Genomic DNA, 68,112 nt, shown 5'->3' with positions numbered 1-68,112 from the left:
ATGTCCCTACTGTGACCTTGTTTCCTGGTTCGGCCTAGCAGAGGCAGAGCCTCCCACCAGGAGGAGGGGCTTCCTTTTAGGCTCGTGGTGGGGTGGCAGGTGGCCTGCTACCCTTGTTACATCTTAACCCATTCCTCTGAGCTTCTCCTTTTTTGTTGTTTGGTTAAAACCCCATGAGTTAGGTGATCATTTTCTATAGCAGCCCAGTGTTCGTGACCCTCTTTCGTGGTGTCACTGAAATCCACCTTCCTGGCTCCCCTCTCCCCAGTCCTCTGTGCATCTTATGTCAGAAATCTTTGGTTTGCGGATGACAGAAAACCCAACTCAGAGTTGCTTAAGAAAAACTAAGGGATTTATTGGCTCATGTAACTTAAAATTCCAAGAGTAGCTTCAGATAGGGCTGGATCCTGATACTCAAATGATCCTGGCAGGACCTGCCTCTCATTTAGTTTTTTTTTTTTTTTTTAACTCACTTTTCCCGGTGTGAGTTTCATTCTTAAATAGGTTTTTTTCCCTGTAAACTGGTGACCAGCAGCTTTGGGCTTGCATCCTCTCTACTAATCAACTAATAGAGGCCGGGCGCAGTGGCTCACGCTTGTAATCCTAGCACTCTGGGAGGCTGAGGTGGGGGATCGTTTGAGCTCAGGAGTTCGAGACCAGCCTGAGCAAGAGTGAGACCCCATCTCTACTAAAACTAGAATGAAATTATATGGACAGCTAAAAATACATATATAGAAAAGATTAGCTGGGCATGGTGGCACATGCTTGTAGTCGCAGCTACTCGAGAGGCTGAGGCAGGAGGATTGCTCGAGCCCTGGAGTTTGAGGTTGCTGTGAGCGACGCTGACACCACGGCACTGTAGCCTGGGCAACAGAGTGAGACTCTGTCTCAAAAAAAAAGAAAAAAACTAGTAGAGCAAGTCTGTTCCTTAGTTATTCTGGGAAAAGTCCCAGGGCTGATTCTCATTGGCCTAGATGGTGTCACATGACCATTCTTAACCCAATCAGGAGGATGCACTGCCTTGATTGGCCAAGCCTGGGTCACGTGCCTTCCCTGACATCCTAGGGGGAAATGCGATTCTCAGAAGGGAAATTGCAGTTGCCCTTTCAGGAAGTAGGGACTGTGTGCTAGGCAGGAAAATAGATGTCCTCTTATACCACTGTTCCAGTTACACCAGACCAGAAATGTCCCTGCAGTCCACTCATAGCTAGAAGGAAGGTTCTTCTGTTTTCTTTTTTCTTTTCTTTTTTTTTTTGAGACAGAGTGTCGCTTTGTTGCCCAGGCTAGAGTGAGTGCCGTGGCGTCAGCCTAGCTCACAGCAACCTCAAACTCCTGGGCTCAAGCAATCCTACTGCCTCAGCCTCCCGAGTAGCTGGGACTACAGGCATGCGCCACCATGCCCGGCTAATTTTTTCTATATATATTTTAGTTGTCCATATAATTTCTTTCTATTTTAGTAGAGACGGGGTCTCGCTCTTGCTCAGGCTGGTCTCGAACTCCTGACCTTGAGCGATCCACCCGCCTCGGCCTCCCAGAGTGCTAGGATTACAGGCGTGAGCCACCGCGCCCGGCCCTGTTTTCTTTTTTCCTCTCAAATTTCTATTTATCCTTCAAAGCCCAATTCAAATGTTGTTACCTCAGTGAAGCCTTTACAAACTTCTCTCCCTCTGTGGAATTTACTCTTCTTCCTCAAGGTCCCATAACTCTGTATTTGCACCTTTGTTAGAGTGTATTGTAACGGAGACCCAACGATACGATGGCTCAATGAGAGAAAAGTTTCTCACACACACAGCAGTCCAGAGGCAAGGGGGACAAGGGTAGGGCACTCGTCATCTAGTTGTTCGAGGTTTTTCCAGCTTACGACTCCACCACCCCTTGGGGAGTTGTCCTCATCTGCACAGCCAAAGCTGGCTTGTACCATCACATTTTCAGGAAGGGCGAAACAGTCAGGCTGTAGAGGACAAGCAGATACCCCTTTTACAAAAAGCATTTACCATTTCCTGCTGAAGCTGAACACGTACATACCCTGTGACCAAGAAATTCCACTCCTGGGTATATCCCCAAAGGAAATGAGTGCTTATGTCCTGCCTGTAAAAGCTGTGTACAAGAATGTTCACAGCCAAGAAGCCAGACACAAAAGGCCACATATTGTATGATTATATTTATATGAAATGTCCAAAGTAGGCAAATCCATAGAGACAGAAAGTAGATGGGTGGTTGCCAGAGGCTGGGGGGAGGGGAGAATAGGGAGTGACTATTTGTGGGTATGGTGTTTCTTTTTGGGGTGGTAAAAATGTTCTGGAATTAGGTAAGGGTGATGGATGCACAGTATTGTAAATATATTAGAAAGTATTAACTTGTATACTTTAAAAGGGTTAATTTTATGGTATGTGAATTATATCTCTATTGAAAAAGAATGTTCACAGCAGTTTTATTCATAATAGTCAAAAACTGAAAACACATGGATGAACCCAGAGGACATTGTGCTAAGTGAAACAAGCCAGAGACAGAAAGAAAAATACTGCGTGATCTCACTTATAGGTGGAATCTTAAAAAAAAAAATCAAATACATAGAAATAGAGAGTAGAACGGTGGTTACCAAGGGCAGGGGTGTGGGGCAGTGGGGGGGTGTAGGTTAAAGAGTACAGGTGGTAGTTATGTAGGCTGCATAAGTCTAGACATCTAATGTAAAGCAGCGGGACTAGAGTTAATAATGTTGTATTATGTACGGGAAGTTTACTGAAAGAGTAGACTTTTGGTAATCTAACCACACACACAAAAACAACTAAAAACTGAAAACAAAATGTTCATCAACAGTAGAAGGAATAACTAAGTTGTGGTATTATCAACTCAGTATAATAGTATACACCATGAAAAACAAGGACATGCAGATTTGCATATAACATGACTGAATCTCATGGACGTAAGATTGAGGGAAGAAGCCTGGCATGAAAAATTACACACTATGTTCATTTACGTGAAGTTCAAAAATAGGCAAAATGAATCCATGGTGATAGGAAACCAAACAGTAACTACCTTTGGTGGACAGCAGCTGTCTTGGGTGGGCTGGGCACGAGGGGGCCTCCTGGGGCTGGAAGTGTTTTATCCTTTGGTCCGGGTATTGGTTACATGTGTAAATATGTAACAAGTCACCATGTTGTACACTTAAGATTTGTGTACTTATGAAGGTTACGCCTTTTTATTTCTTTTTTTTTTTTTTTTTTGAGACGTAGTCTCTCCCTGTCACCTGGGCTGTAGTGCCGTGGCATCAGCCTAGCTCACAGTAACCTCAAACTCCTAGGCTCAAGTGATCCTCCTGCTTCAGCCTCCTGGGTAGCTGGGATTATAGGCGTGTGCCACCATGCCTGGCTAATTTTTCTATTTTTAGTAGAGATGAGGTCTTACTCTTGCTAAGGCTGGTCTCGAACCCCAGCCTCAAGCGATCCTCCTGCCTCGGCATCCCAGAGAGCTAGGATTACAGGCGTGAGCCACTGTGCCCAGCCCATTGTGCGTTACTTTTAAAGAGAATTCTTTTTAAATTGACCTAGAGATCGTATCCATGCCTTCACCTCATTGGCTACAGCTTAGTCACATGTCCACATCTGGCTGCAAGGGAGGCTGGGAAATAGTCTCTAAGCCAGCTTCTATGGGGGATAGGCTTATCATACTGTCATGTGTCACAGTTGTACAGTTGTACAGTTCTTTTGTTAATCATCATTCTCCCTTGGTGCGGAGGCACTGAGCTTAGCAACCTATCTTCTAACACTGGGGGCTCAGCGCGTGCTTGGTAAGTTTGAATGATTTTGAGTGGGGCCGCCTGTAAGGGTCATGGGCTTCACTGGTCTTTCCTTCCAGGCTCTACTTGAATCTGGTGCTCGGCAACGTGAACGTGACCCTCCTCAGCAACCAGGCCAAGTGAGTGTGCCCAGTGTGGCTCAAAGGAATCCCGGCAGTTTGCTCTTTCAACTCGGGGAAGATGGGTCTAAGCTAGAGTTTTTGCATAAATAAAAAAATATTAACAGGGCTCTGACTTTTAGTATTTTTGACACTTTCCTTCTCAGTGGGGAGACCACTTGGGGAAGGTTTCCTTCCTTCCTTTCACAATATGGTGGGTGGACAGGACTCCCCGTTTCTCCCGAGAAATGGCTCTGTTTCTCATGGGAAAAGGGCAGCCCTGTCCACCCTGCATCCATCCCATTTCCAAGTAAAATCGAACCCTGGCATTTCTGCCACAGCAGTTGGCTGAGGGAGGAGACCCTGTGTCTGCCCCCTGCCCATTTCCAACACCACCCCAGAATCCTAAGCCAGGAATCCAAGGACATGGGCAACTTCTTTCCCTAATTGGTCACCACCATTAATTCAAGGCCAGGTCTCTCCTTTAGTGGGCTAGGAAGGTCCTTGTGGCACAAGGGAGTGGCACCAGGTCAAGAAGCTGATGGAGCTGGGTGTCCCGCATTCAGGTGGTGGAGTAGTGACAGTCACGTAACCTTTCCTTGGGGGTGGGGGCTCTGTTGTGGCAGGTTCGCCTACAAGGACGAGTATGAGAAGTTCAAGCTCTACCTGACCATCATCCTGCTCCTGGGCGCGGTGGCGTGTCGGTTCGTCCTTCACTACAGGTAACGGGGTATGGCGACGTGTGCGGGGCAAGAGGAGGGGGCCAGGAGGGAGGGGGCCGGAGAGACCCAGGGTCAGCCCTGCGTCTGCAGCGGCAGTGTTTGGTGTGACAAGGTGTAGGGTAGAGAAGGGCCACTTCTCACAGTGGATGGCAGCCCTGTCCACCCTGCACGCGTCCTACACGTATCTATTAAACGGTTGCTGGGAAGGCCTTGCTCTGCAGTAGTTAAGAAAGAGCCGAGTGTGGCCATGTCCACACAATGGAACGTTACTCGGCCCTGAAGAGAAACAAAGGGCTGATACACACCACAACATGCGTGAACCTTGGGAACCTGACGCTGAGTGAAAGAAGCCAGTCCCGAAAGGCCACATCGTATGACTCCCTTGATGTGAAATGTCCAGAACAGGCAAATCCATAGAGACAGAGGGTAGATCAGTGGTTGCCAGGGCCTGGGGTGGGTAATGCTATTGGGTACAGGGCTGCTTTTTGGAGTGATGAGAATGTTCTGGAATTAGGTAATGGTGGTCGTTGCACAACTCTGTGAATACACTAAAGATCACTACATTGTGTACTTTAAAAGGGCAGATTTTATGCTATGTGAATTATATCTCAATTACAAAAAAAAAAGGACAAAGGAGAAAAAGAGCCCAGCCGGACTGCCTGGGTTTAGATCCTGGCTTTGAGACCAGCTGGCTCAGGGTGGGTTCCCTCTGGGCCTCCGTGTCCCCATCTATAAAATGAGGGGGCCAGCAGTCCTTGCCTCACAAGGGTGTGACGATTCAGTGAGTCCACATTGTGCGCGGCTGCGGCGGTGGCTGGAGAGCCCAGCTGCCACCATCCGCACAGGACAAGGCCGTGCGGCTCCGAGAGGCTGAGGCTCCTGCCCGCGGGTCTCTCATCCCTCCCTCTGGCCCTGGATTTTCTGCCCCGGGGGAGGCAGCCAAGAACAGCTCAGGCATTTGGTCCACGTGCCAAGGGTTGGTTTCCTGGCGGGTGCTTGGCTGGGAGTCCAGCTGCTTGTCTGGCCACTTGAATGTCCTAACAAAGGCTCTTTTAGGCCCTAGGCCTGTGCCCACCTGCTGCCCGGGGCCTGGCCCCTCTCCACGGGGGCAAAGGCTGCACACAGCAGTAACGCCTTCCCACGTGTCCCTCGGAAGTGGGTAAAAGTTCTCAGTGTGCAACTCGCGCTGGGGCCTCTGGGGCCCTCAGAGGGCAAAGCCCGTGCGTGTTGCCAAGTCCTGATGCTCGAGAGGGCCCGGGTGTTTCCATTTCTCCCACCCCCTTCTGGATTAGTCTCCTAGTGCTGCCAGGATGAAGTGCCACCAACTGGGGGGCCACACAACAGAAATATATTTTCTCCCTGTCCTGGAAGCCCGAAGTCCAAAAGCACGGCATTGGCCGGACAGCGCCGGCCCTGAAGGCGCCAGGGGAGGATCCTCCCAAAAGGATCTCCCAGTTCAGGGAGAGAAATGGGGCAGGTTGGGGGTGTTTTCCCTCCTCTGCGCAGACAGACGGCACCCGTGGGTGCTGAGTGGGTCTGTACAGCTGTCGACGCTGCACAGTGGAGCGTCCCTGTTGGGGTCAAAGACAAAGCCTTCACCAACGCCTCGTCAGAGATACTGGCAGTGGCGGGGGAGCCCGTGGAGGGCTGTTGTCACTGGCTCTGTCCCAGGATCCCTTCACCCAGGGACACTCACGTAGGAGCTCAGCCTTTCCGTTTACAGATGGTCTGCAGGCATTCTGGACCCTAGAAAGAGCCCACAGGACTGGCAAGTCCTGGGCCGGTGGGTCTCTGCCAAGCCCCGCCACCGTATGTGTGTCCCTCTCCACACTGACCACGGCCCAGCACGGCTGTGGTCGCCATGGCGGAGCCGCAGGAGTTGAGTCGGTCTTTCAGACTGCACGGCCTGCGGGGATTTTTTTGTATGTGTAAGAAGGTTTCCAGCTGGGCAAGGGGATGGAAGGAGTTTACATCTGAACACTGCAGACAACTTAGAATATTAAGTTTCCTGTTCTTAAAGTCCTCATGTTACTGTCCCACCAGAGAGTTCACGTCACACAGGGAGAATCTGGAAGACAGACGGGTTGCCCTGGGCTGGGTGGTCAGGGAAGGAGCTGGAAGCACAGGTAGCGTCCAGGTAGCACGGTGAGGAGGGCCACAGGATTCCAGGGGAGAGACGACGCACGAGAGGCCAAACTCCGCTGCCCTCTGAGTCAGTGGGGTGTCCAGAGGCAGCACCTGCTGCGGGCAGCCCTTGTCCTGGTTTGCTGTTCTGCGGGGCGAGGGTGGGACGCCTGTCCCTGGTTCTCACACCTGCTCCCTCGCTGTCTCCTCACCAGGGTGACCGACGAGGTCTTTAACTTCCTGCTGGTGTGGTATTACTGCACCCTGACGATCCGAGAGAGCATTCTCATCAGCAACGGCTCCAGGTACTTGGGGGCCCGGCTTTTTGGAGGGCTCAGAGGGAGGCAAAGGGAAGCCTGTCATGGAGGGGAGTGAGGCGAGGGCCAACACCCTCAGCCTGCGTCCCCTTCCTCCTCGGGCGCTCTGGGGCTGTCCAGACCCCGGGAGGAGGAAAACTGTCTGCTGCTGTTGAAGCAGCAGCATGTTTATGGTCAATCTCTTGCTTATGAGCAACAGAAATCCTCACTCAAACTGGTTGAACATGGCAGGAAATATATTTTCTCATAAAAAGAGAGGCCCATTGGGTCTCACGTCAGGTAAGGCTTGATCCAGGTGCTCAGGCAATGTCATCAGGACCCAGTTTCTCTCCATCTGTCACCTCTGCCACCTGCTGTGTTGTTTTTATTCCCAGGCTCCATGCAGGGGCACCCAGCAGCTCCAGGCGCTCGTCATTATTTCCAGGCTTCTCAGCAAATGGGGCACATTCTCACTGGATCCCCCTGGCTGGGGCCAGACACTGACAGGATCACATTCCTGTCCCTGAGCCAGTCACTGTCTCCAGAGAACGCACCACTATGACTGGCCAGGCTTGAGCCTCACACCCACCCCTGTAGTCATCAGTGGAAGCTGAGTGTCAGGAGGAGAATTGGGATATTGTCACTAGAAGGATGAAAGGATTTTGATGACAAGAGTGGATGGTCCTCCATAGGGAGATGGAGAGGAGAGTGGGCAGGTGACGAGGGTCTTGGGCCAAACCTGCCCATCAAAGAGGGGATGCCGAGGAGGACGGAGGCCAGGCTGGGAGTGAAGGCTCTTGAGTTCCAGTCCCAGGGCAGTTGCTGAGCCACACCTGTGACCCTGGGCATGTCGTGTCCCCTCTCTGGCTGTTTCAGAGTCCTCTGAGGGGAGATGATTGTGTCACAGTGGTGTTGAATGAATCTAGGCGTGATGGGGGGTTCCCTTGCTCCCTATCTCTGAAGGGTTTCGAGTGCAAGAAGCCCCACTATTTTCTCCTAGTCTCCTTCCTGCCTTGCCTGCCTCTAAGCTGAGTTAAGACCCAGTTAAGACCCATGTCTTGCCACCTGGAGAACCCATTTTCCAAAGGTCTGATTCCTTTTCTCTTTTTCTTTTTTTCTTGCAATTGGTTGCCCAGACTAGTTTCGAACTCCTGGGCTCAAGGGATCCTCCCACCTCAGCCTCCCGAGTAGCTGGGACTGCAGGCATGAGCCATTGTGCCCAGCCCAGATTCCTTTTTGGAATGGCCATTTGAACCTCGGCATGCCATTCTTGTTCCCATTCTTTCCTGAAACAAAAAGTAACAACCTCCCAACTCTCCCCACTTCCTCCCTCCTGGGGGCTTGTAAGGAACGTCCAGGAGCCACTGTGCATTTAAGACCAACAGGCATCTGCCAACCGCACCCACATAATTTGCCACTTTCTTACTTTTTTGCCTGGTGGTCTCTATGGCAGGTCCCTACCCTGCTGGATCTTACCCTGAACATAGAGCCAAGAGGTAAGGACAAGTGTTCCCCTCCTCCCGGCCTCCTGAGGGGGCTGGTGATTCTTAGGAATACAGCCTGTAGCACGTAGCCATTTAGAAACGATCAGTGTTTCTCAAACCGTACATCATTTTTGCCATATCCACATACCACCTGGATGACAATTTCCTCATTTTAAATCCTCCATTTTTTTTTACATAAATGTTGATTTATTTTAAAAGGAAACTATTTTACCACTATACATGGAAAACCAGCATCAATTGCAGGAAGACAGTCCTGTAAAAATATCCTTTTGTTTTCACTGTAGAAGTTATTGAAGTCAGTTGTTCTTGCTTCCCAAGCCTTGGAGCCCGAGGCTTGCCATCTCTCTGCGTGTCTGTGGGAAAAGGGAGATGAACAGATCTTGCAAAGTGTTAAAGATGTCCGAGCATCCAACCGAGATTCTCTCCTTAACCAAAAAGAGGACTTCTCACCACGTGGTTCAGTGTTATCTAGTGTCGCACTCTGGTATCATCTAAAACTTGGTATGCTCCTCATGTTTTGGGAAACACTGAAGTAGAAAACTTAACAAATAACATTCATAGTTTTCCTTAATTTTCGAGTGAATAGTATTTTTGCTCTTGGGTGTGGTTGGAGGGTAGCCAGGGTAGTTTATAGTGGGGAATGGAGCCAAGGCAAGAGGCCAAGCTTCCTTGTGGCTAATCCTCTTCCTGTACCCTTGGGCTTCCCAGATCAGTCTTGGCATTTCACCCTTCTGCTCAGGGGCATGCCGTGCCTCTAGCAGACATCCTACTTTACTAAGAGTTATTCCAGACAGCTCTTTTTCCTAGTATGACAAGCTGGGCATGGCCGGTTACCAGAGAGAAGGAAGCAGGACTGACCAGGGTCCTTGCAGGTTTGGGGCTCAGGAGGGAAACAGAGCGGGGCACTAAAGGGGGCAAGCCTCACCTGCAACAGTTCAGCAGGAGCTTTTCTGGGTTCCCTGGAGCTCGTGCTCTGATGGGAGAGCAGGAACGGTTGTCTCTGGCTTGCAAGAGGGTCTGTTCTACTCCCCACCCCATCTACCATTCAATCACACATTTATGGTCATCTCCTAAGTACCAGACACTAAGCGAGGGACTCTGAGATGACTCTAACTCTGTGCCTTTTGGGAACACTCACGGAGTTTTTTTAATGGCAAAGACCCCTTCATGGCAAATAAGGTTTAAGGAATTTCAAGTTGTGATAGAACCATTCCTCCAGTCCTGCCTCCCTCTCGGGCCAGGGGCAGGGGCTTGGATGGGTGAGAGGAGTCTGGAATGGGGCTGGTGGCCCAAACAGGTGCCATCTTCTAGAATGACTGTTGTGGGCAAGGGACAAGGCAGGTGGGCTGAATCTGAGTGGCTGAAACGTGTGACGCATCCTCAACATCTGTTGGATATTCAGCCTCCACTCTCCCTCAGCTCCTTCTCAGAGCCGATTTATCCTGGGGGCTGGCAAGGGAAATGCCTTTGAGGTTTCCCCTCCCACTTGGCCTCTGACCGGGGAATAGCTAAGAAGCCATTGCGAGAGAGCACGTGAGGAGGTGGTGGGAGGGGTGCGGATTGGGATGCACTCTACCTTTCTCATCGCTGAAGCATCTCGCAGCCAGGTCAGGAACTCAGGGTCGGGACCCAGGAGGCACTCCCGCGGTCTCTGTTGAAATGAACCAAACCCAGGCTCCGCAATGAGGAAAGACGTTCTGGGGACGGTGCGGCTGAACTACGTGGGCTTCCTGGAGGCTTGCTGCCCACTCGTTCTGACTGAGGCTCTTTGTCTTGTTCCTGGTTGCACTGAACTGGGACTGGAGGTGTGGTCAGGGAAGCAGGCCTTGGGGTGGGGACTTTCCCATTGTGACCCGGAGCCACCCTTGGTTTGTGTCTGATGCTTCCCAAGAAATGTAGCTCATTAGCTCAGTCAGCGCCAACTTCTCTTGCAGATTTTGTTAATGATGGAAACCCACCCCGTAGGGACTAAATCTGAGGGGAACTTATGGGCATATATAACTGGGAGGTTCAAGGGGGTGAAAAGCGCTGGAACAGCGCTAATAGGCCCCTGCAGCCCAGGCCACCAGCCTCCTGCTGGCTCAGCAGCCCCGGGAGAGAGAGCCGTCCCCATCTTGCTGAATCTTGAGACAGACTTTGGATTGGCTAGGCTTGGGTCACATGCTGACCTTGGAGCCAATCACTGTGGCCGGAGGGCTGCAGAGTCCTGATTGGATGGCTCTGGGTCATGTGCCCAGTTATATACCTCAGCTCTACCCCCCCCCCCCAACACACGCACCCTACCCAGATTGAGTGGGGGGTGAGGTGGTTCCCTGCGGGAAAGCGGAGGCCCCAGAACCAGCGTGGGCTGTGACTGACAACGGGTGAAACAGCCAATGTCTACTGCATTTAGTTGTGGGCCAAGAAGGAATAATGAGTCAATGAATCGGCAATCATGTTTGTTTTTCTAGTGAGCTGCCCATGGTACCTGGCTCTAAATGGCTTTTTTGTTTGTTTTTAAGAGACAGTGCAGATGACCTGTTCTCATAGCTCACTGCAAACGCCTGAGCTCAGGGGAGTCTCCGGCCTCAGCCTCTCATGTAGCTAGGACTACAGGCACGTGGTTGATTTTTTGTAGAGAAGGGGTCTTGCTGTGTTGCACAGGCTTATCTCAAACTCCTGGGCTCAAGCAATCCACTTGCCTCAGCCTCCCTAGTAGGCGGAACTACAGGTGTGAGCCACCACCCCAGGCTAATTATTTAAATTTTTTGTAGAGACAGGGTCTCTCTATGTTGCCCAGGCTGGTTTCGAACTCCTGGCTTCCCAAAATGCGGGGATTACAGGTGTGAGCCACCGACCCCAGCCTAACTGACTTTTATAGGGGCCTATCCTTGGGCACAACATGTAGAAGGTGCTAGGCAGGGGAGGGACCCTCAGTATAGAAGCCGTTCTCCAGCTGTCTAGGTAACCGGCAGCACAAAGCAAGGAACGGCCTGGGCTTGAATAGTGGCTGGGGCACATGTTTTCCACACAGCAACAAACATGGCTAACGCGTCCTGAAAGAAGCGATGCTCTCCCTGGCACAGTCCCAGATACCAGGTCATGCTGTATGTTCTGGCCACACGTGCAGCGCTCTTCCTGTCTTCTGCCTGCTCATTAGAAAAAGCCCACAAGCCGCTGCAAGCTTTATTTCTGTGGCAAAATGGGCCCAGACAGTGAATGCTAATGGATGTAGGTTCCTTTCTGGGGTGATAAAAAGGTCCTAAAATTGATTGTGGTGATAGTCATATAACTCTGTGGATATACTAAAAACCACTGAATTGTACGCTTTGAATGGGCGAATTGTATGGTATCTGAATTATATCACAATAAAACTGCTGTATAAACACACATGCACAGAACCAGCCCAGAGCCCTGGGGTGTACAGATGGACGATGGGGCTCGTGAATGCCGGGCCGGGGAAGAAGCAATTTCTAGCCTCCCCCGATGTCACTGAGCTGTGTTTATTGGTGGCATCTGTCAGAGCTGGGCTCTGGGCACGGCGAGCTGTGAAATTAAAAGCTGCTGCTCGGTGAGGCTTGTTGCCTGGAGTCTGTGTCTGGCACAGGCTGCTCCTAGACAGGGAGAGGACGTTTCTCAGGGGAGCTTCGGGAGGAGGACAAAGGAGGGTGGGGCCCACCGAGATCTGAGGGCTGACGTGTGGCCTTGCGGGGATCTGGGGAGGCTGCAGAGAGACCTCTTGGTTGCCAAGTCTGAGGGTTTGGCCAACTGCCTTTGCTGTCAGAAAATTGGAGCCAGAGGTCCTCGTAAACTGTGACAGATGAGATGGATATTTGGGTGAGGCTGAGGGTTTGCTGGGGACAAAGAAGTAGATGGACATCTTACATTGTCCCCATGAACTCACATGGTGCCTGCAACAATCTCCTGTCACTTCTGTGCTGGTGGCATCCAGACTAGCTGCTGCTTTCACCTGCCATACCTCCTGGACATTATTCTTGTCAACATTTATTGAGTGCCTGTTGTTTACTTGGTGCTGTTAGTGCTAGGAATATGGAGCTACATAAAACTTTGTCCCTCACTGTAACTCCTAAGGCACACATAGGCTGTTGCTTGAATAGCTCTTTTTTTTTTTTTTTTTTAAGAGACAGGGTCTCACCCTGTTGCCTAGGCTGGAGTGCAGTGGTTCGATCATAATTCACTGCAGCCTCAAACTACTGGGCTCAAGAGTTCCTCCTGCCTTGGCCTCTTGAGTAGCTGGGATTACGGGTGCACACCACCATGCCCAGCTAATTTTTCTATTTTTAGCAGAGACAGGGTCTCGCTCTTGCTCAGGCTGGTCTTGAACTCCTGACCTCAAGCGATCCTCCCACCTCAGCCTCCCAGAGTGCTAGGATTACAGGCGTGCGCCACTGTGCTCAGCCAGGGAAGACCTTCTTGAGGAGGTGATGGTTGTTCTGAAACTTGAATTTGGCCCAGGAGCCAGGTAGGAAGAACAGCAAGTACAGAGGCCCCGTGGTACTCTGCTGGGGCTGCCAGAATGACACACTACAGACTGGGCATCTTACACAGCAGAAATTTATTTTCTCACAGTTCTGGAGGCTGGATGTTCAAGATCAAGGTGCTGGCAGGGTTGGTTTCTCCTGAAGCCTCTCTCCGCAGCTTGCCCATGGCGCTTTCTCCCCATGTCCCCACATGGCCTTTTCTCTGTGCACGCACATCCCTGGTGTGTCTCCTCTTCTTACAGAGACACCAGTCATGTTGGATTAGGGCCCACCTGTGTGACCTCATTTAACCTCATTGCCTCTTTAAAGGTCCTAGCTCCAAATACAGTCACATTCTAAGGTACTGGGTGGTGTTAGGCTTCAACATAGGCATTGTGGGGGGGGGGGGGACACAATTCAGTCCAAAGGGGCCCTGAGGTGGCAACAGGCTTGGAGAGTTCAAGGGAAGGCCAGGTGCCTGGAGCACCTCAGTGCTGGGGAGGACAGGAGGAAAGAGGGCAGGGAGGTGGGGATTGAAGGCAGGTGAGATTTGGGATGTGTTGAGGGTTGCAGAAACCCCTGGAAGCTTAAGAGGGTCTCTGGGCTGATCTGCAGGTGTGGGATTGTACAGCTCTGTAGGGCAGAAATAAGGGCAAGGCCATGGCTTGGGTCCATTTCTTACTCCGACAAGCTGTTTCTGAGCTGCAGGGCAGCCCCTGCCCACGTGGGCTGGGAGGCAGATGCCTGGTGTCCCCACTGCCTGAGCACCTCTCCTTCTCTCCTCCCCGAGAATTAAAGGCTGGTGGGTGTCTCACCACTACGTCTCCACGTTCCTGTCTGGAGTGATGCTGACCTGGTGAGTAGCTGCCCCCTCGAGCCTCCCCAGGAAGCTGGGTAGTGGGGAGGGGCCAATGCAGATGGGACAGGAAGGCAGGGCCTGGCCTAGGGGCCTCTCCAAGTCAGCTGGGGAGTGTTCCGGGATGTTTTGGGAAATGTTTTAGGGTCCCCGCTGGCTGGGGCAGGGGTGACAGGAAGCGAACGAGGCTGTGGCACGACAGGAGACTGGGAGACCGAGGGGACTGGCAGGAACCTGGGTTTCAGCCTGACTATGTGGGCTCCCCTAGTTGCCGTCCAGCGTCAGGGACAGAGAAGGGCAGGAATCGGGGACCTTGGTTTAACCTGAAAGCCTCTGCTTCTCTCCTGGTTGGAACAGGTGGGGCGGGGATCAGTGTCTCATTTCACAGTGCACCCCACCTTTGTTTTTCCCCCACCTTCTCTCCAGGCCTAATGGACTCATTTATCAGAAGTTCCGAAATCAGTTTTTAGCGTTTTCAATTTTTCAGAGTAAGTGTCTCTTGCCCAGCTTTGGGGGAGGGGGCGTGGTTTCCTGCGGCTCTCACTGAGGGGTCCCCAGCTGGCATCAGTGCTTGCCTGTGTGGAAGGGAGACCAGACTGGGGAAGGGAGGGTCCCAGAAATCCAGAAAGGAGCTTTCCCCCCTCCCAGATCAACTCCATCCTACCTTCCAGCCCCCACCCCTGAGAGGGAGCCCCCACCTGTTCCTTCCCCAGGTCAGACCAGCTGCGACCTTTGGGAACTGTAGTGCTGGGGGCACTAACCTTGTTTCCAAGTCTTAAATAAGTCCTCAGTATTGAAATATATACATTTTTTCATTTGAGAATAGCTCTGGATTTGTATACGAAGAACTGGCCCCAGGGGTTGCCTCTGGGCTCTGGGGAGGGGCTCGCATTGGCTGGGGACAGGGAGAAAGTTTCCAAGAACCTGTTTGTTCCCTTTGAATTTTATACCGTGTGCATATTGTCTTTTCAAAAAATATAACCTAATTTTTAAATAAAAACCTGCTTGCAAACAAATACAAATGTCTAAAGCCAAGAATGGAAATTGTATATTATCCCACCCTTAGGGGTGATCACTGTTAATTAAGATCTATGTCCTTCCAAATGTTTTTATTCATAAATACATATATGTGTATTGCATATGTATATTTTACACGTGGGATCTTGCTGTACATGGAACTTGACTGTTATAACCCACTTTAAAAACTTCTATTTTAACAATTTACCATGGCTGTTTGTCCATGTGCTCACCTCCTCATTTTAGCAACTACAAAGTATCCCATTGTATGGAACTCTTGAGTTTTGGCATCACACACAGCTCCCAGCACAGCACGGGCACGTCTTGCATTCCAGCAAGCATCTATTGAGTGCCTGCTGTATGCCTAGGGGAACTCCGGAAGTTTCTAATCTAGCTGGGGCATAGATGGGGCCTCACATGCCTGGGCTCTCTTTATATCCCTGGATAAGGGATAAAGCCGGTTCAAACCAAAGCGTGTGTGTCGCAGGTGGGAGAGGGTTGTAACCAGGGCGCCCTCCCTGCCCTCTGGCCAGTGAAGACCCGCCAGCCTGCAGACTTGGGGCAGAGAGGAGGTGGCCCCTGTTGAGCCTGGCGCTGTGCTCCCCCTGCAGGCTGCGTCCAGTTCCTGCAATATTATTACCAGCGGGGCTGCCTCTACCGGCTGCGGGCCCTGGGGGAGAGGAATCACCTGGACCTCACCGTAGGTGAGTAGCTGGGCCAGCTGAGGGGGGGGGAGGGGCACACGCAGAAGCACATCCTAGCGAGACCTGCCACCCTGCAAAGCCACACGCCGTCCTCCACTGCGTTGCTTTTCATGACTCATCATGGATTCTGTTTCCACTAAGTTCGAGGCCAGCCAAAGGCCGGGCACTGATGTTTCGCCTCTGCCTTATCCTTTTGAAGTGTCGAGTTTTTCATCTGTGTTTTGTAATGTACATAATATTAGAGTTGATTGTGCATCTGCTTTCTGTATAACGTGTCTACATGGCAATACGTACAAATATATAAATGTGTATACACTGGGGACACGTACTTAACTCTCCTAATCCATGGGGTGCCCAGTCAGGAAAGTCTGGAGACACTTTGTCCAAACTTTCAGGGGAAACTGTTTTTAATAGAACTCGGCTAGTTTTTGAAATGGTCATTTCCATCGAATTACTGTAAGTAGGCCCTGCTTTGAGGAGAGAGAGCAATCAGGCCTGGTGACAAGGGCTGTTATTGTCATGGTGGGGGCCATCCCCCCATGCACACGTGTTTGTGCCTTGCTAGTCGTAGGGTGCCAGGTGGGGCTGTGGGGACGTGAGTCCCTCACACGCCTCCCTCCTCCCGGCAGAAGGCTTCCAGTCCTGGATGTGGCGGGGCCTCACCTTCCTCCTGCCGTTCCTCTTCTGTGGCCACGTGAGTCCCCTGGAGTTTGTGGGTATCTCCTGTCTGGGCTGACCCCTGGAACAGAAGGTCTTCAGGCCTCTCCCTCCTCTTCTGGCCATCCCCATGCTGGGCCCCGCGGGTCCTGGGGCCAGGACACCAAGGGAGACCTGCTCTGGCCTAGGGTGCCCACAGTTTCATCTTGGGGGGGTGGCAATGTCTTGGGTGGTTGATACCTAAAGCTGGGGGGGCCTGGTCCATCTCCCTGGCTTTCCAGGTGGGTCTCCAGGGCAACCGGGTGGGTGAGCAGTGCCTGTCTCCCTCTGCAGTTCTGGCAGCTCTACAACGCGGTCACGTTATTCGAGCTCTCCACCCATGAGGAATGCACAGAATGGCAGGTATGGGTGTGTGTTGGGGGAGCACGAGGGCTGGTGGGGAGGTTCCTGGGGAGGGCCAGTCCTGCGTGGGGAGAGGTCTGTCCTTAGCCACCTCCTGCCACCCCGGTGGGGCCCTGCTGCCTAAGCTTTCTGCTCCTGGGGCCTGGGAGAGGTGGGTGGATGGGAGGGAAGGGAGGCCCTCCCCATAGAACGCTGCGCAGGCCTCTGCCTGTCACCCAGGTCGCCCACGTCTCTGCCTCCTGTGGGCAAACCCTGCAGTTTGGGGGTAGCTTTGCTAGAGGGTTGGGGGGCTTGCAGTGGGTCAGTTGATTGAGCTTCCCCTTCTCCCGCCCCTGGGCCCTGCTGCTTCTCCGGCCCCTCCAGGTGTTTGTGCTGGCGCTCACGTTCCTCGTCCTCTTCCTCGGCAACTTCTTGACCACACTCAAAGTTGTGCATGCCAAACTCCAGAAGAACAGAAACAAGACAAAGAAGCCATGATCCGCGGACTCTCGTGCCCCTCGGGCCCCCGGACTTTGAGCCATCGGGGAGTCTGGTGGCACCTGGGCCGCCGACGCCCCCAGCAGCGCCGGCCGCAGCCATCTCAGGGGCCAGTGGCATCGCTGTAGGGCCCAGGCCTGGTCCCCGCCGGACATGAGAAATGTGAACCTGCCTGTACGCACAGTATTAGCCCACCTATTTATGACATATTTAACACTGGGTCCTCCCAATGTCCCAGCTTCGACTGGGCCAGTCTTCCTGGGGGAGAGGCCTGAAGCCTCAGGGAGCCCCTGTCCCCACTCCTGTCATTTGAACCCCTCACACTGGGGTCTGGATGTGCCTCGCCGGGGTTGGATTTGTGCTGACCTGCTACTTACCTAGTCCCAGGCGCGGGGGTGGAATGAAGCCCTTCGGCGCCCGCAGAGCCTTCCCTCCCTTGGGGCCTCGGCCTCTGCTGTAAGCTCAGCTCCCGCGCCGGGGGCTATTCAAGTTCTCGGAGAACCACTGTCCTTTGCCTCGTGCTCTTTGTGCCTCCTGGCTTGCCCGCCTGTGGCCACTGGGCCACTCGGGGGACGGTTCTGAGGGTCACCACCAGAGGGCGCCCCAGCTCCTGTGTGCACTGAGCGACTCCGGAAGCTCCGTCCGTCTCTAGGGTTGCTTGACCCTCCTTCGGCCCACCTGCCCGCTCCTGCAGCGAGTGCTCCGGGCGTGGCGCCAAGACCCTCAGCGCTGGCTGGCACCTGAGCCACCATGGACGTCGCCCAACTCTCCAGTCTCTACTCCCAGCTCAGGTTCTGGAATGTGGGGTGGGGAGGGGTCTGAGCAGGCTCGCCCCCAGGGGCCGCCCCGGGAGGCCAGGCCAGGGCTGCTGGCCCCCACCTCCTGTGAGGTTCTGTAGGAGCAGGGCGGGCGGACAGGCTGCCGGTGCGGTTGAAGGTTCTGTCCCTTCTCCCCTCCATGGGCCTCAGCTGCCCTTAACGACTTCCCTGCAGATCCACTTGGACCTGGCTTCACAGCTGGCGTCCACAGACATGCCTTGTTTGGCCCTCAGAGGGATTTTAAATTTTTTAAATTAGTTACATTGTAACCAAAATAAAAACCCAGATTTCTGCTTTCCCTAGAAAAAGGTAAGAATCTGGCAACGTTCCCACAGGACGTGACTGGTCCCCACCCTGCCACAGGCCCCACCCCTGCCTTTTACCCCTGCCTGCTCCCCACGTGCGGGTCTCCTATCTGGCCCTTCTCAGGCGCCTGGGTTTGCCCTGGATGAGACGTCAGCGAACTGTGTAAAGGGCCAGAGGGCCTCTGTGGCAGCCACTCACGTCTGCGGTTATAGGGCAAAAGTCAATGCATAAGTGAACGGACATGGGTGTGTTCCAATAAAACTTTATTTACAAAAACAGGCCGTAGCCAGACGTGGTCCATAGGCTGTAGTTTGCTGACTTTTCCCTTAGACCATCATTTGTCCACAAGGCCTTGGATTCTTCCAGAACAACAGGTCCTTGGTTGATTCCCCATGGGATGGCAGGGCCTTGGGGAACCCAGCTGGGGTGGGTTTCAGTCTCCTCCCTGGGCAGCCTGACTTCTGAGCTCAGGTTTGGTTGAGGCCCCAGCACTGGCCAAGGGGGGCTGAGGCAGGAGATGGCGGGGAGGGCAGGTGCCACCTGAAGCCATTATCCCATCTTAGGCAACACGGACTCCGAGGCTCACTCCAGCACGGGGCAGCTCTCGGCCTCTGGTGGACATTAGAATCACCTGGGGCACTTGTTCAAACAGTCCTGGCTCCCCGACCCAGAGCTCCCAGGAGGTTCTGGGCTCAGGTGTTTGCCTGTTGCTCACAAGGCCGTCTGTGGACCGGTTTTGAGAAGCCATCCCGCGTGGGCAGGGGGTCGATCCTGTCAGTTCTCAAAGGAGGCCAGGATGGTCGCAGCTCCTGGACGCCATGTGCTGCAGAAGCGGAGGCTGTGAGGGACAGAAGGTAGGTGGCTGGACGACTATTTAAATGGGCCAATCCTGTTGTCACAGGTGAGGACATTCTGGAGAGAACTGACTTGCTCAAGATCACACAAGGAGCTGATGGCACTTTCCACCCTGAGTCTCTGACAGTGGGGGTTGGACGAGACCTGGCATGGTGGGCAGACGGCTGGTACACGGTGCAGGTCTTACTGCACCTTTCCTCTCCCCCTGCGCACACGTGTCCAGCTCTGTAGGCACGGTGGCCAAGCTGAAGCCTGAGGCTGACGTCTTCCATGTGGGGCAGGCGGGGGCTGGGGGTTGTGCCAGGCCCTCACCCGGGGCTGCTGCCTGTGTTCTCCTGATAGGCTCCGGCGCCGCCGTGCCCTGAGTTCCCGTGGGAAGAGAGGAAGAAGCTGGAGGATGCAGCCGTGGCTATCTTGGGAGCCCAGGGAGGCGGGTGGCAGGAGCGGCAGGGTGCCCGTGTGGAGCAACGCCAGATCCACACGCGCCCACTCCCAGATGTAGATTTACTTTTAAGCATAAGTCAGGTCTGCAACGGGGCACACACGTGGCTGGTGGAGGCTGTGATGAGTGTACTCCAGAGGCCTGGGGACAAACGCTGGCTCTGGGGTACGAAGGGAGGAGGATCCAGCACCCTCATCATTACGCTCCAGTGTAAGCCTGGAGCGGGCTTGTGGTCCAGCTGGGAAAGGAGAGAGTTCCAGAACGTTCCAAGAGTTAGCTGCAGGCCCCAGACACCAGGTTGTCAGGGAGTTGTTGGGGACCCGGGCCCTGTCAGTGCTGTCACAAAGGCCACTGGCACTGGGATCAGAGCAGCAGGCAGAGCCGGCGTTTTTTCTGCCGCTGTGCTTTCTTCAGAGCGCTTAGGGCCACCTTGGCGGCCTCTCGGAAGACGTCCTCCACATTCTCCCGAAACTTGGCGGAACATTCCAGGTAGAGCGCGGCTCGGATCTGTTCGCAGGCGCTTAGGCCCTGGGTAGGGAAGGAGCCAGCATTAGGTGAGGGGGCCTGGAGTATGGGACCCCTGGGGCCACCTGACACCTCATGGATTTAGGGGTGTGGGGCTGGCTTTGGGGGCCTTCTCCCCTCCATCGCAGGGCTGGCCCTCACGGGCGAGTGCCGGTGGGACATGGGGCCTGTTGGGTGCTGCCCACGGGCTGCGGCTGCGGGAGAGGCCTGGCCCTGCCCCACCCCGCCCCGCCCTGTCCAGCTCCAGGCAGAGGCTGAAGTCTGAGAGCTGGGGATGGGGCGTCCAGGTTGTGTCTCCCAGGCTTGGGAGGCCTCAAGACAGAAAGGACTTGGGCTAACCTGTTCCCCCTCTCTTCTCTGAAAGCACACTTCAGGCAACTGAGCTTGCCATGAGAGTAAAGAAAAAAATTATTTTTAAAATGAATTTATCTTTATCAAGGCTTATTCTTTTTCATTAAAGTTTCTTATTAGTTTCCCTTTGCACTCCTTTTATTCTATTTATTCTCCCACGCCTCACCCAAAAAGCTGCAGGTTTGGTTTGGATGTGCCCGTGACTCTCGTGGGTAGGGAAGGCTACTTCCAAGCAAGGGCCCATTCCGCTGGTCCCCTTGGGCAGACTCCGCAGCCCAAGTGGGTGGCACAGATCCTGGCTCCACTTCAGGTGTGGAGCTGCGTGACCATGGGCAAGCTGTTTAACCTCTCTGGGCCTCAGTTTCTGCCCTGTAAATGGGAATGTTGACAGCACTGGCTTCAGTGTTATAAGGATTAAATGAGGCGAGACATGTAAAGTGCTCAAGTCCAAGGGCTATCAATATTTAAAATTTACTATTCCTAGAGTCCTGCTTCCTTCAGCTCCCTGAAAGGCCACCAAGGCACCCTAGTTGCAAAGGCCAGCGGTCTGGGAGGCTTTTGAGCCACTGCTGTGCCCCAAGATCATGGCCCCTGGCAGGGGGGTGCAGTGGGGGCCCTGGCTGACCTGCGTGTAGGTGATAGGCTCCAGCTGGGCGGCCCGCAGTTTCCGCAGCTGCTCCTTGTCCTTCCGCAGGTCTGTCTTGCAGCCAATGAGCACCATGGGGGTGCCACGGCAGAAATGCGTGACCTCAGGGAACCACTGGGGAGAAGGCAGGACATCAGGGCTAGGGCTGGCCTGGATCCGGGGCCCCCACCCCCACAGTCAGGCCGGCTGGGAGGTGGCCTCACCTTGATAAGGACGTTGTCGTAACTGGTGGGGTTCATGACATCGTAGCAGATGAGCACGAGGTGCGTGTTCTGGTAGGACAGGGGCCGCAGCCGGTCGTAGTCCTCCTGGCCTGAAACCAGAGGGAAGGTGGGGGTCAGGGGGCACCCCCTCCATGTCCACCCCAAGTCCCCTGTCTGGATTCTGATGGGTGAGGGTGGGGGAGCCGGGCAAGTGACTCTGTGCCTCTAGGCCTCAGTTTCCTTGTCTATAAAACAGGGGTGGCAGCACACAGTCCGGACGGTGGCAAAGGACATATGAGATCGAGCCCATGCAGTGCTCGGAGCTGGGCCCAGTTACAGGCTAAGTGTGCAAGTGCTGCTAGCGATGATAGCGATCGCCATGTGCGCCCCCTGCCCTGATGCTTGGGGTCCGAGTGTAGGCTGGAGCCCTCCCCCTCGGATTCAGACCCATGGCGCTGGGCCGGCCCATGGGTGCCCCTGAGTCCCAGAGGCTGCGTGTCCCGTTTCAGCCTTGGCTTCCTTGGCTCTCATACATTCGGCTGAGTTCCTCCTGCCCATTCTTGCAAATGCTAGGAGGGCGGGGGTGGGGGACTGCTGGAAATACCACCAAGCGCCCTCCCCACCCAGATTCACCCTGCACAGGGGCTGTCAGTTCCGGCTGCACATCACACTCACCCGGAGATAATTTTTTTTTTTTTTTTTTAAAGACAGGGCCTCGCTCTCTCACCCAGGCTGGAGTGCCCTGGTGCGATCGTAGCTCACTGCAGCCTCAATCTCCTGGGCTCAAGCCGTATTCCTGCTTTGACCTCCTAAGTAGCTGCAACTACAGGTGTGTGCTACCACCCCTGGCTAAATTTAAAAAAATTTCTTGCAGAGGCTGGGCAGGTGGCTCACACCTGTAATCCTAGCACTCTGAGAGGCTGAGGCGGGGCGATCAATTGAGCTCAGGAGTTCGAGACCAGCCTGAGCAACAGCGAGACTGTCTCTACTAAAAATAGAAAGAAATTAGCTGGCCAACTAAAAATATATAGAAAAAATTAGCCGGGCATGGTGGCACATGTCTATAGTCCCAGCTACTCAGGAGGCTGAGGCAGAAGGATTGCTTGAGCCCAGGAGTTTGAGGTTGCTGTGAGCTAGGCTGACACCACAGCACTCTAGCCTGGGCAACAGAGTGAGACTCTGTCTCAAAAAGAAAATAAATAAATAAATAAAAAATAAGAAAATTCTGTAGAGATTGGCGGGGGGTGGGGGTCGGGTCTTTGTTATGTTGCGTGTTTGGGCTCAAGCGATCCTCCCACCTCGTCCTCCCAAAGTGCTAGGATTACAGGCGTGAGCCACTGGGCCTGGCCTCCCCTGGGGCATCATTTAACAATCCCAACACCTGGCCCCGCCCCAAGACCAGCTGAATCCAAAGTCAGAGCAAGGCTTGAGCTTGGGTGGGTTTGTTTGCTTTTAAAAAAATTTTTGGTAATTGTATATTGACAATTTCAAACTTTACAGAAATTTGCAGTGGAGTGCAAAGAACTCCCTTACTCAGATTCACCCAGTGTTTACATTTTCCCCACTTGCTTGATCCAAATATAAACACTGTGTTTCTCTGAGCCATGTGAGAGGTAACTGCAGCCGCTCTGTGTCTGCACCCCTCAATGGCCCCTCGCATTTCCTAAGAACAAGGGCCTTCTCTCACCTGCCACATTAGAGTATCCAGCCCAGGACCGCGACACTAATCCAATCCACAGGCCACATTCAGGTATCGCCCATTTCACCAGGAATGTCCTTTATTCCTCCCCCCACCCCGGTCCAGGAGCCCCCAGGACTATGCACTGCACTTAGCCCTCGGCACTGATATTTTTAAACAATTCCCACAACGAGAACTGAGCGCCTTTTGGGCTCATTGGTGACCCCCGGCTTGCTCTGCAGAAAGGTGCCTTGACTTCCTCCCACTGAGCCCAGGAATCCCCCTGTCCCCACCCCCAACCTGGCCCCTAGCTGCTGCGGGTGCCCGGTGGCGCCAGCCTGCCCTCTGCTCCTCCCCTGCCGAAGGCTTCTTAGGACAAGTGGCCTCTCCACAGAGCACAACCAGGCACCCGGCCCCAGCGACAGGACACAAGCACCCTCTCCCTTCCCACTGGCTCCCCTTCAACCCAGAGACTCCCCCAAATTCCTCAACCAGCTCCACGACAGCACAGCGATTAAGGTCAAGGGCACTAGAGGCAGACGAGACACGAGTTGGGAGCCCAGCTCTACCGCTCCCTTGCTGGGTGACCCTGAGTTAGATGGAACACCTGTGGAGCCTGGAACATAATGGACATAATGGTAAAACCCACCTCGTGGGACTGTCACCAGCCAGTGCACCTGACGCATGGGGACCCTAAGAGTGTGCACTAAACAGGAGCCACCATTATGACAATGGCTGGGCCATAAGCACTGTCCATGCTGTCTTTCAGCCAGAGTCCCCCCAACACTGGAGAAGGGGTGAGGGATCAGGGTGGCCACCAGCCCACGGCGCTATTTAAACTTACATAAAAAAATTCACAGTGTTGTGTCTGGGGTGTGTTACCACACAGAACAGTCTGAGGACCACTGTGTCGACCCGAAGAGCCAAGTATTGTCTAAACCGGCCCCCGTGTTTCCCCAGGCTGGGGGCTGTTAGGCTCCAAGACAGTGTAGACAGAGTTATCCTGACTTCCCACCTGACACGGTCTCAATTCCTATTTTTGGTATTTCTTTCCTAAACCCGACTTCCGTGTGTGGGTATGGTGTTATGAGGTGTTTCAAAGAAGGGTTTGGTGAGCTAAGTTTCATTTTCTGGTACTCACTGATCCAAATTTTTATTCTTACAAGTGTATCTACACAGTGGAAGGAGTCTATACCAGAGAAGAAATCCCTTTCTTTGTTTTTTCTTTGTTTTTTTTTTTAAGAGACGAGGTCTTGCTCTTGCTCAGGCTGGTCTCAAACTCCTGAGCTCAAAAGATCCTCCCACCTCGGCCTCCCGGAGTGCTGGGATTACAGGCGTGAGCCACCACGCCTGACCAGAAATCCCTTCAATAGAGTCAGCTGCTAGCTGATTTCCTGTAAAGCAAAAATAAACAAATAAATAGGCCGGGCATGGTGGCTCACGCCTGTAATCCTAGCACTCTGGGAGGCTGATGTGGGAGGATCACTTTGAGGTCAGGAGTTCAAGACCAGCCTGAGCAAGAGCCAGACACTATCTCTACTAAAAAAAAAATAGAAATTAGCTGGGCAACTAAAAATAGAAAAAATTATTTGGGCGTGGTGCTGCATGCCAGCTACTCGGGAGGCTGAGGCAGAAGGATCACTTGAGCCCAGGAGTTGGAGGTTGCTGTGAGCTAGGCTGATGCCATGGCACTCACCTTAGCCTGGGCAACAAAGCGAGACATTGTCTCAAAAAAAAAAAAAAAAAGAAATCGTTACTTACAATCTGATATGACAGGGAATATGAACACTCCCGTTTCATAGACAGAAACTGAGTTTCACAGAAGGGAAGTGACTTGCCCAAGGCCACTGAATCAGTGACTGTGCCGAGTCAACCCCAGTTCGTTAGCTTCCGAGTGGAGCGCTCTTTCTGCTCACACACGCTCACCCCCTATTTTGTTCTGTATTGTGCAAAAATAGGCTCTGGCCTCTAGGATGTAACAGCAGGGTTCATAATGATGGCATGTCTGTATTTCATTCTTTCACAAGGACAGCCGGAGGGAGCGAGTGCAGTAGTCCCCCATCCACGGGGGGTACGTTCCCAGACCCGCGGACAGTACGAACCCTAGATGTGCTATGTTTTTCCTATACATACTTATGATAGTTTCATTTCTAAATTAGGCACATCAAAAGGTTAACACTAACTAATAATAAAATAGAACAATTATAACAATACGTCAGCCTCACTACTCTTGCACTTAGGGGCCACTATTATCATTTTTTTTTTTTTTTTGTGGAGGTCTTCCGGTGAGAGCCAAAAAACCTGCTAGACAAATTCTAAGAGAGCTGTAACATGAGGGACCACTGTGAAGTAAATAACGGTAACCTGAACACAAGCACCGCGATGCCACTGCAGCCGATCTGATAACCAAGACAGATGGCCACCAAGCGGCCCGCGGGCGGGTGGCGCGGACGGCGTGGATCCGCTGGACACAGGATTCATAGCCGGGTTGTGGGAGACAGAGTGGGACGGCGCGAGATTTCCTCACACTGCTCAGAATGGCACGCAATTTAAAACTTATAAACTGTTTATTTCTGGAATTTTCTGTATAATATTTTCAGACTTCGTGTAACTAAAACTGCGGAAAGTGAAACCGCAGATAAGGGAGTATGACTGTGGTTGTCAAGTGGGGCCCCTGTGCTCAGACCGTCCTGTCATTTCTTGGGTGGCTGATTCGCCGTGGGCTTAAGTGACAGCTCCTCAGGCCTTCCTCGCTGCTCCAAGTCCACACCCACCCGGTTTGTCTCTAAACTGGCCCCAGTAGGTGGTGTCTGTCAATCAACCTGCCACTATTGGTAATTAGATATTTGCTTTACTGCCCGTCCGCCTCTCAGACTGTGAGTACCATGAGGGCAGGGACCCTCTCTGTCCTTAAAAATAATCTCTGGCACCCAGGAGGCCTGCAGTAGATATTGGCTAATAGTTGTCTTCAAGTTCAATTCTTGGTCAAACTCGGCAGAGGTAAGGGCCGAGATGAGCCCTCTGGGTTTGGCAGTTACAGTCAGCGGTGCCATCAGGACGTGAGGTGTCAGGCGAGGTGGCGAGGGCAGGTCGGGCCAGTGGGCCGAAGGAGGAAGTCGGACCACGGGGGCCTGGAAGCACTTGCGCCAGCCCGCTCCCCACCCGGCCTCTGCCCTTGCTGTTCCCTTTTCCAGAAGGCTCCTCGGACAGAGCAGCACGGCTGGCCCCCTCCTTCCCTTCAGGTCTCTGCAGAAGTGTCACTTCCTCTGAGAGACCTCTCCTGACTGCTCAGAGATGGCCTCCGCCACAGCCTGCCCGGCCCTGGCTGAACTGTGCTTCATGGCATGTCTCTCCTGACTTCACAGTATTTTTCTGGGCTCTTTGTCTCCCCCTGAGGACAGGGGCCATCTCTGTACGGTTCACTGTCGTGCCCCCTGGAACACAGGCGAGCTCGTGCTCGTTCGGTGAATGAAGGAAGAAACGAATGAGCGGGTGGAGAAAGCGCGATCGTAGTCTCTGTGGCTTTACACAACCATTCTGCTTCGCGAGGGCATGTCACTTCCTGAGCCCTGTGAATTCACGCAGCCACCCCAGGAGGTAAGCAGGGCGGGGAAAGTGCTTCCTGTTAAGAGCCCAAGTGGCTGAGGGGGCCTTTGTCAACGTCAGGGGCAGCACCCTGCAAGCTGGAACACCCGCCGACTCAGTCCCCAAGGTCCGCTGCCTGCCAGGCCACTCTGCAAGCCTTCCCCGCCTGCCAACCGGAAATTAACCTCTGGCGCTCAGTCTGTTCATCTGTGAGATGCAGATGGGACAGGCAGGTGAGCCCTGGTGACAGTAACAGTGCGGATGGCTAATGTGGACAGTATTTACCTGGGAAGGCTACTCATTACATGCCAAGCCCCGTTCAAAGCCCTTTACCTGCATTAACTCATTGTCCCTCACAGCGACCCTCAAGGTACATTATTGTTACCCCCCTATTACGAGTGGAAAAACTGAAGCACAGAGAGCTGAAGTGACTTGCCCAAGGTCACACAGCAAAGGGGAAACTTTGTAAATAACAGAGGACCACAGGTAGGGCTATCAAGGTGCCTTTCTCTCAGTCTCCCAGGAGGTGGGGAGGAATCCTCACCCTGCGTGTCTCACCCCTGACCAGGTGGGGCAAATGGCTGTCAACACAGCCATCTCAAGGAGATGCCAGCTCCTCCTCCAGGCTGCCTTCCTGGCTTGGCTCAGTCACGTGCAGCTGTCCCTAGGATTCAGTGTGCGCCTCCACGAGGGACCTGCAGATGAGGCACTTCCGTGAGCTGCTCCCCCCGTGCCTCCTTGGCCAGGGTGGAGTACACTAGATGCCCTCCCCTGTCTGAGTCAGGCGGGCCAGGCGCCACTCATGCACATTCCAGTCCTTGGCGCCTCCCCTCTCTGGACCTGAGTTTCCTTACCTGGGACCGGCGGTGACAATGCTGCTCTGATACAGAAAGTGAAAGGACCGCGGGCTGGGCAGTGCTGGAAGGATGCGAGCCACAGCTGTTGTGGTGACTACTTAACCAGAAACTTCCAAAGGAAGTTAATAGCCCAGGTGGGAAGTCTGACCCCACGATCTCTGGACTCACAAGCTTTGGGGGGGGCCTCTCAGCCACAGGTGGTACTGTTACCCTCCCCCACTTTACCCACAGTCATGCCAAGGCTTAAAGGGGCCAGGTCACCTGCCCACAGTCACAGAGGGGGTCCCACTGCCTTCTGCAGATGGGTTTATGAGTTTATGAAAGCCTCAGACTTGTGTGCAAAGGATGCATTTGTTTCTGGCGGGGAAAAGTCCTCCGGGCCAGGCTCCCCGTGAAGCTACCTGTCTTCCTCAAGTTGGCGGCGCTGCAGGGCTGGGAGGAAGTGAGGTTCTCGCCTCACACAGGGGTATTTTCTTTGTGGGATGGGGCTTTGCCTGGAGCTGGGTTGAGGAGAGAAGAGTATCATCGGGGCCACAGTAGTCCCCAAGTCTGTTGGGGGACACACACAAGGCAGGTGGCTCCCAGCCCTGGCCAGGGCGTTGGTCAGCGGGACGGTACAGGCAGTGTGAGAGGGGAAGCTGCCAGAAGAGGAACTCACTTTTACTAACTGGCTGCGTTTCGTCCCCAGAGATAGGAGAGGCTGGGGCTGGGGCTGGGGCTGGGGCTGCGCCTGCCGGAGCTGATGCTGCGCTCTGGTTCCATCCGCAGTATCTGCTCTCCCTGGGCCTCCAGTGCTCCTGGGGCACACGACACCTTCCTGTCCCTGATTCCTTGTCTTACAGACTCCTTTGCCCACCACTTTTCCTACTGTTCCCATCTGAGGCCAGACAGGCAACTGCAGCTCCCCACCTCCCCGGGGCAACCGCCACCCCGTCCTGTGCCCTCCCAGCCCTGGACCCACCCCAAGGCCCAGTGAGCTCAGTCTCTAGTGGGCGTCTTAGCAGCCCACCTCGCCCCCGCCTTCCCCTGCCCAGGAAACTTCAGGCTTCACCGCAGCTTCCTGCCTCTGAGGCTGTCAGGGCGAGGCTGCGAGAGCAGGGGGTGCCACGGCCCCACCCTCCGCTCACCTCCGAGCACTGAGGGCCCTGCCGCCCCGCCACCCGCCCTCCCACCGCCGTGGTGTCTGTAACCGCTTCCGCAGACGGAGACCAGCAGCCAGACTGGCCTTCCACGTGGGCCACTGTGGGCAGGGTCCTGGCACCGCCCAGGGCCACCACTCAGTCCTGGGTGTTGAGAAATTCTGCCTCCCAGGAGCTACCCCTTGTCCCACAGCTCTGGTTACCACTGGTTGGGAAGAGTCCCTACTCCACCATGTCTAGCCCATTGGGTTCTAGAACCTTCTACAAAAACCTTTACTAGACTCATCTCCAGCTTGGCCACGCCCCTCATCCCTTTAGGCTCTGTCTTGCCCTACCATCCTTTTCTGCCATGTTCCCTTGATATCTGCCCACCCCACAAGGAGAAGAGAATCATCTCCCGAGTTCGGAGTTACTATTCATTCATTCCACAGTCGTTTCTCGAGCCTTGCCCTGTGACAGGCTCTGCGGTGGGCACTGCATGCGTAAGAGGAAAGACCCGGTCTCCTCACACTGCTTGCTCACCGGCCAGGGAACTTCCTCCTGCCTGCAGGGCCCTCCCTGGTCACGGCGGGACACCCTGGAGGGGCAGCCAGGTTTCTTCTCCCCTGAGGACCCCTGCTTGGTCCACCCTGCTGACTGGGAGGCCAGCCCACTCCCCTGGGACTCACTGGGGGGCTCAAACCCCAGCACTGCTTTTCTGCTGCTCAGAAGAGTCCTGCCAGGAAAGAGAGCTGTCCTCTCTGCGGCTGCTGGGGGCCAGTCGGGCTGCGGGCCAGGCCAGGGATTCCAAAGCACAAGCTTGGGCTCTGCCAGGAAGAGCCAGAACAGCGGGAGGATTTTTAAAAGTCACAGTGACAGTACTTCCTGAGCTCTTCCTGAGCACCAGCTCTGCGTGGAGTGCTGTACATCATATTAACCCGACATAATCCCCACCACTACCTCAGCCCTGATGCCAGATGAAACTGAAGCCCAGACGTCCCCAGTGACACACGGCCAGTGGAGCCAGTGTCAAAGCCCAGGTCTGACTCCAAAGCAGGTGGCAGGGGTGGGAAGGTGGATGGGACCATTACAGTGGTTGAGTGTCGATGGATGATGACCCTGGCAACAGGAGCCCCCCTGCCCCTCCAGCAGCAGCTCTCAATACAAATTCTTTCTTACACCAATTAGCAGCTTTTCAGACCCCCCACACCACAATCTACATGACATGTTCTTTGAGCATCTTCCCCTGGGCAAAGCCAGAATGGCCAGAAGTGGTCCCAGCTCTTGGACTGATGGCAGAGGATCTGAGGGCAGGAGGAGAGAAGACTGCCTTGACTCTCCCAGGGCCTCGGTTTGCTGTGCCATGTCTCTGCCCCCTGGCCACCATACCCACAAAGTGGGGTTAATGACCCTGCCCCTCCCTGACTCCTGGACAAGAAACCTCAACGTAAGTGTCCCAGACAGACCATGACTTTTACTGCCCTCTAGGCCACACCGTGGGGATTCTTCTGAAGCCTCTGGCTTTCCCAGCTGACCCGGGCTGGAGGCATGCCCTGTTCTGGGGGTGGCACTGTAGGGCCCTCATCCAACAACGTGGGGTCCTCAGAGGCCACTGTAAGATCTGCTCAACTCAGGAACGGAAGAGAGATCTGGAGCTGGAACAGCCCCTTTTCTGATCCTCTCCAGGGTCTGCTTCGGGGCTTGGGGGTATCTGGATTTTGGCTCCATCCTGGTCAGTGAGAGACTTCACACATGCAAGGCTTGGCTGTCAGGGGAAGGGACACCTGCTGGCATGGTTCCACATAGGTCACTAAACACTGAGTCACACAGGCTGGGTGAGGCCTCACCTAGGGACCTCAACCTTTGCTCCCCAATGTCAGTGGAGCCCAGAAAGCAGCCGGGGTCTTCTCACCCCACCCCACCCATCACAACACTGACTCTGATGACCCTAATACAATTAGCATAAATCCATAAGATCCACTTGTGCAGCAAGCTGCAGGTGGCAGGTAGAACCTTCTTTTGATCCTATATTCCCCGGAACTCTGATCCTTCCCTCAGTTTATTTTCTAAAACGGTCTGGTTTCTTCCCAGGAAACCAGGAAAGCACAGAACTAGCTATAGCAACAGAATTCTGGAAGCACGAACTGCAGACCATGGAATTCCAGAAGCCGGGGACACTGAACTCACATCCACAGGACCCTGGAGCCTTAGGACACAGCACTGCAGGCCACAGAATCCTGGAGCCATAGGCTCTGATCTGCATCCCAGAGCAGCCCAGAACCACGGACACAGAAATGCAGCCGACGCGATCCTAGCAGCAGGGGACTCAAACCTGCAGCCCACAGAGTCCTTGGAGACCTCAGCAGGTAACACGCCATCGCTGGAACCATGGGGAGCTCCAGCGTAACCCATGGTTTTCCAGAACCACAGTAGAGGAACAAGCCCTGGGCCCTCAGCACAGCAGCGCAGGGAGGTGCCGGGAGTTCACCTGCTCCAAACGCCCTCCATTTACGGATGGAGCCACCGAGTCCCTCTTGCCTTCAGGGCCACCCAGCCTGGCCGTGGTCCAGCGGCTCGCACCTGCGTGGCCCCCAGGAGTGAGGGGAACTAAGGGCCCCGCAAAGGCCTGCGGGCGGGGATGCCCCGCTGGGGGATGACCCGGTGGGGGAACCCTTCGGGCAGGCACTCACCGGCCGTGTCGTAGAGGTTCAGGGTCACCTCCTTGCTGCCCACGGTCACGCTAGCCGTGTACTTCTCGAACACCGACGGGGCGTAGCGCTGTGGGAGAAGGGGCGGGTTGGTCCTTAAGGAGGCCCCAGGCCCAGCCGAACCCCCACTGCCCAGCAGCCTCACCCAACGTGGCGCGGCCTCCCTCAACCTTCTCAGGCTCTGGAATTCCCAAGGGGGCTCCCCGGGGTGGCGGCAGCCTCTGCGCTCGGGGCGCCAGAGACCCAGCGGTCCGGGCTCTGGGCACAGGCTGTAGGGCGTCCCTCGCACCGGCGGTCCCAAGCCCATCCCCGCCCCCAGCCCCCGGGGGTCTCACCTCGGGGAAGGCGCCCTGGCTGTACACCATGAGCAGCGAAGTCTTGCCGCAGCCGCCGTCGCCCACGATCACGATCTTCAGCTCCTTCCTGACCGGGCCCGGAGCGGGGGTCGGGGCCGGGGCCCCGGGGGCGTCCATGGCCCGGAGCCGGCAGCACTGCCGGCCGCGCGCCTGGCCGGGAGCCGGAGCGGAGCGCTCGGGGCGGGGGCGGTTGCAGAGGCGGGGCTTCCCTAGCCCCGCCCACTGTAAGCCGGAGCCGCCTCCGCCAGGCAGCCTCCCGGGCCGACAGCCCGCCTCAGTTTCCTTTGCGCTACAGTCCCAACGCTGGGTGGCCACCTCTTAGTCCCAGAGAAACTGAGGCTTCTGAGAAACGGGGTGCCCAGCCGCAAACGCAGCTCCCATCCGCATCCCCGTCCGCGCGCGTCACGGCGCGGCCCCCGCCGGCGCGGCCGGCTCGTTTCGGCCGATCCACCCCGGGCGCCCCTCATTGGCAGGCTCCGCCCCAGCAGGGACCCTCTGATTGGCCGGCTCGGCCGCCTCCGCCAGGGGCCCTTGACGGGCGGGCTGCGCTCCGGCGCCGGGTTCGAGGAGCCCCCGGCCCTGCCCGCCCCGGCTGTGGTCTGGGGTAAGTCCGCCTCCGGCCGGCTCCTCGCAGGAGGTAGCGGCGGTGGTGCCGCGGCGGACGCTGCCTGGGGGTCGCGCCTGCCCACCTGCTCTGGCCCTGGGGCCGGGTGTACGTGCGGTTAGCGGCGGGAAACTGGGTTCCGCTTACCTGCACCCCCTTCCTGGGGCCGCAGGGTGGACGCCGGGCGCCCTCTGCCGGGCAGTCGCCTCGGCGCGGGCCGCTCAGGCGCAGGTGACAGCAGAGGGCAGGGGCCCCCTCCCAGCAGGGGCCAGAGGCGTGATCCGAGCAAGACACCGTCGGGGACGGGCAGGTTGCAGATCTAGTTGAGATCAGCTGGGTCCCCCTCTGTGAACTTTGGAGACTGGTAACCCCCACACCCCCCCCCCCCAAGAAATTTAAGGAAGTGTTCTGCTGGCAGCCACATGTCCTTCATGCCAGGAACCTTCCCATCCTCTGACCAAAACAGCACTTACTATGTGCAGGTACTAGCAGGATAGCTGTCTGAGATCACCGGTGGCCCCCATCCCTTCCCTCCCTGCCACCCTGGGCCGATTGTCCCTGCACCAGCCAGGTGAGTGGTCAGGGGCGGCATAGAGAGCCCCAGAGTCGGTCCGCAGCAGATGGGCATTAGTGTATGGCCAAGTCACAGTAGGGTCCTCCCAGCTGGGGTAGGTAGAGCCCATTTTTAACAAAACCCCTCCAAGCAGCATGGTTGGAGGGCTAGTGACTTCCCGTAGCTTCCTCAGGGAGGGGCCGTTAGGACTCAGGAACTTCTTGCCCCAACCCAAAGACTCCCAACTTTCAAGATCTCGGCAAAGGTCAGGTAAACCTCGCTTCCTGGAGGAAAACTGCCAACTTGGCAGTTCCATAAATGCCCGGTCAAGGTCTTCAGCAGGTGCAAGGCAGGGTCTGACCGCCAGAGGGCAGCAGTGACTGCCTGTGGAGGCTGAAGACACTCAGCAGAGAGAGAAGGGGAGGCCAGGACCCACCCCACCAGGTTGTCAGGGGGAAGTCCCCTCCTGTCACTGGGCAGAGGGGCACCTTCTGGGTCAAGCATCCCCACGAATTACAGCAAGCCATCCATTCCTTTTTGCAACACGTTTATTGAGAAGCAATTGTCTTCCTGCTTGGGAGGAGCTGTCTTGGGGGAAAGCAGTCTAATAAAGCTGGGAATGCAAACAGTTTAGAGACCAGAGATCACCCCCCGTGGGGCTCAGGGAGGGTGAGCAAGCACTGGCTGGCACATGAACTAAGCTTGGCAGTGTCGGAGGGCAGGCCAGGGGGGCAGTATGGGCACATAGCCTGGGTGAGTGCACAGTGGCTAGAAAGGTGTCCTCAGGTTTTGTGAAGGCTGGACAGTAAGGACAGAGGCCAGGTAGGGCTGTCAGGGGAACCGGGGTCACACCATTGAGGACCTGACTGCCAAGCTCAAAGGGGGTGGTGGACAAAAGGCTCCTGAACAGGAGAGGAGCCCAGCCACAGCCAGGCCTGGAGCTCTCTGGGGGTGACCAGCAGGGAGCTATGATTAGGCTAGTGCCTGAGGATGGCAGGAAAGGAGGGGACTAGATCCAGAGACCTGTGAGAAGTGAGGTCCCCAGGAGGATGGAGAGGCCGCCAAGCCAGGGCAGAGTGACAGTCACTTGAGAGGGAGAGGACACTCCCCCCTGCAGCCAGCCCAGGCACCTGCCCTCCAGCTGCCTCAGGGAAGGACTGGGGAAGGAAGGGGGGAGGGAGGCTGCCCCATCTGCAGGGGGGCTGAGGAGGATTCACTTAGAAGGGTCACTGGAAACCCAGTGCACCACTCGAGCCCACAGGAGGGCTCCTGCTGACTGTCCTCAAAATTCTCAGACCGCAGTCCCTACCTTCACCATCCAAGGAATGGGGCCAGGATCTCTACTTACAGCAGCACAGGCCTGCACAAAACTGGAGGGAGGAAGGGCGGAAAGCAGCACAAGTGCGTCTTCCCAGCCTGGCTCGGGTCCAGGCAGAACAGCTGACACTGCCCCAGCCTGCCCACCCACCCCTGCCAGGCCAGGAGGCTGGCAGAACCCCAGCCCCGGCCGGCCTGGAGCGTGTTTGGTTTGGACCCGGCTCCCGTGATGGTGGGGCTGCATCTGTAGCTAAAAATACCCAGGAGCCGAGCCAGCCGTGCAGCTTCCTCAGAGGCCGGTCGGGCCAGCTGAGGAGCAGGCCATGCCTGCCCGCCGCGAGGCTGCTCCCTTACCTGCAAGAGGCTCCAAGGACCCGTGTCACTCTCCTATTCACCGGCAATTCCTGGAAAGGTGCAGGAGGCAAGAAAGATTCTTTAAGCTGGTTCTTGACACAAAAACTGCTGGGACACGGAAGCCTAGTGGAGCAGCCATGAGGCATCTGTGGGGTGAACTCACTTGTGCACACACACAGGCCTGCGCCACAGTGAAGCCAACAGGCACACAAACCCAGGAAAGCAGCAGGGGCCCGTCCACTTCTGTCTTTTCAGGACAAAGTCGAGCTGGCCCAGGTCAGATGATGCTTAGCGATCCCACATCCCTAGGTGCCTCAGAACACCCAAGAAAGAGGTGCCCTCCCATGAGAGGCAGAAGACACCGAGCCCTGACAGGTAAAGCCATTCTCAGGGACAGAGGTGGCCAGGGGAGTACACGCTGAGGACTACCGGGGCCTTGCTGCCTACGAGCACTTGCGGAGGTGGGGAATAGGAGGACCACTCTGGAGTGGTCCCTTCACAAAGCAGACTCCAAGAGCTCCAAAGGTATCATTTAACTTTTCCCAGTGGCACGTGGCAGCAACTTGCCAGAGGTCACAGGCCAGCTGCAGACAGCACTGGACCCAGGTGACCTGAGATGGTGGCAGTGCCTCTCTCCACGGCCCAGGCAGAGGCTGCGTCTCCAACCTAAGGGCCTGAAAGGTCATATTCCACGCTAGGGCTCCCAGAGGAGGGGCCGGAAGAGGCGGGGACACTGGCGTCCCTGTAGTAAGGCCAGTCCAGCCGCCTCCCAGCCCGGGCTGCCCTTCCGCTGGCGTGGCCCTCTTGCCAGGCCCCAGGGCCGGGCGCCAGGAGCAGCCCCGCCCCAAGCTCGCAGGGTGACTGGCTGGGTGACTGGCGGGCCGAGTGCCCCGCCCTTCCTTGCCCGGGGCAGAGATAGGGAGGTGGAGAGGACACAAAAAGGAGAAAGAGGGGGGCAAGAGACCGGAAGCAGCAGGGAGAAGGGTACAATTCTTCCCGGTGGGTCCTGGGTCCCGGACTCCTCTCAGAGAATCACACCCGGACAGACCACAGTTTAGCACCTAATTGCTCCCTAATTGGTTTGAGGGCGGGAGTGGAGGAACTGGCCCAGCCCTCCAGGGCGCAGCTGGGAGAAGACAAATCAATTATTTAGCCATCCGAGGCCAGTGGGAGGTAAAGACCCCACCGGGGAGCACCAAGGACTCCATCCAAAGGGAGGTACACCCCTCTCCGGCGGCAGAAGGGCCACGTGAGCATCAAGAGCGTTCAAAGAGTGCCTCAATGGCAGGGCCAAACTCAAAACTAGGTTTTAGGGGTATGGACGGAGGGGAGGTTCACGGAATATCAACAGCGTGAACCTCATCAGCTCCTCCCAGTCGAGGATTGGCGGGGGGGAGTCTGGGGCAGGGTGCAGTGGGGCACAGTCCTCCCTCCCAGCAGAGATCACCAAGACAGGAGGAGCCAAACAGCCCCACGCTGGTTACTTCCAAGCAGACAGTGAGGCCAGCAGACAGCTGGCACGGGAGGGAGCCCAAAATAACCCAGACAGCTGGGGTGGAGGGTGCCACGGGCACAGGCACGGGGATGGAGGTCAGGACACCTGGAACCCCATCCTGGCTCTACTAGTGGTGGCCTCGTGACCTTGGGCGAGTCACTTCTCACCAGGCCACGGGTGGGTGACTCCAAATCCTGACCCCATCATGGAAGAGCCCAGGCAGGCCTCTACTCTCAGCCAGCCCCAAACTACTCTGGAGGAAAACTGTGCCAGCCGCTTTCCAAAGGAGCGCCAGTTTCCCTTTGCCCTGAGGCTGCGCCACGTGCTTCAGCAGGTGGGCTGGTGGGGGAGGAGCTCTTAAGATGGCCCAGCCCCGACTCCCTGCAGCCACTCCCAGCAATAATCATGGTCACAATGGAGGCCAACTAGTGTCAAGCCCGCCCGGGAGGACGGCCCCCTTAATCATACTTAATCCTCCCACCACCCTATCCAGCAGGGATCATTATCACCATTTTACAGGGAGACACTCGCCCAAGGTCACCAGCACCAACCCACGGCTGACTTACAGCCTCCCTTGATTAAGGACAAAGATGCCTCCAACAAAATCCCTGTGTTAGGCCCCGCAGGCTCTCCCAACCTCGGTGTAGCTCTAGCGCTGGGCGTGAGGTACCCGGGGGCAGGGCTGATCTGACTCGGAAGCCAAGGCCCAAATAGAAGAGGCAGCATGATGGGTGACACCTGGACCCAAATAGTTCAAAGTCATCATGAACTAGAGATCCCATGGAGAGAGTCAGAGATCAAGGACCACACATCTCCAGCTGTGGAGCTTCCTGGACAGAAAGAGGATGGGAAACCTCATGAAATCAGCTGGTGTTAGAGGAATGAATGAAACCAATTACTATGTGCCAGGAACTGAGCTCCGTGTTTCTGCCTCAACAACACCCCAGGTGTTACCTAGCCCAGAGGGTCTCAAAATGTGTCCCCAGACAGTAACGTCAGCATCACCTGGGGACTTGTTAGAAATTCAAGTTCTCAGGCTCCACCTACTACCTTAGACACTCGGGGACCAGGCCCAGAAGGCAGTTTTAACAAGCTACCCATGTGATTCTGATGCACGCTCGAGTACGAAAATCACTGATTGAGCCCCATTTCTGTGGATGGGGACACTGGGGCTCAGAGACTGTGTGGCTTATGCAAAGCCATATGGTGATAAGGATAAATGGCTAGCCAGGTTTCAAATCCAGCTATGTCTGATTCTACAAACAAGGATATACCCACCTGCCCATTTGGGGAGTGGGGCAGGCATCCCAGGGAGGGGCAGAGTCGAGGAAGGTTCCTTCGCAGAGAAAGCTGGCCCAGATCTCAGGTCCCTCTGTTTTTCACCTCCCCAGCAGCAGACATCAGAGGGCAGCTCATACTGTCACCTCACATGCTGTGCCCCACGGTGGGTGGGAAGGGGAGGCCACAGCATGGCCGGGCTTCCAGGTAGCGGCCAGTGCCTTTCAGATGTAGGAGGCATCGAGGGCCCTCCCCCACCACAAAACACACAATTGGGAAATACTTGCAAGTGCAGCCTCTAGTATGCTGCTAAATTCAGCAGAGAACTGCACGCCCCAGATGCCTGACAACAGAAGCTGACAGGCAGGGATGGATGGCCCAGGCAGGCTCAGCAGGCAGCCCACTTCACAGACACAGGCGCACACATCCGTGTGGGGGAGGGGCTGCAGAACCAGCCCAGCGGGTTTGGGGTCCCGCCCTCCCTGGGCTGCAGGCCAAAGCCCCCCAATCTCCCACAAGGCCAGAGAAAGGGCGCACACCTACCTTAGTGGGAAGATTTGTCAAACTAGGCCTGCTTCTGCTGTCCAAAGGATTGTCCAATCTGGGGGTACCTGGACATTGCCCCTTCTCTGGCCAAGAACCTGGGAGAGGTGGGGAGAGGCAGAGGGCTGGTTAGGGCAGCCCCGGGATGGCAGGTCAGACAGTTAACTGGCCAAATGCAAACCGGACAGGGTCTCATTGACGGAAGGGGAGTCTTACAAATGTCACCTCCCCGCCCCAGCTGCCAAGGCGGCCCTCACTCTGGAATGGATAGCAGGGGGGCTGGCTGAGTCACGAAGGTTCAGCTCGGGCGACGAGCTGCAGGAGGCGACTCATCTGCATTTCCAAAGGCCCGCCCCGTCCGCATCCCCTCCCCTAGGAAGGGCCGGAGATCGGAGGTTTACCCCACAGCCCTCCGCCTCAGGGGATCCCGGGGGGAGGCCCACTCAGCTTTCCCAGGACCCAACCCCCACCTCCTGCCCGGAGAGCTGGGTTGGAGGGGTGTGCCCTGGGCGGCCAAATGGGGCATCTGCGGCCACCAGGCGGGCCTCTCGCCCAACCTGGGACAAAGCGGGCGACCCGCCCCTCCGGCTCGGCTATCAAAGGGCCATTGGGAGGCCAGGCCTGGAAGCCTAGGACCGGGGGGGATGGGGATGGGGGTGCCGCCTGGGGTCAGGGCCGGGCCGCGGGGAGGCTTCCGCGGCCTCCGGAGGAGCCGGTAGAAGTAAGGGGGCGGCCTCGAGGCCCTTTGCTCCTGGCTCCCGCGCGGGAGGGAGGAGAAAGAGCAGCAGCGGCTCGGCCGGAGCGAGGCCTCCTCGTGCCCGCCTGGCCTCCGAGTTGGGGCCTTCCCCGGCCCCCGGAGGCCTGGAACGCAGGCGGCGGCTCGCCCGGCCTCCGCCGCCCTCCCCTCCCCCCGGCCGCCGCCGCCCTCCCCTCCTCCTGCCTGGCGCGCGGCTGCCGCCACCGCCCCAGCCACGGGCGGCGCGCGAAATGGCGCCCGTCTGGCCGCCGCGCCCGGCGGAGGCGAGCGCGGGAGCCGCGGCGCGCGACGCCCCCGAGGCCCGCAGCCCCCCAAACGGCCCTGAGACCTGCCCCCCGGCCCAGGGCGCGGTACCCCGCGGGCTCTCGGGGCTCGGCCTGGCCGCAGGCCCGCCTCCCGCTCCGGACTCCCAACGACAGCGGGGAAGGAGGGAGGAAGAAGAGCGCCGGCCGCCATTAGCCAGCGCAGCCCTGGCTCGGCCCGACCGAGCCCGGCCTGCCTGCCAGCCCCAGCCCCAGCCCCAGCCCGCGGATGAGCTCGAAGCCTGAAAATAAAACTCGTGTTTGGGAGGGAGGAGCGAGCGCAGGGAAGACAGGCACCGCCGGGGCTGCAGGCGGGAGAGATGCTGCGTCATGGTGCCAATATGGACGCCGGCCTTTTGTCCTTTTTCCCTTTGGAGGTGCGGGCGCACCCCTGAGTCCCGAAAAGCCGATTTCAGGGTGCAAAACTCCCACAGCCAAAAGAGAAAGAGGCTCAAGGGCGGACGGGGAGGTTTCCTCGTCTTTTGAGCCCCCTATCTCCAAAGCATTTCAGTTTGTCTCCCTATCGAGACCCAGACCTGGGAAGGGCGAGGGGGACCAGCGCAGGCGGCTCCTCGGATGCCCAAGGGTCGCTGCAGAGTCCCCTCTTCTCGCCTCTAGGGCACAAAAGGTAAAAGGGTCTTAAGAGCCTTCCTTGTCCCCCCCCACTCCCCGCTCCGGCTGCCAAACACAAAGCTCCAGAATCCTCTCTCCCCTCAACTCCCAAACACTTGCAGCCCTTGGCCTGCAAAAGGATTTCCTCGAAGGGGCAAAAGGCACTTTTTTTTTTTTTTTTTTTTTTTTTTACTTACCCGCTCAGCCCGGTGCCATGGAGTCTAGAAGATCAAGCTGGGCGGTGGTTTTGGAGATGTTATTGTAAAAATATCTTTTTTGTTTGTTTAGTTGGGAAATTTGGGGGTTATGGTATTGTCTTTTTTGTAAGTTACCTTTTTGTAAGTTACACTCTATGTCATTTTCTGCTCCTTCCACTTCTGCAAACTCTCCAGTGTTGGGTTGGCAAAAAGGCGGCTTCGCTCAGGACTGTTTACTGCTCGGGATATAGCAATGGTGTGATCGTCATTAAGAGACAAAAGGCGAAAATACAGTCAAATCAAACAAAAGGCAAAAGACGCATCAGCCACCCAACCACCATAGAAAATAACCCCAGTTAACGTTGGTGTTTGGCTCGAACCAGCTAGGACTTGTTTTCCAGTTTTAATCTAGTTTCCTGTGACGGCTTTAGTCTCTCGACACAAAGAGAAGGTCTTCCTTTCCCTCACCCCCTCCACCCCACCCGACTAAAGAGGAGAAAAACAAAACTGTTTTTCTTCAAGTAGATCGATTTTCAAAGAAAGTGTACAAGTTACTGGGAAGAAAGCTGACTAGCATTTATTGCTGTAAACATTTTCAAAAGCATAAAGCTAAAACCTTAGCTTTATAAAAGCAAAATCGTCTAAAAGCATTTTAACTGGCTTATCTTAGACAAGAGAGACAAAGACACACATGCAGATGAAGGTTCGGAAAATTAAGGACATCTCAGCAACATTAACATGAAAACTGCACTGCATAAGGACAGAATGGATTGGGTACTTACAATGTAAAAGGTTTTTAAAACCTTAAAAGAGTAACAACTGCTCACAATTTTTTGTTGCTGCCATTTCGCTAGTCCTAAAACTATACATTTAAAACATTACCTTGTTAAAAAGAGAGGAGTTAATAAGATGGCCAGGTTTAAGTGTTTAATAGAGGAAACTATATATTTAAAAATTTATTGTTCAGTCAAGAGAATACAGATTAAGACAGCTCCAAGCTCCCCCCACCCACCCAAAGAAAAAAAGAGGAAAAAAAAATTAAATATGTCATTTACTTAGGTTTTTTGGAATTCAAAATTGTTAACTGCTGACATTAATGGTGTGCTATGACCTAGTTATACAAGACAAAGATGGATTCCAAGTCATAAGGAAAAATCCAGATCTTTTTAAAAAGTCTTCTTCATTCTTCCAATTGTGAGTCCTTTGGCCTGTTGACAAATGTTAAACAACACACTGAGGCGTCCTGAACTGGATGGTGGAGTCAAAGGAAAAACATTCCCCATTTGCAACAAAGGAAAAACCCACTTGGCCATTTAATTCCATTGCAGAAAAATGGCTCCCCTCATCTGTTGGCCTCTCCTTGGTGTCTGATGAAGGATGTTTTGAGATCAGCGTCTAATAACTCAAGCCCTATAGAAGCCGCGCGCTGATTGGCTGCCGCGCCCTGCCGCCCTGCTCCAGCCAATTACCTACCCACGGCCAAATTACAAACCCCGAAAAGAGCCCCAATATGAAATACACCACCACGAAGCCCCAGCGAGGCGGCTCCTTCGCCTCGGCCGCCCGAAAAGAGAGGCAGAGGGGGCTGCGAATGCGTCCTCGCGAAGCCCGGGAGCCTCGGAGTTGAACTCACAAAATGGAAGCCGCGCGCTGATTGGCCGCCGCCACTCCCGGACCTTTAATAAAGAAAGGGGAAGGAAAAGATAAATGCAAAAAAGGGGGACTCTCTCCTCCGCCGGTGGCTGGAGGAAGAAGGGGGAGGGAGAAGCATGTGTTCAGGACAATTACAGGGCGCTCCCCTCCAAAAATAAAAACAGAGAAAAAAGCTTCTATCGCCCCAGTGCAGGCGAGAGCTGCATCCTCCCAGGAATGTGAATGCTAATTTGGTTAAAATCCTGGCCTCCCCTCCCTAGCTCGGCTCCGGGGGGAGGGGGTCGCCGGCCAGAAGAAGCAGCCGGAGCGGAGATACCTCGATTGCAACTCCTGTCGAGTCGACGTCTGCCTCCCCCCCCACGGCTGCCAGCGTCCACACATACAATCGGCCCCAAACCCAGCCCTTGTCCCCGAGTCCCCACGCGCCCACCTCCGGCCGTGGCAGTTTGAAAACAGTTTTGGAGGCCCCAGGCGCTCGCCGCGCCGGCTGCGGCTCGGAGGGCAGCCCCAGCCGCGGGAGGTAGAGCCCGGGGAGACCCCCTCCCCCGCCAGCCGAGCCCCCCACCTCAATCCCAGCAGAATAAATAAATTAAAAGGCCTTCCCCCCGGGGAGGGGGAGGCAGTGTGGGAGCGCGCGAGTGAGGGGTGGGGGGCCGCTGGGGCCCGGGGCTTTGGCGGCGCAGCTGCCGCCGCCGGGAGAGTGCCTGGGGAAGCGGCGAGGAAGGAGAGGGGAGGAGGAAGAGGAGGAGGAGGAGGAAGAGGAGGAGGGTGAGCGCTCGGGTCGGGCTCCTTAGCGGTGTATTGTGGGATGTGCGGCTACTGGGAGCCGAGCCTCCGCCGCCAGCCGCCTCCCGGGCAGCAGCAGCAGCAGCAGCGGCGGCGGCAGCGGCAGCAGCTCCGGGCCTGGCAGCCGCGGCGGCGGAGCCCCCTCCTCCCGGCCCCCCGTCCGGCCGCCCCGGCCTCGGCTCCCGCGGGGGACACCATGTACTGGCTGGCGGCGCGGGGAGGCCGGCGCCCGGCGGGGATGTAAGCGCGGCGCGGGGAGGGAGAGGCCGAGGCCAGAAGCCGGGCGGCCCGAGCCCCCGGCCCCGGCCCGAGCGCGCGGGAGGGCGGACGGGCGGCGGCGCCAGGCCTGCCGCGAGCCCCGCGCCCCGGCCGGGCCGAGCGAGCGAGCGGGCGCCACGCCGGGCGGCCGGGCGGCACCATGGGCCGGAGCCCGCGTCCTCCGGGAGCCCCGGGCCCCGCCGGCCCGCAGCGGGGACCCCCGGGACCCCCTGGCTGGAGTCCCGAGACGGTGGCCGAGCGGGCGGGCGCGTAATTCTCCCGGAAGGGTTATTCTCTCGCTCCGTTCTTATTTTGGGGGGAGCCAGCGAGACAGCTCCTTTCGGGGCGAGCTGGTAAGGTGGGAGGGGGTGGGGGCTGGCCGATTTGATTCTTTCGCGTGTGAGTAGAAGCGGCCGCCGCCGCCGCGGCGGAGACGACAACAACTTGCTCGTTTTCAGGTTGGGTTAACGGCATGGAGAACAGTCACCCCCCCCACCACCACCACCAGCAGCCCCCGCCGCAGCCCGGCCCTTCGGGCGAGAGGAGGAACCACCATTGGAGAAGTTACAAGTTGATGATTGACCCGGCTCTGAAAAAGGGGCATCATAAACTGTACCGCTACGATGGGCAGCATTTCAGCCTGGCGGTGAGTAGCCGGCGCGCCTCCCGCCTCCCCCACCCGCCCCCCAGCCGCGCCGGGGCAGAGGGGCCGAGCGCCACAGATCCCCCCTCCCGGCCACCCGGCCAACTGTCAGCCGGGGCCCCAGCCCTGGAGTTTGACAAGTGCCTGGAGAAGGGGGTCTACCCCTGTCCCTGGGGAGGGGGACCAGCCCTCCCATCCCGCCCCCCCCATTTCTCCCCACAGATGTCCAGCAACCGCCCGGTGGAAATTGTCGAAGATCCCCGGGTCGTCGGGATCTGGACGAAGAACAAGGAGCTGGAGCTGTCCGTGCCCAAATTCAAAGTAGGACCCCTCCCCCTGCCCCGCGGTCCCTGCCCCCCCCCACCCCGAGTTCGAAAATAACGCCAGTTCTGACCGAGCCCAGCCGGATTCCGAGTTCCCGCCGTCCGGGACCGGGGAAGTTTTGGCGGGGAGGGGGAGAGTGCTGCGGAGAGGGGCGTCCCCTCTCGGCTAATGTAAACAAAATAACACTCAGAGAAACTGTAATCAAGTCGCTGATACAGTGTCCCGCCCGCTCAGCTGGGGGCTCCGGGTCCCCACCTGGCTCCTGCCCGCCCAGGAGCTTGGCCCTGGGACCCACCCCCTTTCGGAGCCTCGTGGCTTTAGGGGGACAACTTCCTAGCCCAAGGGGTTGCCCCTGACCGGCAGCAGGAAGAGGAGGCCAGAATGGGTTGGGGGTGGGGAAAGAGAAACTGTTTCTTTTTCCCCTTTTCTTCCGAACCCAGAGGACTTCCACGTTCCAAACGATTTAATCCTCCGCTTCCCGGGCCCGCCCGCGTGCATTTTTTTTCCCAAATTTTTTTATTTTTTTTTATTTTTTACCCTTCATTGTTTTCAACGGACGGGCCAGTGGGGAATGCTGTTTTCCCTTCGGTTTCAATGTTCTCCAAACTCCCTTCCCCCTCGGCCAGATCGATGAGTTCTACGTGGGCCCGGTGCCTCCGAAGCAGGTGACATTTGCCAAGCTGAATGATAACATCCGAGAAAACTTCCTGAGGGACATGTGCAAGAAGTATGGGGAGGTGGAGGAGGTGGAGATTTTGTACAACCCCAAGACCAAGAAGCACCTGGGCATCGCCAAGGTGGTCTTTGCCACCGTCAGGGGAGCCAAGGAAGCTGTTCAGCACTTGCATAGCACTTCGGTGATGGGCAACATTATCCACGTGGAGCTGGACACTAAAGGTAAGTGGAGGCCAGCGCAGGCGGCCCACGGGGAGGAGCCGCAGGGAGACCTGTCAGCCTGACCGAGTTCCCTCCTAGTGCCCCCTTCCTGCAGTGTTGGGAGGCTCCCCTCTTCCTCAGAATCCCCCCACAACCTTATTTTTTGCCCCCTCCTGAGGGGTAGAGTCACGTGCAGCTAAATGTGTTGTCTGTTGCTAGGAGACAGGTATAATTTACCAAATGTGCTTGGTCCTTGGCCACCGAACCCTTAGGGACCACCCGGAGGCTTCCCCACCGCTGACACCCCTCAGGGCCCCTCTCTGAGCCCTGGTGGCCTGGGTTTAGACAGTCCCCAGTGTTGTGTCTGTGTTAGGGGAGGAGGCAGTTTGTTTATTTGTGGGGGGCTGAAGGAGAGCCACTAGGATGCCTTTAAATACATAAAGAGAAAGTCTCTCAACTCAAAAGAATCCTCTAAGGATCCAGGGTAACTGCTCCCCACCCGGCCCCTTCCCCCTGGAAATGGGAACCAATCTGGGGCTGCCAGTGTTTCATTGATAATGTTCCTGATAGAGTGGCCAGAGCAGAGCAGGGTGCTCTCGGTGCTCAAGGGTTGACACTGTGTCTTCCCTTCTCTCTCTTAAAGAGACCGCAGCACCTCCCCTGCACGGGAATCCCGCTGGGTGCTAGCTCTGAGCTGGCTGCAGGGAGAGCCAGGCTGGGGAAGCCACACCTCCCACCCGCTGGGTCTGCGGGGACTCCTCCAGGATACTGGCTGGAGGGGCTTGCAGGACTCTAGGATATCCCCCAGAGTTTGCCTGCGACCCTTCTAGGGGAGTTTCCACCAATATAAAAGAAGGTGCCTACTGTTCTGAGGATCAGCCAGCCCTGTGGCAGACACCATTGGGTCTGTAGCCCACTGGGGTCCCTGGGAAGCTCTGCCTGGGAGGGATACAGCTTAAATACAGCTTCCAGGGGTTTCATGAGCACAGGGTTTAGGGGCAACCAGGGCACACCAAACCCAAAACAAGAAAATGTAGACTTTTTTTTTTTTTTGCTTTTAATGATTAGAATGTATTGACTGCGTCTGTCCTGGGTGAGCGTGGTTATGCCACACTTGCCAAGCCCATACCTCTTTCTGTGTCTCCCCCAGTTTGTCAATCTCTGTGGGGGGAGAAAAGACTCTTAAATTTTCATACCCCAGTGGGCGACGGGAGCCCCATTCCTTCCTGAGGCTCCAACGTGGAGCCCCTCCCCCACCCCTCACGTGCCCACATCTTAAAGAGCAGCCAGGTCTCACCAAAATTTCATTTCTGCAAAAACTAAAAACCCAAACGCAAAAACCCTCAGAGACTGCCACCTAAGTTTGTATTTCAAGAAAGAGACCAGTAAAGTGTAAAGTGTAGCTCCAGGAATGGTCTCCTTTGCATATGTAAGCAGCTGCCTCTGGGGCTCTATAAATATAGATAACCTGGGGCCCCAGGTCTGTAAAGGCCTCTCTCTGCCGAGGGGTAGAGGGTTCCAGTGCAGGCCTCTAGGCAGTCCCCTGGGCAACTTGGGGCCCTCAGCCTGGTTGGAAGCTTGTGGAGTTCACAGTAATATGCTACTAGACTGTGTTTTGCAAACTCTGTGGGTCACCTGGCCCCAGATATTTAACAAACTGTCACCTCTGTGTCAGTTCCCAAGGCTTCCCTTTCTCTTGCTACAAGCCCCTGGCTGTTAAGTAGGAGGGAGAAAAGAGGGGGGAGACCTGACTCTTTCTTGGGACACCTTGGCCCAGGTAATGGGAAGGGGCTTTGTGTTGGGGGTGGTAATTCTGGGTCTGGGTTTGGGGGAGTCCCAGCCCCAGGAGGCATTAAATTCTGCATCTCAGGATCAGAAAAATCATCCAGTGTAGCAGCGTTGTTGATCCTGAGTGAGGTGCTGAGGGGGTGGGAAGTCAGTTGGGCTCACACAACATCACCAGGCCTGGGGTCTCAGGCACAGGGGACCCATGGGAATGCCAAGCAGCTTGGAATCCCTGTGGGCTGCCCCACCCTGGAGCCTCACCGAGCCCCCCTTCCCCTGCCCACCCACAGGGGAAACCCGCATGCGGTTCTACGAACTGTTGGTCACGGGCCGATACACCCCCCAGACGCTCCCGGTGGGGGAGCTGGACGCTGTCTCTCCAATCGTGAACGAGACCCTGCAGGTGGGTTTATCGCTGTCACTCTCCCCTTTGCCAGCTCCCTAATGTGCCCCCCCACCTCTGGAAAGCCTCACCTACTCTCTGATGAGAATCCCTCCACCGCCCCAAACCCCTCCATCTCCAGCTTTGGAGACCAAGGCTTGGGGGCAGTGAAGCCTGGCCACGCCCACCGCAGGAACAGAGCAGGGTCCCAAAGCCCTGTGTTCCTGAGCTTCCTTCAGTGTGGCTCCCCTGGGGTGGGTCATGTTCTTGGTGGCTTCCAGCCCTCGCAGAGCGCCTCCCTCCAGCCCTCCCCGTCATAGCCTGGGATTCCCACAGACCCAGAGTCCGCTTTTCCATGTCGATGCTGAAACATTACTGGGTCCAGAGTCCTTAGTGTCTGGTGTCCTGGGCACGCCTCTACCCCTGCTCCCAAAAGCAGAGTTCAGGCACCCCCTCCCAGAGCAAGACTGGCTCCTTCCCAGCCACTGCCTCCCAGGGCACTCACTGGGACAGCTCTCGTGCCCAGTCCTCCCCCAGCATCTACCCTGCATGCTCAGGAGTGAAAGTCTGCTTACTTGCTGGCCAGCTGGGTGGTTCAGGAGGCACTTTCCTATGTTACACTATTTAAATCCAAAAACGAGGCTGGGAGAAACAAAGCCCTTGGCCATCCTCTCACTCCCAAGACCAGACTTGGTCATACCCCTGCCTGGAAGGTCTTTGATTTCTGACAGCCTGAGACAAGAAGGAAGTCCCAGCCTAAACCAAGATGTCTGGGTCATCTTCGGTCTCTGCTTCTGAGGTGAGGAAAAACCCTCAAGGTTCCCTGAGGATAATTCGCTGTCCCTAAGGTTAAAGTTAGGAACATCCTGTCACTTCTCAGTCTCCCCCATGTGTGTTCCTCATGCTGCAGTTCTACAGCAGTCTGGCGCTGCGTCCCCCAGCGGCCAGAGTGAGAAGGGAAAACAGCCCTGTTCCATTGCGCCTTTTCCCCCAGTGGTCTAACATCTTTCTTTCTCTCTATAGTTGTCAGATGCCCTGAAGCGCCTCAAGGATGGTGGCCTGTCTGCAGGCTGTGGCTCCGGCTCCTCCTCTGTCACCCCCAATAGCGGTGGGACACCCTTCTCCCAGGACACTGCTTACTCCAGCTGCCGCCTGGACACACCTAACTCCTATGGACAGGGCACCCCGCTCACACCACGCCTGGGCACCCCCTTCTCGCAGGACTCTAGCTATTCCAGCCGCCAGCCCACACCCTCCTACCTCTTCAGCCAGGACCCCACAGCAACCTTCAAGGCCCGACGCCACGAGAGCAAGTTCACGGATGCCTACAGCCGTCGCCTCGAGCATCATTATGTCCATAATTCTCCTGCGGTCACTGCAGTGGCTGGGGCTCCGGCCGCCTTCCGGGGCTCCTCGGACCTCCCCTTCGGGGCAGTCAGCAGCAGTGGGGGCAGCAGTGGCCCTCCCTTCAAGGTCCAACCACAGGATTCGGCCACGTTTGCTCATACTCCACCGCCTGCCCAGGCAACCTCCGTTCCGTTCAAGTCCGCTTTCTCTCCGTATCAGACCCTGGCGCCCCCTTTCCCCCCACCCCCCGAGGAGCCCACTGCCACAGCCGCCTTTGGGGCCCGTGACAGCGGGGAGTTCCGGAGGGCACCTGTGCCCCCACCCCTGCCTCCTGCTGAGCCTCTGGCCAAGGAGAAGCCCGGCACGCCACCTGGCCCACCACCCCCTGACACCAACAGCATGGAGCTGGGAGGCCGGCCGACCTTCGGCTGGAGTCCCGAGCCCTGTGACAGCCCGGGCACACCCACGCTGGAGTCATCGCCTGCAGGGCCAGAGAAGCCCCATGACAGTCTAGACTCACGCATCGAGATGCTGCTGAAGGAGCAGCGCACCAAGCTGCCCTTCCTGCGGGAACAGGACTCGGACACCGAGCTGCAGATGGAGGGCAGCCCCATCTCCTCCTCCTCTTCCCAGCTCTCCCCGCTGGCCCCCTTCGGCACTAACTCCCAGCTGGGCTTTCGCGGCCCCACACCCCCCTCCTCGCGCCCCTCCAGCACCGGCCTGGAGGACATCAGCCCTACGCCACTGCCCGACTCCGATGAGGACGACGAGCTTGACCTGGGCCTGGGGCCTCGGCCTCCACCCGAGCCGGGCCCGCCAGACCCCACTGGTCTTCTGGGCCAGACTGCTGAGGTGGCTTTGGACCTGGCAGGAGACAGGACCCCAACCTCAGAGAAGATGGATGAGGTACCACCATTTCTGTCTGTCTGTCTGTCTTTTGTCCCTGTCTTTCCCCCTTCAAACATATGGGATAACTAGCTAAGACACAGAAGCAGCAGGGGTCAGGGAAGCCGGTGTAACAGATTGGATTTGGAGAATAATGAGGATGCAAAAAGCACCAGGGGCTATGACTGAGCAGCTGGTTTGGCTCTGAGCTCCCTAGCAGCCACCGGGAGAAGAAAAACTTGGCCTAGTTCTGGTACTCTCATTGTTAGGCAAGGAGAGTCAAGACTTTAATGTGTTGGGGATAAATTTTGACTTGAGCTTTTTTGGTAGGAGTTTGCTGAGAGCCTAAAGAGTACGGGCCACGGTGACAATTCTGGGCCCCTTTCCCTGCTGGGTGGCTTGGGAGTGATCAGGGCTGGTCCTGACACTCAGGCACGTTGGGGAAGGAGGATTGGCCAGAGTACTATGCTGGGCGGGGCCAGGTGGGAGCTCCAGAGCACTGTCTCTTAGAGCCTGGTGCCCTCCGAAGAGGTGGGAAACCATGACAGGTGGGGAGGGCATTGAAATTCGCCTTCTCTGACTGGCTGGGGAGGGGGGTGGTGGTAAAGGAGATAGAGGCTAGCGGGGGGGGGGGGGGGGGGGGGGGCGGGGGGGGAGGGGGCAGGGAAGCGGGAGACACACGGCCAGAAGCAGGCAAAGTTGTCCATCCCCTACCCGCTCCTCACCTCACCTCACGGTGGGCTGGGTGGCGGTGGGCTGGGTGGCGGTCTCATTGCCCAAATCTCCAGCCTCAGGAAGTCCCACCCAGGGGTTGGGGTGAGGGCGCTGCGTGCCAGGTTCCCTTGGGAGGGGGTTAGGTCATCTTCATTGGCTCTGCTCTGCCCCCTTCCCCGTCCAGGCGCCTGCCTTGGCCCTCATGGTGGCCTCCTTTGGAGCCCATGGGCCCGGCGGGCATGAGCACTCAGGGGCTTAGATAGAGCTCTGTGCCCCTGTGGGCGGGGGAGAGGAGGGTCCTCCCCTCCTGGGCTCTTTGATTAGACCAGTTTGCTGCCTGAGGGAGGAACAGAGAGGAACGTGGCCTGCCCTGGAGGGGGCCACAGGTGGCTGGGGCTCCAGGGGGCCTCCAGGCAGTTCTGGGGAAGTGGTTTCTGGCGTCAAGGAGTCCAGGCAGGGCGAGTTGACAGGTGTGCAGAGGCGGGGGGTTACCAGCCCTGCTGCCCTCCCTCCGTCCCTCCCTCTGGACTGCCTGGGGTTGGGGGGTGTTTTCCATGCTCACCAGCTGGTCCAGGGCTGAGTAGCTGGAGGGCATGGGCTCCCCTACAGTGGCACGGAAGGGGAGACTAAGGCCCTGAGAGCAGGGGCTGGGATGGCCCAGGGCTCAAGCCCCAGGAGCCTGGAGCATTGATCTCCGGGCCGGCCCTCGGGCGCCCCCTGCTGGCGGCCGGGAGAGCGGCACCTGGGCTGCGCGGGGCTGAGCCGGCAGGTGAGCTGCACCCACAGTCCCAGCCTCGGCTCAGGTTGGGGGGGAACAACGCAGGGGGCACCAGTCGGGGTGAAGGTTGAGATTCCCCTCTTCGCAGAGGCTGGTGGTTAAGAGTTTAGGCTCTACCTTGAGCCCTGTGTCCCAGCTCTGTCACTGGTTAAGTGACCTTTGGGGAAGGCACTTTCCCTCTCTGAGTTTCGGTTTCGTCATCTGCCGAATGGGCGGGTGAGAGTACCTGCCACACTGGGCTTCAGCTCAAGTGAGGGCTCCTGGGGAAGCTCCCCGGCACCCGGTGCTCAGCAGATTTCTGCGGCTCCTCGCCGGCCAGGGGCGGAGGGAGGGCGGGGCGGGAGGCTGCGGCGGGGTCTGGCCGCCCTGTGATTGGCTGGCGGCCGGCGCCGGGTTAACCCTCTGTGCTCTGTCGCCTTGCTCAGTGGCGCTGTCCAGGACAGATGTCCCCGGGAGTTGTCTCTGAGTGTCTGGCTGAGCCTGCCTGTCCCTCCCTCGTGTGCATGGGGACCCTGAGAGGCAGAGCCTGTGTGTGCGTGCACGCGCGTGTGTGTAGAAGAGACCCAGTCAAATCCAGAGCTTGCTGCTGCTGCCTGGCTTTGGTATTCCTCTTCTTCCTCCACCACAGTTTCCCCTGGAGGCCTCCCTCACCTGTAGGTCTGACCGCTGACCTTGTAACCTCAGCCTTCAAAGGCACTCCCTGTCTCTTGCAACCCACAAAAGCTCTATTCCTCCTCAGCATGTTCACCCAGGGCAAGGCCTGAGCCACCTTCTGTCATGTTCTGAGATAAAAGCGTTAGGGTGGCCCATCTCCCCTGCTCCCACTCCTCCTTGGCTCCCGGCTCCACCCCACCGTAAGGACCCCAGAGCTTCCCTCCAGCTCCAGGCCTGTGCACCCAGCTCCCCAAAGCCCAGACCAAAAGTGAATGGGCCTGTCCCATCAGAGGCCATCCTTGAGTCCTCCTTTGTCCACCCTGGAGCACACCCCTGGGCTCTGGGCTCAGGCACCAGCCCTCTTTCTGACCGGCTGTGCCACTGGAGTGGTGGTGGAGGTTCTCTGAGTGTGTCTCCTCACCTGTCAAAAAGGGTCACAGCAGAGCCCCACCTGGCGAGGTGTTCCTGCAGATAAGAAACGAGACAGCACGTGCCTGCAGCACTTAGCCCCAGACTGGCCCACACCAAGTGTGCAGTCACGAGACAAGGTGAAAAAAATAATAAAGGGAAAAGAAATAAATACATGCTTCATATTTATGAACCCTGAGTGCTGCTAACACCCCGCACTCCCACTCCAATGTCACCTCTGTCACAGAGGGAGGACAGCAGGCAGACTGAGAACGCAGGTGGGGGTGGGGGGAGCCACTTCCTGGTTCAAATCTGGTTCCATCTGTTATTGGCTGTGTGGCCTTGGGCAAGTTGCTTAAGCTCTCTGTATCCCAATTTTCTCATCAGTAAAAATGGAGATAATGATAGGGGCGTTTCGAGGAATAAGTGAGTTAATGTACGGAAAATGTGTAGGAAGCACTATAGAAGTGTTAACTGTTAGTATTATCTACTCTGAATACAAATTGAAACAGAATCCACTTCCCTTGGTCTGTCCTGCCCCTCTCCCCACCTTCTTTTTCTCCACGATGTGCTGTATGTGTCCAACCTTCATTCTGGTTTTCCTTTCCCCTTCCTGCTAATTCAGCTCCACGAGAGTTAGTTTTTGTCTGTCTTGTTCACCTCTTTGTCCCCAGCACCTAAAACAGGGCCTGGCACACAGGTACTAATTGAATATTTGTTGCATGAATGAATGAATGAATGAATCCTCCTGGTAACCCCGTGACACAGGAACTGTGATGCCCATTTTGCAAACGGAGAAACTGAGGCTTGGAGAGGTTGAGTAACTTGTGTAAGGTCACCTGGCTGGGAATCCACGCTGCTGCTCGCTGGTCTCGTTAGGAGGCTGCTTCCCTGACTTTTTGACTCAGGAGGGGCTCTAGGAGCTGCTTGGCCTCCTGGGCTCACCTGACTTCTCTTCCCGCTCTCTGTGCAGGGCCAGCAGTCCTCGGGCGAGGACATGGAGATCTCGGATGATGAGATGCCCTTGGCCCCCATAACCAGCGCTGACTGCCACAAGCCCATGGTGGTGACCCCAGGCGCAGCGGCCGTGGCAGCCCCTTCTGTGCTGGCCCCAACCCTGCCGCTGCCCCCGCCGCCTGGCTTCCCACCGCTACCCCCACCGCCACCACCACCTCCGCCGCAGCCCGGCTTCCCTATGCCCCCACCACTGCCCCCACCCCCACCCCCGCCACCTCCGGCCCACCCCACTGTGACAGTGCCCCCGCCACCCCTGCCAGCACCACCGGGCGTCCCGCCACCACCTATCCTGCCACCGTTGCCCCCTTTCCCGCCGGGCCTGTTTCCCGTGATGCAGGTGGACATGAGCCACGTGCTGGGCGGCCAGTGGGGCGGCATGCCCATGTCCTTCCAGATGCAAACACAGATGCTGAGCCGTCTGATGACAGCCCAGGGTGCTTGTCCCTACCCACCCTTCATGGCCGCCGCTGCTGCTGCCGCCTCAGCAGGGCTACAGTTTGTCAACCTGCCACCCTACCGGGGTCCCTTCTCCCTGGGCAACACTGGTCCAGGCCGCGGGCAGCACTGGCCGCCCCTGCCCAAGTTTGACCCATCAGTGCCGCCACCAGGCTACGTGCCCCGTCAGGAGGACCCACACAAGGCCACAGTGGATGGCGTCCTGCTCGTGGTCCTCAAAGAGCTCAAGGCCATCATGAAGCGTGACCTGAACCGCAAAATGGTGGAGGTGGTGGCCTTCCGGGCCTTCGACGAGTGGTGGGACAAAAAGGAGCGGATGGCCAAGGTGGGTGCGGGCTGCCCCAGGGTGGCCAGTGGGAGTGGGGCAGGGCCAGGCCGGCCAGACCCCTCCTCTCCTCTTAGGACGCGTCACAGGAAGCACTGCTACCGATCCCTCCGTGCTCTCTGATCCCACAGCCACTAGCTGCATGTGGCTCTTTCAAATTTTAATTAGTTAATTAAAATGCAGTACAGTAAAAAATTCAGTTCCTCGTTGGCATGTGCCACATTCCAAGTGCTTACCCCCACACGTGACTGGTGGCGGCCACACAGGACAGCACAGCTGCAGAACGTTCGCGCTGCGGCAGGTAGTGCCACAGCTGAGGTGCCCTTTGAACCTGGCCCACCTCACCCTCCCTCGTGCCTTCTTTCACACGGAGTCCTGTCTTGACCACTTTTTTCCTTTTCAACGCATTCCTGGGGTATTTGTAATCTTACAGTCTGTGGGGTCACAGATTGGCTTCTGTTCACATAAGAGAGAACTTCATCTTGAACGTTCTATTAATAAAATCCCTCGGTCACTACCCTCCGTCCCAGCCCCCTCTGCCCCCCTTCCCCCGGAGGGGACCACGGTTATCAGCTTTGCTGTCCCCCCAGAGCATGCTTTGGGAAATGCTGCTGTGACTAAGAGCTTGCTCTCTGCAGCTCAGGTAAGCGACACCTGTCAGAGCCTGTTTCTCACCTGTACAACTGGGCAGTAAAACCAGAACGGCCCATCTGAAGTCACCGATACACAACTCTTTATGGTTCAACCTAATCACATTGACCCTGCAAGATTAGTAATAGAACCAACTGGTTGCTATTCCATTAGTAATTCTAATAAAAAGAGCCACCAGGCCTCAAGTGCTACGTGAAGCTCTTAATGTGGTTTATTTTCGTCAATTCTCACAACGTCCCTCTGAAGGCAGAGTATTTCAGAACTGCAGGGTCTGGAGCCTCCCAGGTGATGGCCTAGTGTGGCCAGGTGTGTGGAGAGTGAGCGCACGGTTACCTTGGCAGCTGCTATGGCCGAGAGGAAGGCAGGTTGCTCAGGGAAGGCTTCCTAAAGGGTTGGTGGCAGCCCCGTAACTGTGGTCACTGTCCCCTCCTCTCTCCACCCAGGCTTCGCTGACCCCTGTGAAGTCGGGCGAGCACAAGGATGAGGACAGGCCGAAGCCCAAGGACCGAATCGCCTCTTGCCTGCTGGAGTCATGGGGCAAGGGCGAAGGCCTGGGCTACGAGGGCCTGGGCCTGGGCATCGGGCTGCGTGGGGCCATTCGCCTGCCCTCCTTCAAGGTCAAGAGGAAGGAGCCGCCAGACACGGCCTCGTCCGGCGACCAGAAGCGGCTGCGGCCCTCAACCTCCGTGGATGAGGAAGACGAAGGTCTGTGCTGTGCCCCTCTCCCCCAGTCCGCCCACTGGGTGCTGGGGGCCCCTTCTGCCCCATCCCCCCAGCCCAGCTCTGACACGCCTCCCTCCCCACAGAGTCAGAGCGGGAACGGGACCGGGACGTGGCGGACGCCCCCTGCGAGCTGGCCAAGCGGGACCCCAAGGGTGTGGGCGTGCGGCGGCGGCCAGCGCGGCCCCTGGAGCTGGACAGTGGTGGAGAGGAGGACGAGAAGGAGTCCTTGTCGGTGTCGTCATCCTCGTCAGCATCCTCATCCTCGGGGTCCTCCACCACTTCACCCTCATCCTCGGCCTCAGACAAGGAGGAGGAACGGGAAAGCACAGAGGAGGAAGAGGAGGAGGAGGAAGCGGAGGAGGAGGAGGAGGAAGAGGAAGAGGAGGAAGGCCCCAGGAGCCAAATCTCCTCCTCCTCAACCTCATCCACATCAGATAAGGTGCCCAAAGGGCCGGGAGGCCTCAGGGTGTGGGGCTGGGTGAGGGGCCCAGACCCTTAGGCTCACCTGCCCCCTGCCCCCCTGTCCCTGTCCCCCAGGATGACGACGATGAGGACAGTGATGACCGGGATGAGTCTGAGAATGACGACGAAGACACAGCCCTGTCAGAGGCGAGTGAGAAGGAAGCCGGGGACTCGGACGGAGGTGAGTGGGAGGCCGCGGAAGCCGGGCCCAGCCGGGGTCCCTCTCTGTGACAGGGCAGAGCCTGAGGAAGTGTCGGAAATGCTTCTGGGGAAGGATTTTGTGTGTTCAAGGACTTGACTCATTAAAACACACACAGGATGTTGTATGTTTCCATTTCTATGAAATGTCTAGAATGGGTACATCCAGAGAGAGGTTTTTGTTGTTTTCTTTATTTCTTTTTTTTTTTTTTTTGAGACAGCATCTCACTCTGTCACCCAGGCTGGAGTGCAGTGGCATAATCATAGCTCACTGCAGCCTCCTACTCCTGGGCTCAAGTGATCCTCTCGCCTCAGCCTCCCAAATAGCTGGAACTACCAGCACGCCACACCAGCCAATTTTTAAAATTTTTGTAGAGACAAGTCTTACTTTGTTGCCCAGGCTGGTCTCAAACTCCTGGCCTCAAATGATCCTCCCACCTTGGCCCCCCAAAGTGCTGGAATTACAGGCGTGAGCCCCTGCACCCGGCCAAGACAGAATGTAGATCAGGGCTGAGGGAGGGGGCGTTAAAAGGGGCTCAATAAAGGGTATGTGGTTTCTTTTTGAGCTGATAAACGTATTTTGGGACTAGGTAGGGGTGGTAGTTGCGCAACATCATGAATGTTACTAAATGCCACTGGAGTTATTCACTTTAAAATGAACAATTTCATGTTATGTGAATTCACCTCTTTAAAAAAAACAATGACGACTAGTTAACACCATACACCCCGCTCCCACACATACATCTGGGGGCTGTGTTGGGCCCAGGTGCCACCAGTTTTAGGCCTCTGGTGAGGCGCTTGGCGCGGGGTGGGGACACACAGGCACTAAGGTGCTTCCTCACGCGTCGCCCCATCCAGAGACTGCGAGCCTCGCGACCTCCAAGGCTGAAGCAGCGTCCTCCAGTGAGAGTTCCGAGTCTTCCGACTTTGAGTCAAGCTCTGAGTCCTCCTCCTCGTCCTCGGAGGATGAAGAGGAGGTGGCGGCAAGGGAGGAGGAAGAGGAGGAGGAGGAGGAGGAAGTGATGATGGCTGAGGAGACCGTGGCTCCTGCAGGCCCCGAGGACTTTGAGGAGGTCGGGGAGGAAGCACCTCTGGCCCCAGCAGCACCTGCCAAGATGGACTTGCTGAGCACGGAACAGGAGGTGAACATCGAGACTGAGGCCCCCCAGGAGCCGACCCCTGTCCCGGAGGAGCCCCCTTTGCCTGTGGCTGTGGAACAACCTGTGAGCACCAAGGAGCCCCCCGAGGAGCCGGGCCTGAACCAGGAGGGGGCCGAGATGCTGTCTCCAGAACCCCCTGCCGGGGAGGTGGAGGCGCGGCCCCCGTCGCCTCCTGAGCGAGCTCCAGGTAACACCTACAGCCCCCTGGGAGGGCGGAGGGAGGGAAGGAAGATGTCCTCACTGTTGCTCCAAATCAGCCAGGCTCCCTGGGACGAATCACTTCACCTTCCCAGGCTCAGTTTCCTCTGTAACACGGCATCAACAGAGTGGCTCCCTCGTGGGGTCGCGAGTGGGGACAGAGCGAGTCTGGCACGTGGTAGACAAACCCAAAGGGGACCATCGCTCCTGTCATTGCTCAGTGCCAGTATTTCCCCCATGCTGGTCCTGGGACTGCTGGTCCCATGAGATGCTCCCAAAAAGGGATGCCAGGTGTCCACAGTCACTTTAGTGACAGGCAGGTGGGGCAGACGCCGGGGCACTGGGCCAGTGAGGGGCTGCAGGCAGTGTGCACCCTCCACCGTCGTGATGGAGCTGCACAGCGCGTGGGAACGGCTCTGACAGCACCGTCCGATAGAACTTGCTGCCACGCGGAAGCCTCCCTGGCTCTGCTGTCCACTATGGTGGCCTCTCCATGCAGCATTGTTGCTGAGCTCTTAAAATGTGGCCAGTGGCACCGTGGAACCGAGCATATGATGCTGTGTAATTTTAGTCCATTTAACCTGCACAGCCACGTGCAGTTTAGTGCCCAGCTTGAGCAAGTCCTTCAAGAGGAAGCTATTGTACAGTTGATCTTGAACAACACTAAACACTAGTTTGAACTGCAAAGATCCACTTATATGTGGCTTTTTTCAACTAAACATGGATTGAAAATACTCATGAGATGCGAAACCCTCTTACATGGAGGGCAACTTCACGTATGTGGGTTCTGCAGGGCCGACTACAGGACTTGAGCATATGCAGATTTTCGTATTCCCGGGGGTCCAGGAGCCAATCCCCCTCGTATGCTCGGGGACAACTGTGTTTTGTTTAATATATTTTGTTTTGTTTATCAGCCACTAACCATAGTCTTTGAATATTGACTTAATATTAAGGCTCTGTTTTGTCTCCAGTGTTATTTTAGGCACTAACAATAGAACAGTGGACCAAACAGACAAATACCTGCCCTCACGGAGTTTACATTCTAGGCGGGGGTGACAGATGACAGCAGACAAATTAGAAAATGTGTTCTATAACAATGGAGATAAATGCTAAGAGAAAAGTCTCGAAGGCTCTGACAAGACCTACAGGAGAGAGACTGGTCGAGTTTTATTCCATCACAGAGCAAATTTTCTCGGGCCACAGGAACTTTGTTCTGAACAGCGTGACAGGCTGGCAACCACATCTCTCGCATCTTTGATTTAGTCCAGCAACATTTATGAAGGGCCTGCTGTGTGTTTGACACTGGGTGGGCTGCTGAGCGGCCCTTGAGTGGTTTAGCTGTAGATGAACAGTCAGTCCCCTGCTCACAGGACCCCTGGGGACCCAGAGGGCGGTGAGCTAGTGGTTATCAAGCACATAGTAGGCACCTAGGGATGTTTGAATCAAACAGTAATGGTCTGGTTTTTGCCCTCCTCTCTGCAGAGGACGACCTGGAAGTGGAGCCCGAGCCCCCTATGATGCTCCCCTTGCCCCCGCAGCCACCGTTGCCACCCCCCCGGCCCCCCCGGCCCCCCCGACCACCCAGCCCACCACCAGAGCCTGAGACCGTGGAGCCCCCTCCCCCATCCATCCCTCTGGAGCCTCCCACCGAGGACCAGCCCCCACGTACCCCAGGCCTCTGTGGCAGCCTGGCCAAGTCGCAGAGCACAGAGACGGTGCCAGCCACACCTGGTGGGGAGCCCCCACTGTCAGGGGGCAGCGGCGGCCTGTCACTGAGCTCCCCACAGGTGCCCGGTAGCCCCTTCTCCTACCCAGCCCAGTCCCCTAGCTTGAGCAGCGGGGGCCTCCCACGGACACCTGGCCGGGACTTCAGCTTCACGCCCACCTTTCCCGAGCCCGGGTCCCTGCTCCTGCCCGTCTGCCCCCTCCCGCCCGGGCGGCGTGATGAGCGCCCCGGGCCCTTGGCCTCTCCGGTGCTCCTGGACACGGGCCTGCCTCTGCCTCTGCCCCTGCCCCTGCCCCTGCCCCTGGCCTTGCCTGTGCCCGTCCTGCGGGCCCAGACTCGGGCCCCCACCCAGCTGCCACCCCTGCTGCCCGCCACCCTGGCCCCTTGCCCTCCCACCATCAAGAGGAAGCCGGGCCGGCCCCGGCGCTCCCCGCCGTCTATGCTCTCCCTGGATGGGCCCTTGGTCCGGCCACCAGCAGGTGCCACTCACGGAAGGGAAATCCTGATCCTGCCAGGCCAGCCACAGGGCCCCGTCTTCCCCAGCACCCATGACCCGCGGACCTTGACCCTGGACTTCCGGAACGCGGGGATCCCAGCGCCCCCACCGCCCCTTCCCCCCCAGCCACCGCCGCCTCTGCCTCCACCACCTGTGGAGCCTGTCAAGCTGCCCTTCAAGGAGCTAGACAACCAGTGGCCCTCTGAGGCCATCCCCCCAGGCCCTCGTGGGCACGATGAGGTCACTGAGGAGTTCATGGAGCTGGCCAAGGCGCGGGGGCCATGGCGCCGGCCACCTAAGAAGCGCCATGAGGACCTGGTGGCAGCTTCTGCCTCGCCCGAGCTCTCGCCACCCCAGCCCTTCTTCCGGCCCCGCTCAGAGTTTGAGGAGATGACCATCCTGTATGACATCTGGAACGGTGGCATCGACGAGGAAGATATTCGCTTTCTGTGTGTCACCTATGAGCGGCTGCTGCAGCAAGACAATGGCATGGATTGGCTCAACGACACACTCTGGGTCTACCATCCCTATATCCTGCCAGACATGGGGGCCACACCTGCTAGGATGAAGGAAATCCTTGCCCACCTCTCTGGGCCCCATCCCCCTGCCCCCCATCCATAGTGGTCCACGATACACTTGAAGGCAATGGCATGTGTCACTGTCACCTCCTAAGCAGTGTTTGTGCACCACGCCAGGCTCTGTAGTGAGTCATCTCTGGCACTTTTCAGCACTTCCTCTGTGCCAGGCCCATTTCACCCCCAGAGTTAGCAGGTTTCAGGGCCAAATGTAACAACGGGATCACATGACTTAACAGCATCAGAGACTGGCTGAGGGTTCACTTACCCTGGCCCCTTCATCACCTAATTTAATCCTCCAACAGTCCAGTGAGGTCAAGGCTATAGTAATTCCCATTTTACATATAAAGAAATTGAGGATCAGAGAGGGTGATTGACCTGGCTGAAGCTCCACAGCTACAAAGTGGCATAGCTGGCCGGGCTCAGTGGCTCACGCCTGTAATCCTAGCACTCAGGGAGGCCGAGGTGGGAAGATCACTTGAGGTCAGGAGTTTGAGACCAGCCTCAGCAAGAGTGAGACCCCATCTCTACTAAAAATAGAGAGAAATTAGCTGGGCAACTAAAATAGGAAAAAAAAGAAAATTAGCTGGGCATGGTGGCACATGCCTGTAGTCCCAGCTACTCGGGAGGCTGAGGCAGGAGGATCGCTTGATCCCAGGAGTCTGAGGTTGCTGTGAGCGAGGCTGACGCCGCGGCACTCACTGCAGCCTGGGCAACAGAGCGAGACTCTGTCTCAAAAACAAAACAAAATAAAGTGGCAAAGCTGAGATGTGAAGCCAGGCAAATCTGGCTCTAGAATCTGGGCTGTTCACAATGCCACCCTGATGCTTGGTCACCGTAACCCTATGAGGTTGGAGCTGTCGTCATCCCCCCTGTAGCACACTAACTTGTTGAGCGCTCACTCTGTGTCAGCAGCTCAGCTAAGGCCTCTCAGCATGGTTAACCATTCACAGAGGCATCACTGTTGATCTAATTTACACATGGGAAACTAAGGCAGAAAGTGGTTAAGAAACACCCAGGTCAAGGCAGCTGTGTACTGACCATCCGTGGACTTGGGCAGTGGACAGCGGCATGGAGGTGTCATGGGAGTGGTCTGAGGGTGGGGAGGCCAGGCCCAGCAGGACAGGTCTCCCAAGGGACCAGGAGGGTCCCTCAGAGAACATCCATGTGACCCTTAACTCACACCCACCTACCAGCCTCTCTTCAGCTAAGAAGAAGAAGCGGGACGATGGCATTCGCGAGCACGTGACGGGCTGTGCCCGCAGCGAGGGCTTCTACACCATTGACAAGAAGGACAAGCTTAGATACCTCAACAGTAGCCGCGCCAGCACCGACGAGCCCCCTGCAGACACCCAGGTACTGCCCTCAGGTGCCCGGACACACCGGAGCCTCCTGGGAGGGGCACTAGGCAGTGTGAGCGGTTGCGGAGCGGGAGGGGCTGCCATACAGTACCTGTCACCTGGGTCCCCAGGTGCAAGGGGTGGGCGGGGCCTGGGAGCCAGGAAAGAGCTGGTCTTTGTCCCATTGGTGCTGGAGCACCTCCAAGGAGTTTTAATCAGAGATGTGAGTAGAGGTGCATTTCTAGAAGATTCATCCATTCTTTTTTTAGTTCGGGGAACAGCTATCGAGTACCTGCTAGGTACCAGGCACTCTTCTGGGGCTACAGCAATGAGTAAGACAGAATCCTTTTCCTCACGGGATTTATATTTTAGCGGAGGCAGGAAATAATCAAGAGAACAAATAAGCCCATGACTCCGGGCGGAGAGAAAGCTGTGGAGAAAACAGAAGCAGGGCTTAGGTACTGGCGAGGCGGGGGTCGGGGGGTCATGTTTGAGCTCTACCTGAATAAAGCAAGGGAACGAGCCACACGTAATGGGGAGAGACGACAGAAGTCGAAAAAGACTTGAATAAAAAAACAGGAGAGGGGCTCGCTGACTCTAGTAGGTCACACACATGGCAGGTGCAAAGGCCCTGAGGCAGGCAGGACCTCAGCAGTGCGAGAGAGGAAAAGAAAGGCCAGTTGTGGCCAGAGAGACAGGACAGGTCATCAGGGTCCTGGGGGCTATGGTGACAAGGTTGGACCTGTGTTCTGTGGGTGGTGGCAAGCCGAGGCAGGGTTTTGAGAGCAGTGGTGGGACTGACGTGGTTTGCTCTGTGGTTTTTGAAGCTCACACTGCAGGGGTCTGGGGAGGCTGCTGGGGTTGCTACCTGAGGGCGGTGGGACTTGGGTGGGCCGTGAGGAGGAAAGTGGGTACGTGTTAGGGGGTGGCATGGAGGGACTGGGGCTAGATTGTGTACGGGAGACAAGGGAATCGGTGAGAGGGCTTGGACACGTGTCTGGCTTGGGGGACTGGGTAGCCGGATGTCAAGCCCTGAGGTGGGAAGGCAGGTGGCACCTTCACTTTGGGACAGCTGGAGTTTTGGGGTTTCTGGAACATCCAGGTAGAGCAGGTCTGGCAGGCAGACGTATGGGTACAGTAGAGCCAGGGCGGGGGTTTCCCACCCGGGGACCTGAACTGTGGTGTCTCGGGATGGAAGTGGTGATCGAAGGCCACGGCAGGGGCAGACGCCTGGGACGCCCCAGGGGTTAATGGGTGGTGCTGAGGCCGAGGGTGTCAGGTGTGGGAAGTACCTGTGACTTCAAATGTGTGGGGGGAATCAGAAGGCGGGGGGAACAGTTGGGGTAGACACTCACCATCCTTCAAAACTTTCAGCCAAGACAGGGAAAAGACAGCAAAAGTCAAGAGAAAGTGGCGTTGTAGTTACTTTAAAGATGGGAGGAACTTGAGCACGTTCAGTTACTGATGGGAAGGAGAAGGCCGGGAAACAGTGACAATTGGGGACAGACAAGCCCAGAGAAGCCCAGAGCAAGGAGCCCTGGATGTTGGGGATGACTGAGACCCAGAGCTCAGGGTAGAATTGCCAAGGGCGTGATGGGTCCCCCAGACACTACTAAGCCACACACCGGTCCTTGGCCGGTCCCCACAGGGCATGAGCATCCCGGCCCAGCCCCACGCGTCCACTCGGGCAGGCTCGGAGCGGCGTTCAGAGCAGCGCCGCCTGCTGTCCTCCTTCACTGGCAGCTGTGACAGCGACTTGCTCAAGTTCAACCAGCTCAAGGTGAGGCCTGGCCCCTCCCAGGGCAGCAGGGGTGGCGGTGGGACCTGAGACCAGGGCTCACCTCTCCTCTCTCTCCCTCCTCCAGTTCCGGAAGAAGAAGCTCAAATTCTGTAAGAGTCACATTCACGACTGGGGCCTGTTTGCCATGGAGCCCATCGCAGCCGATGAGATGGTCATCGAGTATGTGGGCCAGAACATCCGCCAGGTAGGCACTGCGCCATGGGACAGGCGCTGCAGCGGGCCCGGGGTGGGCCAGCCCCAGACTGACACCCTGTCTTGGTCAGGTGATTGCGGACATGCGGGAGAAACGCTATGAGGATGAGGGAATCGGTAGCAGCTACATGTTCCGGGTGGACCACGACACCATCATCGATGCCACCAAGTGCGGCAACTTCGCTCGCTTCATTAACCACAGCTGCAATGTGAGTGCCCAGCAAGGGGCCGTCGTTGCCCTTCCCCCTGTGCCAGGAGGACTTGGAAGCCCCTGGCATGGGATCAGCTCAGCCTCCTTCCCAGGCTTGGGTCGGCCAAGGGTTGCAGGGGGCGGATAGGGAATGTGAGGCCTTGTCCAAGGAGCCTTTCTCCTCGGAGCCTCAGTTTTCTCATCTGTAAAATGGGCACAGTGAGACTTTTGTTGCCATGTAAGGGACTAAAGGTGCTCAAGAAGTGATTGGTTCAATTAATCGATAATTGTGCAGTTCTCTGTGCTGGGTGTCTTTCTGTGCCTCCACTGGTCAGGCTCAGCCCTCCTAGGGCAAAGCTGTCCGGCAGAACTTTCCGCAGTGGGGGAAGCACTCTGTGTCTGTGCTGTCCAGTGACGTAGATTAGCCACACATGGCGTTGAGCACTTGCAGTGTGGCCAGTGCAACTGAAGGACCAAGTTTTAAATTATATTTAGTTTTAATTACTTTAAACTTAAATAGCCACTTGTGGCTAGTGACGAGCGCATACTGAAGGACAAGCGCAGGCAGCTCGGAGCAGGAGGTAGGCCGGTTCCGGGGTGGATACCCCCGTCTCTGGGTTCAAGTCTTGGCATCGCTACTTAGTGCGTTACCGGACACTAGTTACCTAATGTCTCTGTGCCTCAGTTTGCTTATCTGTAAACTGGGGACGCTAGCAGTCCCTCCTTGTAGGTTGTTGGGAGGACCGAAAGGGTTACCACACATGGGCCCTTTTGAGTGTGCTGCCCAAGCAGTTTCTCCAGACGTGCCAGCTGGCATGACTGTGACTTGTCTGGGCTGGGGGTAGAGACTTTTCTGTGACTATCCTGTGAGATCTGAGGGGAAAGAGGGAATTGCCAGATGAAGAGAGCAGGGCACGTGTTCTGGCCAAAGGGAATGGATGTTCAAAGGGCCTGGGCAGTGGGGAGAACACCTAGTTGAGAGACAGCCAGGGGGCAGGGGTGAGAGATGGGGTGGGCGGGTCGAGGGTGGCCAAGTCACTCTGCCTCATCAGCCAAGCTGAGGACCCAAGTTTCTCTAAAAATCGAAGCAGGCCACTGGGAGGTGTGGAGCCATGGGGGGGACAGGATCTGCCATCTTTTTGGAAAGGTTTCACTGGCAACGGGGTCAGGGGTGAGCAAGGGTGGAGCCCTGAGTGTGGCTAGTGGCAGCGAAGGGAGAGAGAATAGTGGGCAGAGTTGAGAGGTCCTTAGGCGGTAAAGCCCACTGGATGTGGCGGGTCAGATTGGGCACTGGCCAAGGGGGACGCTGGGAGGCGGGGGCTCTGGAGCCTGGTGAGTGATGTGGCCACTGCTCAGAGCAGGAGCAGATCGTGAATTTGGTTCAAAGGTGTCTTCCGGAGCTGCTGCCGGCAGATAGCAGATACTCAAACTTTAGGGGTTTGGAGCAGGGACCGGCAACCCTTTTCTGTAAAGGGCCAGATAGTAAATGTTTTTGGCTCTGTGGCCCAGATGATCTCGGTAGCAACTATGTATCGCTGCCACCCGCTGTAACAAAAGCAGCCACAGATGATATGCAAATGAATGGGTGAGTGGGTGTGGCCATGTGCCAACGGAACTATTTGCAAAAACAGGCAGCTGGGGGCCCTGGTTTGCTGACGCTTTGTCTAGAGCCCAGAAGTGAGGCCTGGATTAGGAATATGGATTTGGGAGTCACTGGCGCTATGAACGAAAATGGGAGCCCTGGGAAATAACACTTAACATCGTCATTATTTAGGATCAGCGGCAAGGGGTCCTTGTCACCCAGGTGGGGGGCGGCTGAGGCTGAGAGTAAGTAGGCGGGAGGGGTGTCATGTGGAAATAAGTCAGGCCTCGAGGACAGGCTTGGTTGGGTTTGCGGGGGCTGCGCTGCCGGGGGCCTGGCTGGGTCGGGGGCTCATCTTCCGCTTTCACCTCTCCCGCAGCCCAACTGCTATGCCAAGGTGATCACAGTGGAGTCGCAGAAGAAGATCGTCATCTACTCGAAGCAGCACATCAACGTCAACGAGGAGATCACCTATGACTACAAGTTCCCCATTGAGGACGTCAAGATCCCCTGCCTCTGCGGCTCCGAGAACTGCCGGGGGACCCTCAACTAGGCCCCGGTGCCAAAATCGAAGGATGTCAGCTGCCGCCCGGGACTCTGGAGCGGAGACCCCACGGCCCGGGGCCCGGCCCCGCCCCCCACCCCCATTTCAGGTGCTGTCCTCTGCCCAGCGGCCATGTCAGGGCCTGGCGCCCCCAACACTACCCCCAGGACCCCGCGGCTCCAGCCCCCCAGCGGGAAAGGGCTTCTCTGTCGTCCAGCCCATGTCTCTTTCGTTTTTTTAAAAAATGCTCCTTTCAGGATTTTTGTTTAACTCCAACATAAACTCCTCTCTGTGTGTCTCTCCACCCCTCTCCCCACCCCTCTCCACCCCTCTCCACCTCTCTCTTCATCTCTCCCTGTCTTCTCTCCTCAGCCTCTTCCCGTGAATGCTGCTACATTGTTTTGTCCTCTCTTTATTTTCTTCCTCATCATAGAAAAAACGTTTTAACCGTTGAAATGTGAAGGCAAAGTCAGAGAGAGGGGACCCCGCTGGGGGCTGCAGAGGCCTCGGTTTGACTGGTGTCGGCCTGTGTTCTGGAACCTTCCTGGCCCGGGCACTGGGCCGGGTGCTGCAGGGAGGAGGTGGAGGCCGGGCCAGCGGCCTTGACCTCGGAACACTACGTACCTGGAAGGCCCCCCTCTCTGTCCGTGGACACAGTGAGGAGACCCCACACCTTCCCCCACTTGTCCCTTCCCCGGCAGCCTGGGGGCGCCATTTGCCTGGGCAGACCCTGGCGGAGCCGAGCTGGGCCCAGGCAGGAATTTCCTCTCTGGGCTGTCTCTGCCACCCCACACCCCTCCACCCCCAAACTTGGGTTCAATGTTTACTTTCTCATTCGGATGCCAGCAACGAGGGAGCCTCCTGGAGGCCCCAGTGCGGGCAGGGGGCGCTGGGAAGGGTCGCCCCTCTCTTCTGCCCTTGCCTTCACCCTGGGCGCGAGGGGGGCTCCCAGGGCAGGCGGGTCCCCCAGTCCCGCCATTACGGGTTGTCTGACCGTCTGCATGTGGCATTTGTTGTTTATAAGCTTCACCCACTCACCCCGGCCCACACCCCACCTCCCCCTGCCAGCGGCCCCTCACCCCAGGAAGGCCAGAGCATATTTATTTTCAGAGCAAGCAGGCTATTTCTCCCAGAGAAAGGAAAATCTTGGAAAAGATTTTAAAACTCAGATCTGAGTCTTTGACAGCTTTTTTTTTTCTTTTAACCCTTTTTACCAACTTCCCATCCTCTTCAGGGTTTATTTCCGTGGAATTTTTTTTCCTTGTGCTTGTATAAAATCAAAACAAAGGGGAAAATATAGGTTTTTGGAGTCAGAACCAACTTCTGTACATAGGCTGCCATAAAGGACTTTTTCTTGGGAACATTGTTTCTTGTAGAAACATGTGGGAAGACTTTTTTGCTCATTTCTTTGTACTTCCAAAACAAAAAAACAATAACAAAAAAAAAAAATGACACACACAAAAGCAAGTCCCCCCCCCCACCCCCGTACCCCAGAAAGCAGAGCAGGCGTGTAAATAATTTCTGGAAAGTGACGGTTGTGACCAGGAGTCCTCACCAAGATGCGAGCGCTCCAGGGGGACGCAGGCGGCCGGAGCCTCTGGTATCTCAGCTTGTGTCAAGCTTGTTATCATGTAAATTCTGTACAAAGAATTGTTATTTTTCTCTTTTTTGTCGTTGGTGGTTTTGTTGTGTTTTTTTTTTTTTTTTTTTTTTTAATTTCTTCACCCCAGGCCCTCTCTATTTGAGACTGTGCCTGCCCGGTTTCAAGGTTGAGGAAATCGGTGGCATTAAGACACAGAGGGGGTACCTGGGCACAGCAGCGACCTTCTCTTCCGTTTGCGGTTTTCTGCCTAATTGTGCAACCGAGGAAATATTTATTTTTCACATGAGAAAATGTGTAGTTTGTAGGGATGGCTGATTTAAGTTACTTGCGCAGCCCCCAAGGGGCTGTCTTTAATCTGGCCCCCCACCCTCCCCGATAAAAGTCGGGGATGTGAGGACACCAGGGGAGTGGCCCAGCCTCACCCTTCCCCTGGCCTCACCTCGCCCAACCACGGTGCCCAGTTTTGACCTTGGCCAGCCTCCACTAAGGGACTGGGCCCGCCCTCTCCCCCGGGAACCCCCACCCCACCCCCAGAATGGTTTGCATTAATTCAGAAATGTGTTGGCTCATTTTTCTTTAAACTCTTAAATTTTCATTGAACAGATCTCTGCTTTTGAAGAGTCTGGGGTCTCTGCTACTTTTTGTTTCCTTTTCTCTCCCTCCCTCCCCCCTACAAAGAAGAGAACCAATAAGTTTTAGGGATGTTTGTGCGTATAGACTCTGTCATCCGTATGTAACTTGTTTTGAAGAGAAGTGTTTCCGTTGCGAGTGTGTCTTGCTGTAAATATTTGTTCATATTTTTGTGAATTCAATACTATGTACCATTGTATTATAGTAACTTTTATAAAGCAAACCATAAATATACTGACTTTTCTTACAGATACGCCGTCTCTCTTGCTCTCCTCTCTCTCCCTCTCCTTCTCATTCTTTCTTTCTGTTGGGAGCACACCCTGTTCACAAGGAGGGTGGGCTGGCCAGGTTCCAGGGCAGAAGTGGGTGGGGTGGTCCACTCAGCCCATCAGTTAGTTGTTTTTTTTTTTTTGAGACAGGGTCTGTGTCACCCAGGCTGGAGTGCATTGGCACAGTCTTAGCTCACTATAACCCTGAATGCCATCCATCAATTCTTTTTTTTTTTTTGAGACAGAGTCTCGTTCTGTCACCTGGGCCAGAGTTCAGTGGCATCATCATAGCTCACTGCAACCTCAAACTCCTGGGCTTAAGCAATCCTCCTGCCTCAGCCTCCCAAGTAGCTGGGACTATAGGTGTGTGCCACTACACTTGGCTAATTTTTTCTATTTTTTGTAGAGACTGAGTCTCACTCTTGTTCAGGCTGGTCTCGAACTCCTGGCCACAAGCAATCCTGCCACCTCAGGCTCCTAGAGTAATTCTCCTTAAACTCCGACCATATAGGTAGATTCTGTGAACTGGGCTAAAATTATACTCAAACTAGACCTTCCACAGCTTTTAAGTTTTCCTTTTAGATTTTTTCCTTAAAACCTTAGGTATCTAACACTGCTAATAGTCTGCAATTAAGGAAACAAGATCAAGTATCCTATTACTATCTATCACTAGAAGAACTTGGAAAGATGGTTCCTCAAAAATGTTTAACACTTAAGGAGACACCCCTGTGGTCTGCATTTGAGGGGGGAGGGGCTGCTAAAAATATTAATAGGACAAGTTGAGAAGAACTAAGTTTGTCTAATATTTGTAGCATTCTAGAGGTGCTTTACTAGCTAGTAGATCTCGGCTCTGCCTGTTCCAGCAGAAGGTGACAAGGGGCCCACAGTTGGTGTCCATGATATGTCA

General features: G+C 56.3%; 3 protein-coding genes, 1 non-coding gene and 1 pseudogene across 4 annotated transcripts in view; 2 read left to right on the top strand and 3 right to left on the bottom strand.

The window, feature by feature from the left end:
* Positions 1-18,455, top strand: part of TMEM120B (transmembrane protein 120B) — a 34,307-nt gene extending 15,852 nt beyond the window's left edge. The window contains exons 4-12 of the mRNA XM_069497415.1: positions 3,856-3,915; positions 4,521-4,616; positions 6,956-7,045; positions 13,792-13,857; positions 14,284-14,345; positions 15,486-15,578; positions 16,208-16,272; positions 16,569-16,637; positions 17,001-18,455. Of these exons, the coding sequence (XP_069353516.1) occupies positions 3,856-3,915; positions 4,521-4,616; positions 6,956-7,045; positions 13,792-13,857; positions 14,284-14,345; positions 15,486-15,578; positions 16,208-16,272; positions 16,569-16,637; positions 17,001-17,114 (715 nt within the window). The 3' untranslated portion in view covers positions 17,115-18,455. The remainder of the gene's footprint in view (positions 1-3,855; positions 3,916-4,520; positions 4,617-6,955; positions 7,046-13,791; positions 13,858-14,283; positions 14,346-15,485; positions 15,579-16,207; positions 16,273-16,568; positions 16,638-17,000) is intronic.
* An 805-nt stretch (positions 18,456-19,260) lies between these two features.
* Positions 19,261-31,679, bottom strand: RHOF (ras homolog family member F, filopodia associated). The gene is made up of 5 exons (XM_069497416.1): positions 31,542-31,679; positions 31,189-31,276; positions 21,261-21,370; positions 21,037-21,171; positions 19,261-20,063 (listed from the first exon to the last, which is right to left on the bottom strand). The coding sequence occupies exons 1-5, from the start codon at positions 31,677-31,679 to the stop codon at positions 19,899-19,901; spliced, it is 636 nt and encodes a 211-aa protein (XP_069353517.1). The 3' UTR covers positions 19,261-19,898.
* Positions 25,212-25,273, bottom strand: LOC138402007 (U7 small nuclear RNA). Its single transcript, XR_011236598.1, has one exon. It is a non-coding gene; the product is annotated as a U7 small nuclear RNA (small nuclear RNA).
* A 1,329-nt stretch (positions 31,680-33,008) lies between the features above and the next one.
* Positions 33,009-34,641, bottom strand: LOC138401508 (uncharacterized; annotated as a pseudogene).
* A 7,544-nt stretch (positions 34,642-42,185) lies between these two features.
* Positions 42,186-66,394, top strand: SETD1B (SET domain containing 1B, histone lysine methyltransferase). The gene is made up of 17 exons (XM_069496933.1): positions 42,186-42,253; positions 42,730-42,917; positions 43,137-43,235; positions 43,865-44,135; positions 46,190-46,302; positions 47,305-48,534; positions 52,041-52,865; positions 53,960-54,221; positions 54,323-54,678; positions 54,777-54,882; positions 55,758-56,246; positions 57,740-59,008; positions 60,244-60,410; positions 62,043-62,174; positions 62,260-62,379; positions 62,459-62,596; positions 64,539-66,394. The coding sequence occupies exons 2-17, from the start codon at positions 42,744-42,746 to the stop codon at positions 64,710-64,712; spliced, it is 5,925 nt and encodes a 1,974-aa protein (XP_069353034.1). The 5' UTR covers positions 42,186-42,253; positions 42,730-42,743; the 3' UTR covers positions 64,713-66,394.
* The last annotated feature ends 1,718 nt before the right edge of the window (positions 66,395-68,112 follow it).

The sequence above is a fragment of the Eulemur rufifrons genome, chromosome 21 (genome assembly GCF_041146395.1).
Source record: "Eulemur rufifrons isolate Redbay chromosome 21, OSU_ERuf_1, whole genome shotgun sequence".
NCBI lineage: Eukaryota > Metazoa > Chordata > Mammalia > Primates > Lemuridae > Eulemur > Eulemur rufifrons.
This window is presented reverse-complemented; position numbering and strand designations above follow the sequence as displayed.

Coding starts and splice junctions, on each gene's coding strand:
- RHOF (XM_069497416.1), bottom strand. CDS start 31,679: ATGGACGCCCCCGGGGCCCCGGCCCCGACCCCCGCTCCGGGCCCGGTC. Junction 31,277..31,541: donor GCCAGGGCGCCTTCCCCGAG/GTGAGACCCCCG, acceptor CTTCTCCCACAG/CGCTACGCCCCGTCGGTGTT. Junction 21,172..21,260: donor ACGACAACGTCCTTATCAAG/GTGAGGCCACCT, acceptor CCTTCTCCCCAG/TGGTTCCCTGAGGTCACGCA.
- SETD1B (XM_069496933.1), top strand. CDS start 42,744: ATGGAGAACAGTCACCCCCCCCACCACCACCACCAGCAGCCCCCGCCG. Junction 62,175..62,259: donor TCAAGTTCAACCAGCTCAAG/GTGAGGCCTGGC, acceptor TCCCTCCTCCAG/TTCCGGAAGAAGAAGCTCAA. Junction 62,597..64,538: donor TCATTAACCACAGCTGCAAT/GTGAGTGCCCAG, acceptor CCTCTCCCGCAG/CCCAACTGCTATGCCAAGGT.